The 65,666-nt window shown below is 39.3% G+C and overlaps 5 protein-coding genes and 1 long non-coding RNA gene across 9 annotated transcripts; 4 read left to right on the plus strand and 2 right to left on the minus strand.

Annotated features, from left to right (window-relative positions):
- Nucleotides 1-6,182: 6,182 nt before the first annotated feature.
- LOC104441693 (isoleucine--tRNA ligase, chloroplastic/mitochondrial-like) lies at nucleotides 6,183-8,789 on the minus strand. Of its 4 annotated transcripts, none has more exons than XR_005550316.1 (4): nucleotides 7,470-8,789; nucleotides 7,139-7,293; nucleotides 6,667-6,736; nucleotides 6,183-6,541 (listed from the first exon to the last, which is right to left on the minus strand). XR_005550316.1 is itself a non-coding variant. In XM_039311060.1 (4 exons), exons 1-4 carry the CDS (start codon nucleotides 8,165-8,167, stop codon nucleotides 6,728-6,730), a joined length of 393 nt encoding a protein of 130 aa, XP_039166994.1. In that variant the 5' UTR covers nucleotides 8,168-8,786; the 3' UTR covers nucleotides 6,183-6,727. The 4 variants fall into 4 exon arrangements, 2 of the variants coding, with proteins under 2 accessions (XP_039166994.1, XP_039166993.1); XR_005550315.1 differs by having other exon boundaries at nucleotides 6,183-6,549; XM_039311060.1 differs by having other exon boundaries at nucleotides 6,183-6,736; nucleotides 7,470-7,668; nucleotides 8,138-8,786.
- Nucleotides 8,790-22,942: 14,153 nt separating this feature from the next.
- On the plus strand, nucleotides 22,943-27,734 carry LOC104443110. Its single transcript, XR_005550470.1, has 3 exons — nucleotides 22,943-26,891; nucleotides 27,116-27,239; nucleotides 27,317-27,734. It is a non-coding gene; the product is annotated as an uncharacterized LOC104443110 (long non-coding RNA).
- A 2,960-nt stretch (nucleotides 27,735-30,694) lies between these two features.
- Nucleotides 30,695-33,118, plus strand: LOC104441694. The gene is made up of 7 exons (XM_010054882.3): nucleotides 30,695-31,128; nucleotides 31,254-31,423; nucleotides 31,564-31,666; nucleotides 31,911-32,027; nucleotides 32,110-32,280; nucleotides 32,509-32,632; nucleotides 32,712-33,118. Exons 1-7 carry the CDS (start codon nucleotides 30,859-30,861, stop codon nucleotides 32,846-32,848), a joined length of 1,092 nt encoding a protein of 363 aa, XP_010053184.1. The 5' UTR covers nucleotides 30,695-30,858; the 3' UTR covers nucleotides 32,849-33,118.
- Nucleotides 33,119-33,538: 420 nt separating this feature from the next.
- LOC104441695 (uncharacterized protein At5g41620) lies at nucleotides 33,539-36,865 on the minus strand. Its single transcript, XM_010054883.3, is given in 4 exon segments — nucleotides 33,539-34,601; nucleotides 34,604-35,362; nucleotides 35,923-36,048; nucleotides 36,798-36,865. Coding segments are annotated over 3 exon segments (1,548 nt in total). The 5' UTR covers nucleotides 36,004-36,048; nucleotides 36,798-36,865; the 3' UTR covers nucleotides 33,539-33,893.
- A 1,168-nt stretch (nucleotides 36,866-38,033) lies between these two features.
- Nucleotides 38,034-53,827, plus strand: LOC120292602 (dirigent protein 5-like). Its single transcript, XM_039310872.1, has 3 exons — nucleotides 38,034-38,058; nucleotides 47,638-47,682; nucleotides 53,433-53,827. Exons 1-3 carry the CDS (start codon nucleotides 38,034-38,036, stop codon nucleotides 53,825-53,827), a joined length of 465 nt encoding a protein of 154 aa, XP_039166806.1.
- A 3,295-nt stretch (nucleotides 53,828-57,122) lies between these two features.
- LOC104443111 (dirigent protein 5) lies at nucleotides 57,123-57,704 on the plus strand. Its single transcript, XM_010056464.2, has one exon. It carries the CDS (start codon nucleotides 57,123-57,125, stop codon nucleotides 57,702-57,704), a length of 582 nt encoding a protein of 193 aa, XP_010054766.2.
- Nucleotides 57,705-65,666: the final 7,962 nt, after the last annotated feature.

Consider the following 65,666-nt stretch of genomic DNA (forward strand, 5'->3'; position numbering starts at 1 on the left):
ATTTCCAGCTATGGGGACTTGATAGGCTTGATTGAATTTCATGCATTTGTGGGCTCCATTAAGTTTGAGACCATTTACTCGAGTCTATCCATCATCAGTCCAATGCAATAATAATAAATACTTCTAAAACTATATGTTATATAATTTAATTCTAGTTTTTTTTTGTTTTGTTTAGGGGTTGAAAATTAACCCTAAATTTTTTATGCAATTAACAACTAATTGGGTTGTCAAAATTTAGGTGTCAACGTCATGTGTCTTTTTAGTGCATGTATCTTTTCTGTTCATGAATTTTCAAACTCGATAAATAGATTTGAAATTCATCATTCCAAGAATAACCGGAAACACCTACATCTTTTCGTTTCAATTTTCTCTAATTGTGCTGGCTTAAAAAATTGTTGGGCATAGTGCTGTTTGCATGGTGCTAATTCATACAGGTTCGGAGTGTTGTATGTTAGGAGGCATAATTTGTGAAGCTACTTAATATCGTTGGCAAAAACTAATTGACTTAAGAGAATTCGGTTAGTTGCACCTCACTTCCAATTTATTTTTTGTTATCATTTTCTCGGAAGTATAATATTCTAATTGTAACAAACAGTGCTAGGTATTTTTCCTCCAATACGTAATTTCTCTTCTTCTATATATTTCCAACAAATAGAAACGCAACGCAAGGCGTTTTTTTTCCCATCATTTATTTACTGCTATCATGGAAAAGAAGAAGACGTCCAGTTGCTCAAGTTTGCACAAACACGTGACATTATAAACAAAAATCACATGACATTATAAACAAAAACAAACATGTAAAAATAAAAATAAAATGCTTATGCGTTAGATTAGATATGCTTGATCCATCACCAGCTTACGACCTAGGGCAGTCCAACATCGTCCGCAAAGATAAAAATAAAAATAAAAATAAAACCCAGAAAACGAAACTTGATGAAAAAAACAAAAAGGGGAGAAAGGGCTTCCTAGAAATCATCCGTCACAGCCGAGCTCGTCCTCCAGCTTTTCTGCCACGTCCTTCACCTTCTCCTCCTCCTCCTCCTCCTCCTCCTCCTCCAGCTTGTCTGCCACGTCCTCTCCCAGTCCGCCGCGTCTTCCTCTTCCTATCGATCTCCTCCACGTCCTTAACTTTGTCCTTTACCCTTGCTTCTGCTTTTTCTGCTTTTTCTGCTTATTCTTTTTTTGCGCTATAATCTTCTCCACGGCCCTGACCCCTCTATCAAGAGCAACCCCCGCCACAGCGCCCGCCACAGCGCCCCCAAAAATTTTGCCGGCTCCTTCATCTGCTGCCAGAGGCGCCTGGGCGCCGCCGTCCCCTCTGGGCTAGGCGCCGGCGAATTCTCTCCTGGGTTAGGCGGGTTAGTTGCTGCGGAATTCTCTCCGGAATTCTCTTTTGGGTTAGGCGCCGCAGTCGCCTTTGGGTCAGGCTCCGAATTTATTTCCGAATTCTCTTCTGAAATAGGCTCTGAATTCTCATTAGGGACCCCTTGAGTATCCTTAGGTTCAAGGTAGGGTGAACAATGGGGTTCCCTCGAGGATATGTTGACCAGGACTTGTTGATGCTGCTGGCCTAAGGGATGCTGCTGCTGGAGGTTGTGGTTGCGAGTTTCACCAACCCCGTCGCCGAGCTTCAACAAAACCATTGGGATCCTGGTCTGGGTGTCCTCTCCAGGCCAGGCGCGATCAGTGTTGATGTGGAAGGTAGTGCTGTCCTCCATGGAGCCGGGGAGCAAGAGGATGGCTAACTTGAGATTCGGGAGGTCCCCGTCGTTCCGAGACCCCATTTTTTTATTATTGGGAGCGTTGTGTTTCCCGTGGTTATTGGGGAGTGGAGGAGCTACGGAAGAGAATGGTAAGGGACGGGAGTCGCTGTTACAGTTAAAGACGGAATTTATTGGCAGCCTAACGCGGTGCCCAACGCGTGAGTAGTGAAATACTACGGAAGTACCTCGATGAGATTCTCGTGGAAAGATCAATTTTCTTGAAGGGCGACGACCCAGTTTAGAATTTGACAATAAGGGTGACGACCCAGTCTCGTGGAAAGATCTATAAGGGTGACGACCCAGTCTCGTGGAAAGATCAATTTTCAGTGGAAAGATCAATTCTCCAGGTCACTTTGGAACCGCGAGATTCAAACTAGGCCACGAACTAGGTCGCAAAGCTCATTGGTCAGGTAAGGGTGCGTTTGGTTCGACATTTGGAAAGCTCATCGGGAAAATGCAAAGCAATTTAACTTAAAGGGCTTTAGAGGAAATGCAAAGACTGTTTGGTAAATTCTGCTTTGAAAAGCAATTTTGAGAGAAATGTTGTGTGGCATCCTAGAATTTCTTGTCAATCCTTAGAGGTGCTTTAATTCATGTTTTGCATTGAGATTTTGGCCAAGCTTTTGATGGGTAATTATTTGATAGGAAAATTCTATTTTTGGCCATGTGATTTATGGGTTGGAATTTATTAAATTATGTCACAAAGTTTTGTGAATTATAAATTTCAATTAGGTGTTTATATAATTAAGGTTTAAGGTGGATTATTAGGATGAGGGTGGGCTGGACATTTAAAGACCAAACCAGCCCATAGCCCCACCCCTTTTTCGACCGGCCCATGAAGCCCAAGGAGGAGGAGCTGCCGTCGACCAAGGCTGGCCCAAGCCTAGCCGGATGAAGCCCATCATGTGCATGGGAGAATTGACAAGTGTTATTCCCCTAAGTCCAAGTGTCTTGCATGCAATCAAATGATTGCTCATCATTGAAGGGAAGGAAATTAGGGGGAAAAGGGTGACCGGTTTAAGCGAGAGAGAGGGAGAGAGAGAGGAGGGTTCGTCCGAGAGAGAGAGAGAGGAGAGAAAGAGAAGGAAGAAAGGAAGAAAGGAAGAAGGGAAGAAGGAAGGAGGAGGGGCCGTGCATCACCGTCCGTCGCCGCCGTGTCTCGCCGTTTGCTCGGTTTGGAGGCAAGTGGGATCCTTTGATCTACTCTTGCATGCTGTGCTTAGTGTGTGTGATTGAATGGTAACAATTTCGGATGTATAGAATGTGAAAAATTGAAGTTATAAGAGTGGTGTTCTAGTCTAGTGTACTGTTCTTGAGAAAAACAGCTCGACCTTGGATGTTCTAGTGACTTGCATGTGATTTTCTAGTTGAATTTTGACTTTGATCTCTAAATAAAAGTTGTAAAGGACTTCTTGGAGTATAACATACTCAAATTTGGGACAAAAAAAACAAGTATAAGTGGGTGAAATCGTTATTCTTTGGAAAGACTGGATCTGGAGATTTTGGTACCCACCCTTGATGAATGCATGGACTGTAAGGCAATATTTTTGTTGAAATTTCACTTCGATTTCTTTATAAAAGTTGTAAAGGACATTCTGAGGTTTAACATATCAAAAATTTAGAGAAAAAAAACAAGAATAGGTAGGTGAAATCGTGGTCCTTTGGAGATGGTTAGATCTGGAAATTTCGGTACTAGGAACAGAGATTTTAACCGACCATATTTAATTATCTAGGACGAATTTGACTTCTATGTCTTCATGAAGTATCTAACTTATGGTCTTGTCTCTCACATATTCGAATTTCATAAATTTTGAGGTTCATTTGGGTATTTAATCGGAAATGTTTCTAAAACTGTGCAATCTGATGTGTTCGGATTTTGTAAGTTGCAATGCGTGGACTATATCGTTTTGTATGAGGTTCTTTTGGAAACTTGTTCTGCATGAAATATCTGCCTTTATGTCTTGACTATCACATGTTCGAATTTCATAATTTTTGAAGGTCATTTGGGTATTTAATTAAAATGTTTTCTAAAACTGTGCAAGCTGGATTGTGCGAATTTCAAAAGCTGTAATGCATGGACTATTCTGTTTTGTATGAAATTCTGGTGGTGTTGTGTTCTTCATGAGATAAATGCCTCTAGAGCTTGTCTATGATGTATTAAATTATTAGAAATTATTAGGGCCAATCACTAAATTTTAAGAAGTGTAAATTAAAAGAACGCATTCCGTTTCTAAAATAATAGCAATAATCCATGAGTTTGCCCCATGAATTATATTGTTTTTAAGTGATTGAATCTTGCTGCACATGTGATGATATTGGCATTACATATAAAATCAAAAGCTGAAATTGACCTTGTTGCCATCACATCATGTGCCATGTTGATATTGAGACACAAATGTGAATATGAATTATGATAAATGAGGATACCGTTGAAGGTGTGAGCCGACGATGCCCCGGGAGTGTCGGGATGCCCGGAGGTGAGTGCCGGATGCCCGAAGGTGTGTGCCGGATGTCCTCGAGAGTTTTGAGATGCCTGATAGTATACGGTACGTAATGTCCAGGGGGAATGCCTGGTGGTATGGCGGTACGTAATTCCGGAAGCCCTGGAGGTGTGTGCCGGGGGGATTCCTCGTGATGCTAGTTGGGACGCAAGATGCCCGGAGGTGTGTGCCGGATGCCCGGAGGTGTGTGCCGGAGGTTCCTCGCGATGCCAGGTTGGGTGCGAGCGATAAAATGTGGGATGCAATTACTGGTCCCGGGAAAGAAAAATGTGGTGACCCAATGGAAAGATAAAAAGTTGAAATTGAATCATGCATGGTATGGTGACATGTATGCATAGCTGTATGATATAATATGTATAAGTGCATGGTGGTATGTGCACATAAGGCATGGATATGCATGAATGCTTGATGATGAGTGCATGGTGGTATGTGCACATAAGGCATGGATATGCATGAATGTTTGATGATGAGTGCATGGTTGTATATGCACATATGGCATGACGGTATATGCATGAATGTAAGGTAAGTTATGCTTGGATGCATGAATGATATGTGCTTTGTTTATGATGCCTTGATTGTTCTGTTTGATGCATTGAGTAGTTTAATGAATCTTTTACTTGCTGAATGGTTGTACTCACCCCTTTGGGGACTAACATTTCAGATTAGAAAGATGCCTCTCCCTCCGGTCACGCGGGGTACCTTTTACGGCCTTCCATCTAACGTGGAGGTCGAGTGTATGGAGCTTGATCGTGTCACCATCCTTGCTTTGACGTTCATACAGGTTCGTGTGCTGGTGATGTATGATGTGGGACTGGCTGGGGGCCCGGTCATCCAGGAGTTCTTGTCTGTCCACGTCCGCTGTGACGGAGTGATGCGGGGGATGTTGCCGCCACCACCACCCGATGCACCAGGGTGGGTGTGATGGCCCGCGTGTGGAGTGGGAGCTGACACTTTTTGGGGATAGCCGACACTTGTAGATGGAGGGTTATACATGATCGACATAGGGGGTCGAAATCTCTCTTTTGAGCTGTGGCCAAGTTTAGCTAAAAGTCTTGGCTTTTTAGTTGTACTGACCCGAGATATCCATCATGAAAATATAAATAAGAGTGAATCGGCATTATTTTTTCTTATGATGCATAGTTGGTGTGCATTGTATGATCGTTATGGGAGTAGAGGGATGGTGTGACTGGTCCTTATATTCGCTATACGCTGCGCCAGATTCTTTTTAAAAAAATAAAAATAAAAATAAAATAATATGCCCATGAACTACGGTTCTTCTTTAACCCCGAAACAAAGATATGTAACTGGTATTCATTAGGTGGAGCGATAGGTATCGTGGTGACTTTGCCAGATCGGGGGTGCCACATGTTGTTCGGTAGAAAACACATTTGCAAAGCCTCGTTAGTAATTAATCTAAATATTTTAATTTTTATTTGTTTAAAATTTTAAAAAATAATGTTTGCGACTTTTTCAATTTATATTTAACAACAATGTTAAAGATGTTGTGTAAACAATTTTATTAAAATTAAAATTCCTTTTTTTTGCTAAAAAAACATCAAATGAAAAAAATTTACGTGCCATCTTTCTCAATAACAAGAAGAATACTTCATTACAATAAAAACATGATAACATATGTTTTGAGGAAAGAAGCTCATTATCCTTAAAAATTACAAATATCCTTAATTACTTCCTAAATTTATTGCTATTTGATCACGTAAACGTACCATATCAGATGCTATATCATCATTTGAAGCATTACCCTCCCCATTTACATCATTAGAATCCGTTATATATAAATTGGGATACAAATCCACTCTAGCCAAATATGCATCATTCAGGGCATTTCTTCGTATATAATTGTGTAAAGTTATTGTTGCTATCACAATTTTCACTTGCTTTGTATATGGATAACTTGGCATACTCTTTAAAATCTTCCACTTCTTCTTCATACTCAGGATCAAGAGTAAGGTAAGGGTTATTCCAGGCAGCCCACACCCCATATTACTGCAAATATTACATAAGATATATTTCATGAAAAAGCTTCTCCCACAATTGTGCAATTTCCTTAGGAAAAAGTAGCTCATTTTCATCGAAACATCAACTAGCTCCATTAGATAATGGATGAACAATCACAGCAAGAATTAAGCAGGGACTGAGCTTAAGGCTTCAGATCTTGAATGATGCCATCTGAGTTTTAACAGTGGACTTGGCAAATTTTGCTGCCTTTTCTCTCAACTTAATTGGAGTGAGGTCTTTCCTGGCATCTTTGTCTAATGACTGTAGCACTACGATGAAGGTATAAATGAATGCGTGTCACTAGTCAGAAGTATTTCACATACACAAATACAAGGTTGTGCTCCACATATAACTGAAGTATACAGATATAACTTAAAAGTACATGCCTTTTAGTTCAATTGGTAGGCCATGGCAATCCCAACCAGGAACATAGTGTACTTTAAAATTCTAAAGAAGCTGCAAAAGAAAACAAACAAAACTAAAATCATCACAAGTCCTATTGGAACAGAAATACATGATCTTTGAACTTATGCAGAAACTAAAAGCAATGGGATGCAGAAGGTTGTTCTTCTTTATTTTCTTGAGATAAGACCAACATATCCTTCCACTCAAAATGATATGATCCATCATAACAAACCATCATTTACGATGAAGTACTCATTGCTCGTTTGATAAGACTAGTTAACCAGCCACCTAAAATGCTTTGTCAGAGAATCTTGTTTATTTTCACTGTAATCTTTACTCGATGGGATCATCATGAAGCACAAAACTTTCCTAATCAGCAAGGAAAGGCAACCTAATAAGTAGAAATTAGAAAAGGGAGGGAGAAAACCATTCATGAGGAAGTATAGAACCCACCCCATTATTTCTGCTGACAATCCTTTTGAACACCTGGTTTTCATCCCACGATTTCTGTATTTCTGGCTCTCTAACAGAAGCATTTGCTCTCATCCCAAAACTTGTCCTAGGTAGAGCAACTGTGTGCTTGTATCTGCCCTCATCTTGCTTACCCCCTAAAAGATTCCAATTGAGGAAGAATAATTATAACTTGGAGTTGTATCTCAAAACTCAACAATAGCACAACTTAACAATCATGTGAAACTCGTCCAAAGACTGCATATCACAGACCAAATGTTCAAAATGATTTACGAGACAAATCAATCCCACAAATTTAAAACGCTCCAAGTACCTTCAGCAGCTTTCTTGGCTGCCATAACTGGCCCTCGAGACCTCCGTTTCAACGAAGGCACATCAGTACTTGAAAAACTACAAAATCTAAGCTTGCCCAACAACGAAAAATCTTCGAGAGAAGAGCTTCCCCTCAAGTAAAACAATTTGTTGACCGAAGCCGTCTTCCCCAAACAACTGCAAGTCCTTTGAGTGAGAACCTGACCGCCGTACACAACAAGCTTTGTCAGTCGCAACAACAACAAACGCCACGCAGCAGCAGACCCAATCGCCACAACTTCAACAACAGAAGCGAACACCCTGTGGGCAAAACTCAGATACGACTGGCAATTCGCGACAGGGCAATAAACGATACACGCATTATTCTTTAAAAGCATTAAAAGAAGAAAATTCATCACCAAAATAGAAAATTTAATGAAAACCAACTGAACCCATCTCAGAAAGCAAGAAAAAGAACTCAATCCCTCCAACAATTTCACCTAAAGCAACCATCTTTCAACATCCCCAGCCACTACATACAAAACCAAAAGCTGCGAACTCTAGACGGACCAGGCAATTCGCACGAGCAACGAAGATTTCAATATCCCCAGCCACTACATACAAAACCCAAATGCCGTGAACTCTAGACGGACCAAGCAATTCGCACGAACAACGAAGAAAAGAACTGACCTTGTAAGGAGAAGCATGAATCACAACCATCTTGGGCTGCTCTCGGATTGGATAAAACGGAGTTGAAACGAGTGCTTCTAAAGCATTGAAACATCGAAGTGGGACAGCCTTTCGGCTCTAGGATTGAGTCGGGGAAGAAGTGGATAAAACGCTGAACTCAAACCTCAGACGACGCCACAGGACAGCCTTTCGGTCTAGGGTTCTTTGCTCTCAATTTCTCATAAGGGCTCCCACGAAACCCACCGTTCAAGAGCCAATATGACCCAACACCCAAAAAAGAAGAGCAAGGAAGAGAAAGAGTAAAGCCTACCTCACAAGGAGAAGGGCGAAAAAGAGCTCACCAAAGCCACAGAAGATTCCAATCCAAGAGCACAGTCGAGCAGCAAAAAGCATAGTCGAGCAGTGAAGAGCGCAGTCGAGCTCACAGAGCAGCAAAAAGCGTAGTCGAGCAGCGAAGAGCGCAGTCGAGCTCGCAGTCTTCACGAGGGAGAGAGCGATGGGGAAGGGTGCAATCGAGCTCGCAGTCGTCACAAGGGAGAGAGCGATGGGGAAGGGTGGGGAAGAGCACAGTCAAGCAGCGAAGAGCACAGTCGAGCTCACAATCGTCGAGGGAGAGAGCGACGGGAAGGGTGCAGAGCGAAGGGGAATGGTGCAGAGAAGGCGTTTTAGTTTTACGAATGGGTAAAATTGGTTTTTCGGTAAAGTTTTGAGGGTAAAATAGGTAACTTACTAATTTTAATTAAATGAGCTCTCAGCATTCCAAAAATGTTGAAAGCTCAAGCTTTCAACATTCTCAATGGTCCACTTTCACTTGAAAGCCCCTTGAAGAATGGTTGCCAAACACCCCAATTTGGGGTGAAGGGGTTTTGGGGCTTGAATGAGCTTTCTAAATGCCCATCCAAATGCACCTAAATTGCCTTAGAATTGGACTGAGGATCCTCCTTTCTTTCTCCGGTCCACTTTATGTCAAGAGTTTAACTTTGCTTGTAATCAACCTCCTGGTCAAAGAAAATCAATTTTTGACCCAAAAAAAAAAAAAAAAACATTGTGCCAATGCCAATTTGTTGGCACACAATGAATGACCGACATTCGACAACCACAATGATGCTTATCCGCACTTCTTAAGCGATAAGGATAGAAAATTGTTACTCAAAATAAAAACGAATGATAGGGTAAACTAGGATAACAACAAAATCCAGATTTAATAACTCAATGGTCATTCAAAAATGAGTCACAAGATATCCAATTTTATGTATTGGAAGCTTGTTAAATGCATATTCTTTACTGACAATAGGTGAATTCAACTATAGGCACTATATCGGATAACCCAAGGAGATGTAGTTTTTCATCATCCCATCAACAATACTATTACTTACTCGAGTATAACACGGGCAATCATAGAGTCTAACAACAAAATAATCAACACTTTTACATGATCACACATTTTCTAGAGTTTGGCATCTAATCACAATTGATGAGGATTTATTCATGAGAAGCTCACCATACTAAGGACATCCATAAGGAATATCGTTGTCATACCAACATTGTTTGGCCTCTGTTGGAGAATATGGCTTCGAATTGGGTATAACAATGAAGTCGGATCTTTAGAATACTCACGTCGGACTTTGAGACGTGATATCACTTTCTTTAAGTATTTATTTGCCCCACAACGTTGCTAATGGTCACCGGCAAAAATCCTCTATGATACAATAAAGTCTCAAATGAGAATACTAGATAACAATTCTAGTATTTCTCCAGGGTCTTTCTAGGAAACAATCGAAAAATTGGTTGCAGTTTTTTTTCTGAAAGAAGGTTCGGAAATGATCACTCTGTTTCTTTCAAAAAACGACAAGTATATATATAAAACAGTCTTAAAACACATGCAACTCTTCGTGAAAAATTTCCAAAAAAAAAAGAAGAACAAACACGTCCTTTTGAAAATTGCCCAGTTGAACAAATGCGTCTATTCATAATAAGTTGAAAGAATGACCAATTGCAACCCTTCGGGAAAAGTTACAAACCGAACGAGCATCTTTCCAAAGGTTGTCTTGAAAAGACACAAAAAGAAAATTCGGAATAATTTTTTATAAATAAAATTTCGAATTTTTTTATTTTAAATAATTTCCGAAAATTCTCAAAACAAAAGCAACCTTTGAATTGATTAATAAAAATAAAATAAATAAATAAATAACAAAGGAAATAGTGTTAATTAAACCGCGGGCGTGCTAAATGCGCCAAATAATCGTGCACCCGCACGCGGGTATGGTGGGGTCTAGCCCCACCCAATCATTCCTTTAAGTACACAAAGGTAATCCCACACTTATTAATTAGCCAATTTCCTCCCACTTTTTCTATGTGGGACAAGGAAAATGCACTTAGTTTGTTTTTACAAACAAATCTCCAACAGCCTCTCTAATGACATTCTACTTATTAAGTTACAACCTACTATAGTTCACTAGCAATGATGCGGTCTCTCACTTTGCTCTCCTCCTTGCTGAAGTAGTAACAACTTCGAGCAGAACTTCATGAAACTGATAAATTGGACGTGCTTAATCATTTTACTTGTCTCCCTTCCGATCAAAGCTCTAAATTGCTTCATCATAACAACAACATCAATCTTGTGCCTCCACGTAGACATCGAGATTTTTCTCAATTAATCATCCACAACTATTAGCATACATCTAGGACTCTTCTTCAAAGAATATTGCAACGACCTGTGAACATTGAATTGAATCCACTATACAATCTCTGTGATTTTTCCCACAGCCATATCGAACCATGTTTTCCACTATTTTCCCCGCTTATAGCACTTAAATAGATTATGTTCCTTTGGCACATAATCAAAGATTCCTTAAACTAAGAACATTCAGGCTTCTCTTACCAATGTGCTTCGTTGCATATGCCAGAATTCTGACTCTTTGCATTTGATGTCTCCACAACGAAATTTGTTACTGTCTCTCCTTGGAGTTTATAAAGGCCATTGTGTTTACTTCCTCTTATTATCACCTAAGCACCTTGAACAACATTTAAGGCTTCTTCTATGAATTAATCAAACACTCGACCGAACTTAAGGCATTGAAGGAAATCAAATTTTCTTCGCCTTTAGAATGTACCTAAATCCAATCCATGTCCTCGCTCTATTGTCATGAATTCTAATTTTGATGTCACTGACACGTATAACATCGCACTCAGCATTGTGTACCAATTGCACTTTATCCCCGTCCATCCATTAATAAGTAGCAAACTAGTTCTTGCTAGGTATAAGGTGAAACAAACAACCAAAATCTATAATCCTCCATCAAAAGACGAATTCTCAACCATAGACAAGACATTTTATGCATCCAACTTACTACAACTATGGCTAACATCATCTATGGGCTCAACTCCAATTTATTACCTTTGTCGTTTCTCAACCTAAGTCGATCCCTTCTATGATGCCCTCTTTTCCCATAATGCTGACAAATAGCACCGCTAGTCATAAATTTATTGTGCCTATTTAAGTTATTGTTATTTCTACTACCGAAATACTAGCCATTTCCTCTACCTTCATCTACTCAACCAGCAAGCACAGATTCACCAGATTGCTTCTATGGATTTCCTCGCTAAAATCAAATCATGAATTTTATCAAAAGTTAAATTTTCTTGACCCCAAAAAAATACTAAAAAAAGTAAGAGTGATATTTCTAATTGTTAGGTATTGAGGATAACACAACCAAAGTTATGTACCTCATCATCAAAATCAATCCAAATCAAACTCAAATTATTTTTGTTCATATTGTATTAATTGATATGCTAAAAAAAATTGAAGCATGTTCGCCCATCAAGTGAAATAGACATCACATCGCATCACATTGACCTTATTGATTGCTTAGGGCTTCTCATAGATGTTCGACAAGGTAGTCATCAAACTTGTCATCGTTTTGTCATTCATAATGTTAAATGTGATATTACAATACAAGTAACATTTGGTGCTTGTCTATTCTCCAAATTCCCATCATCTTGCTTCATCAACTTTGGTTTCTCCTCATATAAGGGCAAGTGCAAATTTATTTAACACAGATAATCCTTTGTCTACGAAAATCAAAATCCTACCCATTAAATTAATCAATTTTAACTTTTTCCTTCTGTCACTATCAATTCGATTCAACTTAACCTGGCCTCGCTTCAATGCCAATTGCTATGAAAGAAGTGATCCAACGCACTAAACTAGAAATCAGGAAAGTTATTGCTCACCGGATTTACATGGTTTGATTAGTTAAATTTACATCCATTGAGAAAGCAATATAAGATTCCAGCTTAAGTTGCAATAAAATAGATATGAAAGCTACACTTAAATCACTCAAACACTCAAGTATCCTTATTATTTTTATTAGCAAGACATAGCCAGATCAGGCTTCCCCCCTCCGATCACTGTTATTCCACGCCTTCAATTCATCTGTTGTGGACTTAGACTCCTTCGCTTTCTTTCCAGTTTCGTCTAAAGATCCTTCGCCGTCTTCTCAGAGATCACATTCACCAAGATGTTATCAGCAAGACACCAAGATGTTATCAGCAAGACATAGCCAAATCAGCATTTACACCCTCCGATCACTGTTATTCATCAGATGTGGACTCAGACTCCTTTGCCTTCTTTTTGGATTTTTCCTTAGGTTTATCTTCTTATATCACGTGCCACAAATCTCTATCCACAAGCAAAGCTTCTATCTTCAATTTCCATAACTCGAAATCATTACCTCCGAACTTCTCTACTTCAATCTGTGATTGACTAACCAACGACATCTTCCCAAGATCCGATTTTTCGGATCTCTCTTCACCAAGAAACCCTAACCTCAAATCAAGCTCTGATATGAGATGTTAGATTAGCCGCACAATCACAAAGAATATAAAGAGTAAAAGCGAGAAAGAGAATTTACGAAGCAAAGCTTTATCTTGATTCACCCTTAAACTAGGACTACATCCAACTGAGAATTCCACTATAATTAGCACATCGCACCTCTCTATTATATCTCTCAATTACAACAAGAGAAAGAGCGAACGCACACACATCTAGTACCTATCCATGGGATCAAGCCCAAACTATCAATAAAATATGGGCTCAAACTATAAAAGCTCCCTGACGTTGCGGGACCATCGTGTTGATAGGAAGTATGAATCACACCCCAACAGTCTCCAATGCTCCTCCTCTGCTGCTGTCGCCTTGTGCTTCTCTTCTAGATAGCAGAATAGAAAGGGCATTCATTGTCGTTCTCGCTTTCAGTCAAATTCCAGATCCATGTCGATTTCTAGTCCCTCATCTCTACTTGTGTCTATTGATTATCATGGTATGGATTGATTATCGTCGTTCTCGAGACTTAAATTGGTGCATCCTTACCCCATATCGCTCACGAAGTTTGCTGTATCACGTGATTTCGTGCAATCCAGAGAGCTCCTCTTCTTTCTTCAACCTCGCCTTGAAAAATCTGTGTCTGAGCACGAGTATTTGTGCTTATTCCTCACTGGGCAAGAGACTATAGTGTTCTAGGTTTCTTTCATGAGGTTTCAAGATCTAAGTTTGAATCGTTTATGTCCGTATGAAGTGAATTGTGGCAAAATCGAGGAAAGTTTTGAGACGTGATACATATTGTTTTGGCGTTGCGGCCAAGAAAACAGGCATTTAGATAAGTAGACTTCTCCAAATTCACAAATATTGAGAGACAAGGTAAAAGGGAGCTTGTTTCTCTGTCTAAAATGCTCTCACTTCTCTAGGTTTTATTCGTTTTCCTTTTTTAATGCTTCATTTCTTGTCTGTTTTGTGTGGTCGGTTTTCGCGGCTTGTGATGGAATTAGATAGTTGGGTTCTTTGTTGATGCCAGAATTTGACCGTCAGTCTTTGAGCTGATATAAGAAGCAAGTGTTGTGTCTCTGACTATGTTGATTTTCGAGTGAGTTTTGAGGTTGCTTGAGCCTTCTGGCAGTGACGAAATCTGTACGGTTGATTGGTTTTTCGCTGCCGGTGCTTGAAATTGTTTGCTGGATATATTAGTTGAAAGCAATTGTAGAAGTGTTTCATATCACTATGGATGTTGTTCAGACTTGTTTTTCATGTGCCGCTATAGAGAAGTTTGTGAAACAATTTTCTCAGTATCAAGTATAGTTATGACTTGGCAATCACGTTTATATTAATGTGTGTTAGAAATTAATAATAACATGGAACTTACCATTGTAGATGGATAATGATAAAATCCTAGCGGCTATAGTGGGTGCCACTACGGCAATCATGACTGTTATCAAAGTAGTTAGAACTAATCATAATCATTTTGAGAACTAAGTAAGAGAGCTTCATGTGAATTGAGATCACAAGAGAGAGTTATATATGCATTGGACCCTATACAATGGAGAAACTCATTTCATAAACCAAATTCGGATGATGCCAAATGCTTTTTTGGAACTCTGCAAAACACTTAGTGCAAGGAACTCGTTGCATTTTGCAGCAAATGTTTCTATCAAGGAGCAACTTTTAGCTTTTTGCGTATCATTGGGCATAATGTGAGGTTTAGAGTCATTCGAGGAAAATTCCATAGGTCAATAGACATTGTGCATGGATATTTCAAGGAGGTCTTGCAAGTGACCTCGAAATTATACAAACACATTGTGAAAGAACCAAGCAATTCCACTCCTCTAGAGATAAGTAACAGCCGAAGATTTTATCCTCCCTCGAAAAATTAAAATTTATTAAAATATCATAATATTATGAAGAACGTTATATGTGAATCTATGCATCAAGTTTTAGATGTTTCTAATTAGGAGAAGTCAAAGTGCGTTCTCACAAAATTTAGTTAAATAATGTTGTATTTATGCTAATATATTTGATGGTCCATTTTAATTATATTTTCACGTCACAATCCGCCCAATGCTCGATAAATGTATGGTGTTAATTAATTGGACAAATTGATGGATCTTTCGAAGTTGCATAGGTCGGCAAATTTTGAACCTAATAAAAGTTATTTTTCCATGGCATCAACTTGTTTTAACTTAAATTCCAATTATATAAAAAAATGTGATGAAAATATCGTGTGTCAACAGTGACATACGGATACGATGTCGTGGGATTTTACAAGAGATAGTGAAAGAATAACATTGCAAGACTTGTGTCATTTAGTCCATGGACATTGTTTAACCTAAGGTAAAAATGAGCTTCCGTGGGAAGTTTTATGAATTTGGGATCTGTTTATCCAAAGAGGACTTCTTCGTCAAATAAAAAAAAAAAATTGCACTTACATTTTTTATTAAGAGATCGATAAAGTTCGATGCTCGGCAAAGTTTCTTTGACATAATCGAAATTGTAACCTGAAAACGCCGAATTCTATCGTTCATGCCTAAAATTGTGGCTTTGTTTTCTGTGCTTGTGAATTCTTCCAAGTGTTAGTAAGTGTCATAAAAATGTGTGTTGGAAAAAGACCATTTACTTCTTATTTCAGGTAACTTGTTGGCAACTTTCCAACAATCTTATCAAATTGCAAACTTTTCGTTTTTATAGTTTTCACGTTAACAATCTTTGAACTAACTAACAAATTTCATTTGGATAATGAGTTACGGATAATTCAGATTTATCAAGTCTAATATGAAGCAACCAACCTAAATTAGAGTAGCTTATCAACTTTTGCCAAGCTAAGTTATTGACTAGTTTTGTGTTATTGTATTTCATTTGAGTTATTTACTGATGTTTAGTTTTTTTTTTTGGTCCGTTACTGATGTTTAGTTAATGAGCTCGATACGTGGGGATATTGTATTGGTGGGCTTGCACAATGATTTAACCCCATTGGGATGGTTCCGCCCAAGCCCAATTAGCTACTTATTTATTTATTTATTTGAGAATCAAGATGGAAGGCCTTTCACGCATCAGCCAAGCCCCAATCAATTTTTTAGACGAATTTCCACGTAATAGTATATAGTGAGAAAATTGTCCAAAAAATCCTTATTGCACTTTAGCCAATTCAATTCTAAACTTTTCAATATTATCAATTGAATCCTGAACCTTTTTATATTTTGCCAATTAAGTTCATCCGGCAAATTCTGATCTAAATGTACAAATGTGTTGTCCTATATGGCACGTGTGGTGCTTTGATGTGAATAATTTTTAATAATATTTTAATATTTTATATATTTTAATATTTTCTTTTCTTTTTCCTTTTTCTCTTTTCCTTCATCATCATCATTATTATTACTATGGCCGGCGAGGGTTGCCAGGCTCGTCGACCACCGAACAAAGGTTCGAGCCGCAACAACCTCGCCGGCCGTGGGCAAAGATCGCAATCCTTGCCCAATCTAGGCAAGGCTAGTTTCACCATGTCCTTGCCTATGGCTGCTCGAGCTCGACTCGCCTATGGACGCTAGAGGAATTGTTCATTTCTGTGTTTTAAAGAGAGGGAGGGAGGGAGGGAGTCCGGCTATGGCGCACAAGGGAATAGAGAAGGCTCAGGTGCGCCATGTTTTACAAATTGGAAGGGACAATTAATCACCCTCTTTGTCAATTGACTCGAACTCTGCTTGTTCATTGATGCATTCCAAGCAAGTTCATTTGCTTGATGACGATGTCTTCCTTTTCATCTTCCAAATTGTAGTGATTTCTCCTCCTCTTTCTTCTTCCCCTCTTTTTCTATATTAATGCAGTGTTGAAGAAATGATTTTAGTGTAGATGAATCTCACTTCTTAAATTGGTCAAGTGGACATGTTTGTTATTTGACTGGTCTCTGCTTGTTATTTTTTGTTCGGAAAATTATTTAAAAAGTTACTAACTTATTGTAATTATGTCAACTTAATCATAAATTTTGTTTTCCTTAATCAATTCAGTCATAAACCTTTTGTTTTTGTGCCATTCAATCCATCGATCAATTTTAGCCGATTAGCGTTGACGTGGCATTTTTTAAATAATATTTCGATTTTTTACAATCTTTTTATTTTTCTTTAATTTTTTCCCTTCCCTTAGGATGGCAAGGGCATCTCGACCCTCACCAGCACTGGACAAGGGCCATGGCACCCTTGCCTAGCTAGATTTGGGCAAGGGCCGCAACGGCCCCATCTAGTGTCAACGAGGGCATCACAGCCCTTGCTTGGTCTAGGCGAGTAAGACAGCGAGGCCAGCATGACCCTCGTGCAGACTAGGTGAGGGCTGTGATGCCCTCGCCAGATCTAGGTGAGCAAGGCAGTGAGGCCAATGAGGACCATGACATCCACCCCAGTCCTAAGGGAAGGGAAAAAAAAATTAAAGAAAACAAAACAAAAAGGGACCATACCACGTAGGATGGCCGGTGTCGCATTGGCAAACTCTGATCAATGTTGGCCAGATGGACTCAATAGATAAAAAATGCAAAATTGAAAGGTTTAAGACTAATTTGATAAAAGTGTAATAGGTTTATGACTTTTTGGACCTTTTTCTTAGTCTAGATGAGGGTAGTTGAGCTCGACATTTGGCGCACTCCAAGCCCAGTCCGGCCCAAGCCCGCTCATTGATTGGTTGTCCAATTACGCTTGTGCATTTATTGGACTTGGACCCGCTACTATCGCAAGTATACGGGTCCAAAAGCCTAGAACCAATCCAATTGGATTCCTTGACTCTAAGTTTTGTTTTCTACTATGGGTGATCAGTTCCTGGTCCAATTAGGTTCCACATAGGAACCAAACCGAGAGGACTAGTTCCCAAGAACCAGATTGACCAACCTAGTCCTGTCCCATGGAATCGATTACTTAACAAAAAAATTAAAGAATTAAGAAAAATACAAGAGTTGTTATTATTTTTAGGTTTTATTGCTATTTTTAAGAAATTAAAATATATATTTTTAATAAAAAAGAGTCGGCTCGATCCGTCGGTTCGGTTTGATCGGTTCCCCCCAAAACCAAAAACTGGACCGACAATCACTGGTTCCTTTTTTATGGAACCGGGAATCAAATCAATTGTGACATCCTAAAAATTCGACCCTAATCCGATAATATGAACTGGGTTTTTTATCGACGCGCCTATGGTCCTTTTCTCTAAGCTGATCACTCACGAGTTATCTAACCTATTCAGTGAAGCCGTTAAGGGATAAACACGGCAGACTTGAGAATTCGATCGGAAATCAATTGCTCGACTATGATAATCGGCAATGGTCAATACAACACAGTTAGAATCAATTAAGGATCAGATATAGGTCGATTCGATGGAATGGCGTAATTAAATTGTGGGTGATTCCACATGATTACGAAATTGCGTCGAACATCACTAACCCGATTTTCTATCAATTTTATACTCGATACCTATAATTGAAACATTGCGATTTTTACGACAACCGAAAGTCGTCTACGAGTCGGAGATGCACAAACACAATCGAGAATTATCGACCATGGGTCAAATGCGATAAAATCCCTAAAAGCTAGCCGGTAGGTTAGATTGTACTAAAATCGCGTTTGGTTGATTTTAACTACGAAATTGAACTTGGTTTCGAGAATCGAACGTTCGAGCGTGTCACGATTTATTTTTAGGATCTCGTCTCATCTTTTGGGAATTTTCCATCGAGCTCGGAAAATTGTGGAAAAAATCAAAATTGACAAAAAGAAATTGTGGAAATTCGGATGGGTAGCTTTGCTTGCTTATTTGGCCACCAAATTGAATTATTTGGTGAGGATAATGGAAGAAATTCGTAGGGGCTGTTACATGGAATTTTTGGGCTGCTAAAATGACTTAATTTGGTGAGGAATTGAAGGAAAATGGGAGGAAATTCGTATGACTGCTGAAGGGGTTTATTTTGGCCTTCAAATTGGCTTGGTTTGTGAGATAATTCAGAGAAAATTGGCCATTGGTTGGTGCTTTGACAAAAGAGGCTGAAGACTTTGGTGTCCATGCACTCAAGTGCAAGATATTTTGTCCTTGGACTCCATTGGCCGGCTGCTTGACTTCCTTTCCCCTTGTCCCCCCTTGGTTCCCTCTCTTCTCTCCTCTCTCCTCTCTCCTTCATTTGAGTGTTCGCACACCCCCCCTGGCCGACTCCTGCTTCTGCTTCCTTCTTCTTCTCTCTTCTTCCTCAAATCTTCATCTTCTTCCCTCAAGCTTTTCCCCTATGTGTTGCTGCTGTCACCCTCTCACCGCTCGGCCAACACCTCCGCCCACCAACCCGTCCCGAGCTCACCCGACCAGCCAGTCCAACGTCTGCCGCCTGTTTCCAGCTCCGGTTGCCAGCCCCTATCCACCAGCCTTCGGCCACAACAGCTCCGCCTGTTGCTGCCACTAGCTTGCCCCTGCCGTCCCCGTGCCGTGTCTAGCCCTCCTTAGCTTAGCGAGCAGGCCCCTCCAGAACCAAAACCTACAGCTTCAGGACTTAACTCCAGCAGCAAGCAGTGAGCTTGCAGGACTTTTTTAACCCCTTCCGGCCCTCTGTTGGGGTCGCCGTAGACACGAGATCTCACCGCTATCGCGCCACTGTCACCATGAACCCATTTTCTCGCTAATCCGGTGAGTTAACTCCCTAATCTTTGATTAGGTTGTTAATTGCACTTAATGGGTTAGATTAGTGCTAATTAACTTAGTTAAATTATTATTAAGTGAGATTAGATGGATTAGTATTAATGTAGTTTGGTTAGATTAGCTCTAATGAGGGTGGTTTAGTCTAATTTAGTGGATTTCTCCCGGATCAGTTTACTAGACGTTCGTTGTTTGCTATTTTTGTGGATCAAAATGTGCTATGATTTTGAGGTTGATTCCTGCTTGAGAAATGTTTTAGACATCTTCAGCTATGACATATATTTTACTCAAGATTTTATGTATTTAAAAGAATAAGACTTCAACTTCGTTAAAAACAAAATAGAACCTTTGTTTGTGCTGGAACCAGTGACCTTTTGGTGTTTAATGGATTTTTATTAACTCTTAGGGTTCGAATTTCAAATGAGTTCTTTCACAAAAGTTGTTCATCACATCTTTTAATTTAACATAGTCAAATTTTAGATCAAATGAACAAGTTTTGGATCTCGAACCAAGCTGGTTTTGAAAAACGTGATTTCTGGAAATGGACACAGTTTTGGTGTCGGTTTGAGCGATTTACTTCTCTTAATCTAAAAAGATATGGGTTAAGGTGTCTGCATGAAAAATATTCATTTATGTGTCCTTTACAACATATTCAAATTTGAGAATTTTCCAAACTTGTTTGATTAAGTTTATGGATTTAAATTTGGAAACGCGCGAGTGAACCGATTTCTGCCGGTTAGGACCAGCAGTGGCTTTGTGATTGTTCTTGATGTTGTGCTTGCTGGGCAATGCTTATTTGATGATATGGTTGACTTTTGGAATGCTTAGAGCTTACACTTGATAATATGTGAAATTGGTTGCTTAATTGTGCAATTGGATGCTTGGTTGTTGTTATGGACTATTATTGCAAAAATAAAAAATAAAATTGGATTTTGGTATTTAAATAGAAAAATACCGAGTGTCGATTTTTATACCAAAAATATTTTAGGTACTATATAAAATCGTGGGATTTTAAAATGAGAGAGTATCATGTTTTATGGTTCAATTTAAATGTGTGACCATGCACAATTATTTTACTGAGTATTTTTAATATGAAAAAAATTGGCCAAGACCACCGCCTGCGGTGGCCTAGCTGGATAAGAGCTCCCGTGACGTCTACCTAGGACGGAGGAGTTCGAATCCTACGAGTTGCACAGGATCTTAAGCGCAACGTCGGGGTAGTGGGTCCTCCGTTAGTATCGCTCCAGGGTTTACCCGCCAACTACCGGCTGTACGGGATTCCTTGGGTATCAAAAAAAAAAAAAAAAAAAAATTGGCCGAGTCCATTATTTGAAATGGAAATATTTGAATGCAAAACACAATGTTCTTGACCGAGTCCATTATTTGAAATGGAAATATTTGAATGCAAAACACGATATTCTTGGCTGAGTTTGGATATGCGTGTAATCGCTATCAATACATGTCACCCGATGAAAGTCGGGGAGGCGATACTCCTTCGGGAATGCCCTTGACAACGGATGCCAGTCGCAGTATAGGCTGGACCGATGCTCCTGTGTGGAATGCCCTTGACAACGGATGTCGGATCGCGGTAGAGGCCGGATCGATGTGTGACAGCCTGATTTTCGAGTCTATTTTCGATTGAATGAATTGGGTTTTTCATCGACACGCCTATAGTTCTTTTCTTTAAGTTGGCCACTCATGAGATAATTAGTCTATCAAGTAAAGCCATTAAGGAATATAAACGCGATTGACTTGAGAATTCGACCAAAAATCGACTGCTCAACCATACTAATCTGCAAGGATCAATACGGCACAATTAAAATCAATTAGAAACTGGAGATAGGTCGATTTGACAGAAATATGTACTTAAGAGTGGGTGATTCCACCTAATTGCAAAATTCGTGTCGAGCGGTACTAAACCGATTTTTTGTCGATTCTGTACTATGTGCCCATATTAGAGATCTTGAAATTTTTACGACAATTGAAAGTTGCCTATGAGTCGAAGATGCACGCTGTGGATCGAAAATAATTGACCACAGGTCAAAAGCGCTAAAATTCCTAAAAGCTACCCGGTAGGTTAAGTCACGCTAAAATTGTGTCCGGTTGAAATTAACTACGAAATTGAACTCGGTTTCATAAATCAAAAGTTTTGGTGTGTCACAATTTATTTTAGGAACATCGACTCATCCTCCGACGATTAGTTCAGATTTTCGGCGAAAAATCAAGAATTAGCAAAATTGGATCGGGAAATTCGGATAGGCCAAATTGGGTGCGTTTTTAGCCATCAAGTTGGATCAATTGGTGAGGAAGATCATAAATTTGATGTAGATACCTCAGCTGGAATTTTTGGGCACCAATTAGATGAATTTGGAGAGGAATTGAAGTGAAACTGAAGGGGAGATGCACAAAATTCGTAGGCCTTGGTGGGGTGGAACTTTTGGACCACTTGGGAAGCTTGCTTAGGAAGATTTGAGAGAGAGAAATGGGCTGTGGATAGGGCTAAACATGGTGGGGGCAGCACTCAAGTGTTTTGAGACTTTGAAGGAGCATTAAAGGCTCTTGTCCCCTTGACCAGCTGCTGCCCTTCCTTCTTCTTCTTCCTTGCTGTTCTCTCCTCCATTCTTGCTATTTTGAAAGCTCAAGAAACCAGAGAAACCAGAGGAAGTTGACCAGCCAACCTACATGCCCGCCCAAGCCCACTCGTCCGCCAGCCACTGCCGTTGTGCCGTCCTAGTCGTTCGTCGAGCCCAGCCACTATCCCGAGTTCACCTGGCTGCCGTCCAACTCGTCAAGCTCCCTCCAGCCACCTGGATGCCACTCGTTGCCATCCTCAAACAGCCAGCTGCCTCCTCCTACCCGCCTGGTCCCATCGCTGCCGTCTGCCACTTGCCTGGCCATTTCCAGCCAAGACGAGCCCTCTGACCAGCCCTCTCAGCCCTTGGACAGAACCGGAAGCCTAACCCTAGCCGTGAGCTATTGGGCCTTTTTCCAAACCCTTTTGAGTCTCGTTGGGTGTCGTCGTAGGCTCAAGTCTCACTCGCCTCTGCATTGCCGTCGCCATGAACTCACCGGCTCGCAAATCCAAAGTGAGTTTACTTGCTAAATCTTGCTTATGGGGTTAATTATGCTTAAGGGATAATTAGCTTAGCCTAAGATTGGTTTAGGTGGTTAGATTAGTGTAATTAGTCATTAGTTAGTTAATTAGGCTAATTAGGTAATTAAATTAGTTTAGTTAGAGGCTAATTAGATTTTGTGATTTATTTAGTTTAGTAGGTTATTTAAGACTTAAGAAATTAGATTAGCGTATATAGCTTAATTAGGCATTTATTTAATTATTTTGTATTTATTTAATTAATTTTGTAATTTATTTAATAATTTCCGAAAATCATACCGAGATAGTCAGTCGTTAGAATTTCGTGCCGATTACAGTGGTGTGGTTAGTTTGTACAGTTGATTGTTAAATTGTGCAATTGAGTGATGATTGTAAATTTTGAGTATTTATTTCAAAATTGTAAAATTTTGGTATTGAATTAGAAAATACTGGGTGTCGGGTTTTGACACCAAAAATGTTTTTAAGTACTATATTAAATAGTGGGATTTTAAAATGAATGATATCAATTTTTAAGGTTCGATTTGACCATGTACCACACACGATTATTTTTATTGGATATTTTTAATACGAAAAAAATAGGCCAAACACATTATCTTAATTGAGGCATTTGAGTGCAAAGCACAATATCCTTGGTCGAGATTGATTGATAGTGTGATGGTTAAGTGAACTCGTCCCCGATGTGTGTCGGAAGAACGTGGCCCCTATATGGGATGCCCTTGGACAACGGATGCCAGTCGTAGTAGATTTTGGATCGATGCTCCTTCGGGAATGCCGTCCCCGATGTGCATCAGTGGATGTTGCCATGCTCAAGGAATGAGACGAAGCCTGGCTATGCTAGAAGACCGATGTGCGTCGGTAGATCGTGCCTGTGTAGGTAGTAATCAATTGGAACGCATGATTGATTGAGATAAACACGCTAAATTATGGGACAAAATTGTGTGGCACGGTATATGACGTGTCATAACGATTTGGCCTTATAATCGAGACCCCTGTGATTGATTGAGATATGATTGATTGAGATGTGATTGAGATGTTCCAATTGATGTGTGCATTAAGTATATGAACTGTACTGATGTGCAGGGAGGAACTGAGGCGACTCGTTGATTGTATGGTTAGACCTCCCCTAGGCATTTTTCATTCCTAATCGGGGTTTAGGGAGTAGACTTACTGAGACGTTATCTCACCCCCGTCGTGAGCTTACCCTTTTTAGGTCCTTAAATGGTGGTCCCTCTGGTTCGTTTTGGACAGTCCCAGGGGATTTCTGAGTGGAGTATAGACGTCCTTGTCCCTAGGAGTCACTGAGTCTATGAGCTCGTAGTGATCACTATCTGAGTCGATTGGGCCTACCTTAGAGGGTACCTCATCAATTCAGGGCGTGGTTTCGCCATGGGCTCAATGCGTACAGGGTAGGTCCCCTTCAAGGTTTTGATATCCCCGCCGTGGTGGTCAACGCCACTCCAAGCGAGGGTGTAGTTGACCCTCTTGATGGCGTTGTGGAGGACCCAAAGCCCCCAAAGCTTGTAGACGGACTAGTTTGTTTATAAAAGTGTTTTGTGAAAATTTGTATCCTGCTTTTCTATCTCATATTTGTGTTGTCTGGGCATTTGTTTATTCACTTCCGCATGTGCATTCACCGATTGGGTCGGCGACACGTCCTAGGACGTCGCAATTTAGTCGACCACCGAGGGATGTGCGCACGCTCAAGGATTGGGGCGTGACACAATGCTCCTTTATGAAATGCCGTCTTGATGCGTTTACGCGAGACATTGCCGTGCTTGATAGGGCGAGACGACGCCCGGTTATGCCGGATGACTGCCAACTATTGAGTTGGGCATGGCCGATATATCGTAATAACTAGAATACATGTGAGTGTTTGAGATAGTCGCGCCTGATTATGGGACGAAATTGTGCGGCACAGAATGGGACGTGTCATAACGATTTGGCCTTATAATCATGACCCCTGTGAATATTTGATGAATGATATAAGGCGTTCCAATTATTGATTTACGCTTGCTGCGTTTATATATGTATATGAGATGTACTATTGTACAGGGAGGTGTTGAGGCGAGGTAAGACCTATATGGTGCATGTTTAGGCTACCTCTGAGTGAATCCTCGTCCTAATCAAGGTTTAGGGTGTTGACTCGCTGAGATTTTTATCTCACCCCGTCGTGAGTTACCATTTTCAGGGCCGTAGCGTGGAGGATCCAAAGCCTGAGGCTGAAGGGTCTAGAGTGTAGATGGCCTAGTGGTTTCTTTTTGAGTCAGACCTTCTGTATATGAACCTATAGGGTTAACTCGGTTTGTTTATAAAGTGTGTTTTGTGAGAAAGGTGTTGGCATGTGTTTTACTATCCCATGTATTTGATTGTTGTCCGGTGTTTATATAATTCGCTTCCGCATGTGCATAAAATAAAAAAGGGTCGGCGACGCGTCCTAGGAACGTTGCAAATTTTTAAGTCCACCGTCGAGGGATGTGCGCGTGCCCGGGGTTCGGGACGTGACACCAATCCCTCTGGAAACCGGACCAAACCGGCTGGTCCGGTCCGGTCTGGGCAATTTCCGGTTTGGACAGTCCAACATCCTCACCCCTATTTTCTACTCAGGAGATTGGACTCTGGTTTAGCACTTCTCTCTGCCCTAAAACTTCAAAACCAATAAGATGCCAGATGCTTTGTCTCCATGTTCATCTCCAATAACACAGCCAGCAATAGCAAACCTAACCCAACTGTGATCACAAGGATGGGGTGTCTCTATTATTGGAGTCTCTCTCTTGAGGAAGAACAAGCAAGCTCACGTACACACCCCACCGTACCGACGGAAGAGCACCCGCTGGAGTTGTTTGAAGTTGGGCCATGTGACTCCTTGTCAAATGGGCTTCTTGATTGGTCAGACGTTCTCAGGTTTGATACAGGGCAGGTTGTCTAGAGACCTCATCCTTCAGAAACAACTCCTGCTCCTGCCATGGGCAAGAGCTCCAAAATCACGGCCTCTCCTCGATGCTCTCTGTGAAAATAACCAGAACAAGTTCCCTCGCTACTGGTACAAGCTTGTTGGGACAGCCGAAGGGGATGGTGTGCCTATTGTCGGCGGAATGCTTGTGCTAGTTTGCCACTAAAGAAGTGTCCGATGTCATCCCGTTGGTTTTATATTGGCTGCCAATATATCGCATAGCTTGAACTGTTCGTGTGCAGATAGTGTTGATAAACTTCAGGAAGGAAATCCTACCCTTCATCCTGGAAAAGAAAACAAAATCAGACTTGCCCGAGAAAGTCACTGAGTGTTCCGATGTATTGGTTGTCAGCGAGTTGATGGCCGTTGCTGCACACAACGAGGACGCCAATGTTGCCCTAGTTGGCCACACATATGGTTTGAAATTTCCTGTGTCAAGATTCATGAAGTTCAACTTGAATGCATAAGCCGAGTTTATTTTGACACGTTTGCATAATGAAAGGGGATGGCGGATGAGTGACTGCTGCTTCTGTTGTGGTATATGCAGCTACTTAATAAAGGGTACTCTGTCGAATGGATTGTGCTTCATTTCGTACACATATGCAGGAGGGCTCCCGAGCTGCGCATACGGATTCAACAACAGAATTGTAAGAAAGCTCAAGCGCATGCTGAATCAGTACTTCGCACCCGATGCAGTAGATAAACAAACATTATAATTTGATGTTGGAGAAGTTAACAATAGCACAATGGAACCTCTTGAGGAAAAAACAATTCAGCCTACCAGTAGATAAATCTCGTATTATCTTGAGTTCTTGGGTATTGACCTTTGTGAAATTCCTGATGAATTAACTTATACCTGAAATGAGATGTTCAGGGATTTACACACTCAATGCAGTACCTCCCTCTAAAGAAGAGATTGTAGCAGGTGGGATTGGAATTCATCTCCAGAGATCTCCTAGAGGCAACGATAATACCCTATTTGCATCTTCAATCTCACATCTGCCATAATGGACAGTGTTATTTCCTGATCTTCTACTTCTCTATCAATAAATTCTGCTCTGCAGAAGCATCCGTAGGGCACAGCTACAATCTGATCAATCTGAATGCACGAAGAAACCGCAACATAGAGACCACATCAAGGACCCAGCTTTCAGTTAATGAAGTGGATGAGATGCCGTTCTCCCATGCAAACGTGTATCTGCATCTTCAAGTTAAGCAGGTACTTTACCCGCAATCCAACTAGCTAGGAGATAATATAATGCCTGAAGCCTCACATACTCCATTGCAGACATGAACAATTCGAGAGAATTACAGGCTAGAAATGATTAAATCAATGGATAACCAAAACAAAAGTCAATAGGCTGGAGCGTAGCAACAGAAATTCTAATTCACCTAGTAGTTTTTATTTCTATTTACACCGGAATTTGCTAAATTGTTATTTAGGTAGAAGATGAGAACTTGATAAGCAGGCAAAAGAGCTCGGCTGTGTTACCAAAGAATTCTAAACAGGACTTCCTATCACTCCTTGGAGATACAGATGATGAGAAATATTCCATTTACATCTCAGGTAAACCAGAAAGTAATGGAATAATTCTTTCTTGTTCTCTCCATTCTGTCCTCTGTTCTAACCGTACCTGTCTCAAGGTCCAACGTTGTATAGACAATGCACGGCTTTGGTTGATCGGGATGAGCAGACACTGAGCATCATCAAAGGGAATCCGAAGAAAGGAGAAGTTTCTCACATCTTCTCCCTGTCGTTGCCAGATCTCAAGAAGCTGTGCTGAAACCTCCATGCAGCTCATTTTGCTTTGACGAAGTGAGAAAGACTAATGCAGTTTCCAAGGCTCTCATCCAGGTTTCTGTACACCTATTGAGTGCCCCTCTCCTGTCATTTTTCACCAGAACTCGACTTAGGTAATTTTTTTCCACCGAGCGGCCACACACTACACTGAAGGTCCGACGTGAGATGAAAAGTCTAATGCATCATAGATGGTCGATCGCTAGACTCACGTCTCTTAACAATTAGGAACTTAAAAAATTACAATATGCAAGATTCTCTCAATGCCATCGGTACTTCATTCATCTACGCAAGTCTCGCATAACTCATTTTGCAGCAGAAGCTATCCAGTTTGGCACAGCAAAAGAGTGAACTACGGTTCAAGTAAATCTCTTTGCTACTTAATCTAGTGCTTTTGATTTCTCTGGCCAGATTCACAGGTCATGGAACTTGACCACGCCAACACCAAAGAGGTTTCTAATAGACCTCTTATTTCCATGACCAAAGCAGGAACCGCCTGTGGCAATGATAAGAGTACTAATAATTATAATGCTAAAACACTTCTGTTTACCACAAGAACTTACGTATGCCCTAACACAGAAGGGTAAGGCGGGCAAAGGCGACACATAAGCACAATTAAGAATATGCACCGAAACCATTCAAAAAATTATTTGATTTCTCTGTATTCTTCTGCGACATGGACGACTCCAACCAGAAGTGCACCATCCAAGGAACCTCAACGGGCCGTAATGTGGCTGATAAAGACTGAATTTCTCCAGATTCCATTTGTTAAATACTCAATTCTGTATTGCTTCATATTGGTATTACAAGGGCGATTCATTCTCTTAAACAAAAAATAGAACGCATCATCAGGGAAAAAAAAAACGGAGAACCATAATCACAGTCGAGAGTGTTGGGAATGTTATACACCGTCTTTAGCTAGCAAACACCAGGCACTGTTCAGCAGTTGACATGGGCCCCTTGTCGTTATTACATTTCATATGTTCTGCGGGGAATTTTCCACGTGCTTCGTCCCCGACCGTCTTCCATTGGTGGTGGCGATAGGTGTGCATTATTGCGCGATTCTGAGGGAAAAACAAAGGGCGAACCACGTCCCGCTGCAGAACCAAAAAGGGTTCCTTCAAAAGGGGTGATCAGATTCACCTTGTCCCGGACATGTCGTCCCTGAGAAAAAGGTGCATTTTCAACAATTAAAAGCACTTCAACTCTGTATGATCAATGGATGGGAATTAGAAAACGAAGAAAATGCGAGGCCGATGTCATATTCTTTGAGCAGATTTCGTGTTGCGAACGGAATGATGCGCCGTCCAATTCGCGTATGTATTTGAATATATTAGAATGAAGTATTCTCTGTGCGGTGCCTATAAATTTTCCACCTAATTGTTGTTATAGATTTGACAACTGCTGACACGTTAAAATAATGTTGCATTTATGCTAAAATATTTGGCGCTTCATTTTCATTATATTTTCGTGCAATGCACGGCAACCGCCTTGTATTTATTAATTAGATGAATGGATTGATCTCTTTCTTAGTTGGCCGGCAATTTTTAAACCTAATAGCAGTTATTTTTCATAGCATTGACTTACTTTAGCAAAGTAGTTTTGAAACTATCGTGTTTCAACAATACTATACGAATACGATGTATTTTATGGAAATTGATGAGAAAAAATGAAAAGAAAAAAATTACAGACTTGTTGATGAACACTGTTTAACCTAGAAAATATGAGCTCAATGGAAAATTTTACAAATTCGGGATTTCCTGAATTAAGCAAGACTTCTGCGTCTATCAAAAATTGCAAATATTCTCGAACGTAATCAAATTGTAACCTCAAAACACATATATCTATTGTCCCATGCCCAAAATGGTGGGTTTCTTTTCCATGCTAGTAAATTCTCATAAATTTTAATAAGTGTCATAAAATTGTCGATAAAAATGAAGATCAAACGACTTATTCTTTTACGTAACTTGTCGGTAAATTACTGATAATCTTACTAAATTGCAATTTTTTTGTTGTTGTTGTAGTTCTCAAATAAACAATTTCGTGCTAACTTATAGAGTCTTATTTTGTATAACTCACTAATGATTCGGATTTCTATTCTTTTTAAGGAAAATAATTACCAAAAAAATGTTTTCTGAATTTTTTGACTTTCGGTTTATGAAAACTAAACTAGTCGAGGAAAATATTTTCTATCAATGAAAAAAATATTTTCAAAAGTGGAAAAAATGTTTTCCGCTTTTCGAAAGCGAACTCCTTCTTTCACTTCAACATTAAGCACTTTCTTTTGCCAAACACCTTTTCCTTTTTTTTTTTCAATTTTTTTCTTTATTAAAAAATGAGTTTTTAATTATTTTTAATTTTTTTCTTCTTCCTCGGTCCATTGCCAACCACGGGTGAACTTGGGCCTCACCTAGCTCATGGGATATAGTGAGGCCCGAGCTCGCCTTAGGCTGTCAGGGAGCTTGAATCTCACTAGATCTAGTGAGTTGGGTGGTGCTTGAGCCTCTTCGACCTCTAGTAACCTCAGGCGAGCTTGAGCCTAACCAGCCTGTGGCAAGGCTCGAGCTTGTTTGTGGCTAATGATCGGTCAAGGAAGAAGAAAAAGAAAAAGAAAAGAAAATTATTTTAAGAATAAAAATAATTAATATTTAATTTTTTTGTAATTTTTCCCAAAAAATCAAATCAAATATCAAACGGCGAAGTATATTTTCCAATTCATTTTCCGGTGTTAGTTCATTTTCGATTTTAGTCGAACACAAGAAAATATTATCATTTTCCTATAAAACATTTTGTAAAACATCACATTTTTCATGAAATGAATGTAGCTCAAGTCTTATATAGAGTTACTAACCTAAATTGGAGCGACTTACCGACTTTTGTCAGACTAGGGTACCATCTAAGTTGGTGTTACCGAATCTCATTTGAATTACTTAGTAACATTCGATTGATGGGCTCGAGACACCGGGACATACTATCGGTGGGTTTGCGTGATGACATAACCCCATTGGAACGGGTCGGGCCAAGCTCGATTTCTTTTGTTTTTTTGAGAATCAAGATGGAAGGCCCTTCTTGGATCAGCCAAAGGCCCCAATCAATTTTTCAGACGAACTTGCACGTTTTGGGCTCGAACGTTAGGCGCTCTCCCCAAGATCCTAGAGCCAGTCCAACTTCGATTCCCCCTTGCCTCCAAGTTTTTGTTTTTCTACTCAAAAGACTCTCGCCTCCTGGTTCATAGCTCTCTGCCCTAAAACTTTCATAGCCAATAGGATGCAAGATGGGTTTTGTCTTCATCTATGGCAGACGACCTAACACCAAACTGTGATCACGAGGATAAGGCGTTTCTGTCATTGGAGCTGAGGAAGAACGAGCAACTTCACACGCACATCTGATGGAAGAGCACGCGTTGGAGATGTTCGAAGTTGGGCCATGCGAGACTCCTCATCAAATGGGCTTCTTGATCGGCCGGAGGTTCTCGCGCTTGATACAGAGCAGGTTGTCTAGGGACCTCATCCTTCGAAACCAGCTCCTGCCGTGGGCAAGAGCTCCGGAATCACGGCCTCTCCTCGAAGCTCTCTGCGAACATAACCAGACCAAGTTCCCTCGCTACTGGGACGAGCTCGTTGGGACGGCCGAAGGGGCTGACGTGCCGGTTCTTGACGTAATCCTCGTGCTCCTTTGCGGCTACCGAGAAACAGAGGACGAAAAAGAATTTTGTGTGATGTTATCTCGTTGGTTTTATGCTGGCTGCTGATATATCACGTAGCTTGAACCGTTCGTGTGCAGATTGTGTTGATAAACTTCAGGAAGGAAATCCTACCCTTCATCCCGGACAAGGAAACAAAATCAGACTTGCCCGAGAAAGCCATTGAGTGTTCCGACGTATTGGTCGTCGGCGAGTCGATGGCCGTCGCCGCACACAACGAGGATGCCAATGTCGCTCTAGTTGGCCACACGTATGGTTTGAATTTTACTGTGTGTCGAGATTCATGAAGTTCAACTTGAATGTTTTGGCCAGAGTTTATTTTCGCGTGTTTTCGTAAATGAAAGGGGATGGCGGATGAGCGACTGCTGCTTCTGTTGTGGTATTATGCAGCTACTTAATCAAGGGTACTCTGTCGAGCGGATTGTGCTTCATTTCGTACACGTATGCAGGAGAGCTCCCGAGCTGCGCATTCGGATTCAACAACAACGGAATGGTAAGAAAGCTCAAGCGCATGCTGAATCAGTAATACCAGCTGAGTAGTTTGCACCCGATGCAGTAGATTATCAAACATCATACTTCGATGTCGGAGAAGTTAGGGACAATAGCTCGATAGAACCCCTTGAGGAAAAAACGATTCAGCCTATCAATAGATAAATCTCCTATAATCTTGAGTTCTTGGGTATTGACCTTTGTGAAATTCCTGAAGAATTAACTTATACCCAAAATGAGATGTTCAGGGATTTACACTCAATGCGGTACCTCCCTCTAAAGAAGAGATTGTAGCAAGTGGGATTGGAAGGAACTTCATCTCCAGAGATCTACTAGAGGCAACGAGCATGACCGATGCGACCAGTGTAAGACCTTATTTGCATTTTGAATCTCTCATCTGCAATAATGGAGAGTATTAATTGCCGGTCTTCTACTTCTTCTATCAAGAAAATCCGCTCAGCAGAGGCATCAGTAGGACACAGTTACAATCTAATCGATCTGAAGGCACGAAGAATTTGCAACCTAGAGACCGCATCAAGGACCCGGGTTTCAGTTAATGAAGTGGATGATACGCCGTTCTTCCATGCCAACATGTATCTGCATCTTCAAGTTAAGCAGGTATTTTACCTGCAACTCAAACTAGCTAGAAGATGATATCATGCCTGAAGCCTCACCCACTCCATTGCAGACATGAACAATTCGAAAGAATTACTGGCCAGAAATGATTAAATCAATAAAATAAAACTAAAATGAAACTCAATAGGCTGGAGCGTAGCGACAGAAATTCTGAATCACCAAGTAGTTTTTATTTTCATGCACATTGGAATTTGCTAATTTGCCATTTAGGTAGAAGATGAGAACTCAAAAAGCAGGCAAAAGAGAGCGGCTGTGTTACCAAAGAAATCTAAACAGGACTTCCTCTCACTCCTTGGAGATACAGATGATGCCAAATATCCCATCTACATGTCAGGTAAAACAGATAAGTAATGAGATAATTCTTTCTTGTTCTTCTTCATTTTGTCCGCTGTTCTAACTGTAACTGTCTCAAGGTCCAACGCTGTACACGCTATGCACGGCTCTGGTCGATCTGGATGAGCAGACACTGAGCATCATTAAAGGGAATCCGAAGAAAGGAGAAGTTTCTCACACCTTCTCTCTGTCCTCACCAGATCTCAAGAAGCTGTGATGAAGCCTCCATGCAGCTCATTCTGCCTTGATGAAGTGAAAAAGACTAATGCAGTTTCCAAGGGTCTCATCCAGGTTTCTGTACACCCATTGGGTGGCCCTCTCCTGCCATTTTGTACTGGAACTTGACTTAGGTATGTTTGTCCGCTAAGCGGCCGCATTCTATACTGAAGGTCTGGTGTCAGATGAAGAAGTCTTAACTCCTCATAGTGGGTCGATCACTAAATTCACGTCTCGTAACAATGAAGAACTTAAAAATTACACTATGCAAGATTCTATCAATGCAATCGGTACTTCATCCATCGACGTGAGTATCGCGTTACTCATTTCGCAGCAGAAGCTTATTTAGTTTGGCACAGCAAAAGAGTGAACTACGGTTCAAGTGAATCTCATTAGGCTTTTGCTTTCTCAGGCAAGAGGAATCTTTGTTTCCATCAAGCACTTGGTTATGAATCAAAAGAAATTGCCAGATTCACAGGTCAGGGAACCTGACCACGCCAACAACATAGAGGTTTCGAATAGACCTTTTATTTCCATGATCAAACAGGAACTGCCTGAGGCAATGACAAGAGTACCGATAAAAATGCTAAAGCACTTCTGTTCACCACAAGAGCTTACGTATGCCTTAACACAAAGTGTAAGGCGGAAAAGGGCAACATAGAAGCGCAATTAAGAATATGCACCGAAACCATTCAGAAAGTACGTGATTCTCTCGTATTCTTCCGCATCATGGACGATTCCAACCAGCAGTGCACCATGAAAGGAACCTCAATGGACCATAATGTGACCAATACAGACTCTGAATTTCTCTAGATTCCATTTCTTAAATACTCATTTCTGTATTGCTCCATATTGGTATTACAAGGGCGATTCATTCTCTTAAACAAAAAATAGAACGCATCATCAGAAGAAAAAAAAAAAACACGGAGAACCATAATCACAGTCGAGAGTATTGAGAGTGATATTCACAGGCTAGGAATCTGGGACATTGACTGACAGCCACAGCCTCTATTCGCGGGTTCCTCCTCATACAAACTGCTTTACACCTATGAGAAACCTCTGGCAGCTCTTAACCGTGAGCGCTGCCCCTTTGACCTTGCTTCCATAAGCTTCGCTTTCAATGTATTCTCCTTTATGACAGGCGGCAGTTTCGATGATGACTCCGATACATCTGGATCGTTAGACGACTGTTTCACCATCCATGGTCGTACTGGACTCGCCTGAGTCCTCCATGCAGAGTTACTGCATGAAGCCTCCCCAAAGTCGACATCAGGATGGACAGAACCTCCACTCGACAACTTTAATTGATTCTTTATGAAGTCATCCAGCATGGAATTTGCCGTTAAACTGCGGACTTCAGATTTGTTCTTTCTTTCGTGGCTAAACTCATCCGTAGCTTCATGGTTGTCCAATTTGTGGGTAACGGTAACCTCGGCTGGGTTTCCATCAGCCCTTTTATCCCTTGTGGTACCAGCTTTTTCAGACTTAGCCTGAACACTGGATGAATTCTGAGCTTTCCTCCTCCCACGAGGTGCGCGTTTTTTCTTGGTTAGCTCTATTTCGACTTTGTCATCAGCAGGATCTTCTGACGCTTCATCCATATATGCCTTAAACTCACCATGGGTTTGTCGATTCAGCTCAAAACAATTAGAATCACTTCCATCAGAATCATCTTCATCACCCAGATCTTGAGGCGCACTTACAACCTCATTCAGAGGAACAGATTCAAGTGAATTTCGCCGTTCCTTGGTAATGTGCTGTCGATGCTCTTAAGGGCGTCCTTCCTCTTAGCTTGAAGGAATGTCTCGATTTCGAGGCTCAATTTGTCTACAATCGAGCTCTTTTCTGCTGAACCACTTTGGGCTTCTTCGAACTTCATCTGCATCCTCTCATCAAGCCATGATTCAGATATATGGAGAATCAAACGGTCCCGTTCAGATCCTCCAGCCCAATCCTTGTCATACCTTTGTTTCAATGAATGAACCTCATGTTCATAGTCTCTTATACCAACGGCAAATTCATCACAGAGATCTTCCAACAATTTCCTTGATTTTCTGTCCTTTTCCAGCTCTCTCAAGGCATGAGATAGAGAAGATTTTGCATCAGAAAGTTCTCGAGCTAGCTTACGGTGTAGGCTCTCTGAACGCTTTCTTAGCTTCCTCTCATCTTCTAGCTCATCTCTTGCTGACTGAACAGCAGCAAGAATTCGATCCTGTTCCTTATTCTTCCGAGCTAGTTTATCTTCCGAAATTTGCTTCATCAAAGCATCTATCTCGTGTCGATCAGCTTGTTGGTCCCGAAGCAACTCCTTAATCCGGACTCGGGAATGATCAAGCTCCATCTTCAATGCTTTTATCAGTGATATATTGGATGCATGCTGCTCTTCCAAGCTCCAAATACGGTTTAATACTTTCAGAAGTTCTGTTGATGTTTTGAGGCTGTAATGTGGCTCATTAACTCTTCTTTTGAAGTCTAAAGAACTCGAAGGAGTGATTGCTGGGTTATATGGAGTTACCTGCAACGGCATGGTACCTTGAGTCATTATGCCCACATGAACATCACGCATATGGTATCATTAATACTCGAAAAGCCTTATCGCGGCAACAGACCCATGGTAGCGACAAACTGAGATGCTCTACGCAAATAAGCTCATCGAAGGAATTGTAAATAAGGCTCCAGTAAATTTGTGCAATTTGAATCACAGAACCCAGAGTTTCAATTAAGAATGCTCTGAACAACAGTGCCTTAAAAAACCATGTTTAGTCTGTCCAAGAGAGGAAAAATATAAAATGTTCAGGCGGTGTAGTCAATGCTCCCGTCAGTGACAAAAGACATTTAGCACACTAATGAACACAAAGAGGATAACCAGTTTATTTATCAAAAAGGAACAAACATAAAAGGTCTGCAATAATATTGCCAACATTTTACAAACGATTTCTGGCCCTTTCTACCTCAACACGCTAAGATGAAAGGAAACAGGCAGAGGTTCTAGGCATAGTCGACACTCAGCCCTAATGCATCAAAATACAATTTCCATTACTTGAGAGCCAGAACTAAACTCAAAAATAGAATTACCTCCATCGAACTTCCATAACTTGCCGGGGAAACAGGCTGTATGGCACGATTATTTCTTTCAATGGATCGATGATGTTGCATGAGGGATGCTGCGACATGCCTCCTTAAACTGCTTGTACTCTCTGGCTGTTAGATGACATAACCCAACTTAGTCAGTAAATTTGCAAGAATACCTCGTCAGCTTAACGCTATGTCACATACTAAAGTAATGAGCGGTAAAATCAACAGAAAGCATCCATCACGAAAATTGCTGCACTGAGCACATGATCAAGATGAGCAAATGAAGGATCTAGCGATTCAAATATACGACAACAGCATAATTGTTTTCAGATGTCGTAGAAACTAGGGTAAAGAAGCAGAGACGTCAATACCCGACAAAAGCTTCTGAAGTGCATTTAGCTGGATTAGACCTAGGCTGCACTAATTCATATGTACAGACCAGAAGGGAGGGGAACCTTGACAACAGTTAACAAGGACATGTCCGAGAAGACACTGTTCTTTCCGTCAAATTTGCCTATTCGACACACAAGAGTGCCGTCTCCTGACCGGACCAGCCAAACACTGATAACGGAATTCTGAAGCTGCTTGAGGCCATAATGATGCCATCTTAGGATCATAAAGAGATGCAGACCGAAATACCCTGATGAGCGTTTCTCTAGAAACAGACTTCAAAAACATCCCAACCGCACAGAGCCTCAGCGGAGACACCATACAAGATTGGTCATGATCACACACGGAGCAAAACACAAACATCTGAAACGCGAAACACAACAGATAGCCCTCGAACAGATATACCAGCACGGACAAGAAACAAGTCCTCGACCGACCATCACAAAGCCAGATCACATAAGCCAATCAAGAAACAAAACATGCACCTGCTCAGGAGAACTCGGAGAAGGATCGGCCAGAAAGTGAGAGAGCTCAAACCCGCCACCCCCACCGCCACCCCCACCGCCACCGCCGCCGCCGCCATCCTTGTCCCTCCGGAGGCGGCGCAGCCCGTGGGGAATATTACCGAGATTGCCATTGTGGTGGTGCATTCTGGAAGAGGCCAGGTAGTGAGAGAATTCCCAGAGAGCAGCGGCGAGCTTCCTGGCAGAAACACGAGGAGAAGATGGAGGGGAGGAGGGAGAAGGGTTAGAGCCGGAGGAGGCAATGATAGCTCCACGCGCAAAGAACTCGAGCCTCACTGGAGTGCTGGGGCCACCACATCTTTTGCTTAGAATTACGCCCCTCCTTAACTTTTGTCCCAAATTTTCCTCCTTTTCTGCTGCCTCTCCCCCACTTTTCCCCACCCTTTTCATGTTTCTCGCTCCCCCTCCCCCTCTCTCTCTCTCTCTCTCTGTCTACTCAACCCATTTTTCTTTTCTTGGGTTTTAAAAAAGAAATCCTTCTTTTCCTTTGCCCCTCTTTTTCGGGGATCTGGGGCTCCTGGAGCGCGAGAGACTGATCACTGTTGCCGCAGAAGTTTACTCCAACGCCTCCCTCCCTCTCTCTCCCTCTCTCTCTCTCTCTCTCTCTCCTGTGTGTTTTTCCTCTGTTCTGCCACAGTGGTTCTTCCTCGCCGTGACAGCTCTGCTCGACAGGTTCCCAGACAACCAGCGTCCGCGTGTGCGAATGATACTGATCAGAGAAAGAGGAAAGTAAAAAGCCGGTCCGGTCGGATCAGATCGGCCCGTGAGAAGAAGCCAACCCCCTGCGTATTTCTACGGTACGGTACTACCCGCCAAATGCAGGTTTCGCCGGCTTATTATTGCCTCGGCCAGCGATAAAGAGAGGACCAGTGCTTTTCACAGTCCAATGGGCTCATCTAGCCCCCAATCAAAAATAGAAAATTACGATACTCGAATCATCTCGACTCGACTCACTTGGCATTCGAGTTATAATAAGAACTCAAACCCGAGTTTGGGCTCGAGCTGGTTAAGCTCAAATGTTCTATGCGTATGTTACGTGATTGTAAGGATTTTTTCTTTCTTTCTTTTGGTCTATGTTTCCCTAACTATTCTACTATTTTTGAAAGACATTATGGAAGCTTGACTGTGCCTCGCGAGCCGTTGAGCTAAATATTGGTGAGTCCATAAGTTTGGTTCCAATAGAGTCAAAATCGAACTATGGAGAGTGGTTTAGCGAGTGGAGGTACGTGGAAGCGATTTTAGTTAATCCGATTCACAACAATTAAAATGTAGGGTGAATTGAATTCCTTCTTGTTTACCTCGAGTCAAGGGTAAATTCATATTTTCCTGACAATTTTCCGTAGACCCTAGAGGGGGCAGGCACTGGCCACTGGCCGCAATCCCTTTTGCAGCATGCTTATTTCCGTGGCGTGTTGGAACTCCGCTCCGTACACACGTGGGAGTCGAACCTTGAAAATGCTGCTTTAAATGCAGTCTGCCCTTTTTTTTCAATCAAACTGTCGAGTTTTTTTTTTTGTTTTTCCTGACTGTCAGACGTGAAGATTCTCCTCGACGGAGAAGATGTTCTCCATTTTCACCGTAACATCAATTTTTGGATGACATACATTCTTATTTTGGCTTCAACCAAAATATGTCGTATTTGAATGTTTGAGAAATTTCTCCAATTTTGGGATCCAATGCATTTCAACTTAAAACTAGATAAATAAAAACAAATACATTTTTATTATGTCCATCAATCTATTACACTTAAATGATCGACTCGGATTTAACAATAACATGGACAAAGATTTCATTTCACAAAAACATCATCTTTTCTTATCATCTATTTTTACTGAGGTGTGGCATGAAAAAAAAATTATTTTCTATTCTTATCAAACCCTTTTTTCCAATCAAATTGTCGAGTGTTTTTTTTTTCCTGAACTCAGTTGTGAAGATTAACACTATCTATATTTGAGTAAAATGCTATATTGGCTTCAATCAAACTTGACGGAGAAGATGTTCTCCATTTTCACCGAACATCAATTTTTGGATGACGTACATTTTTATTTTGGCTTCAATCAAAATATGTTGCATTTGAATGTTTGAGAAATTTCTCCAGTTTTGGGATCCATTGCGTTTCAACTTAAAACTAAATAAATAAAATATATACATTTTTTTAATTTAGATTAACACTATCTATATTTGAGTAAAATGCTATGTCCATCAATCTATTACATTTAAAAGATCAACTCAGATTTAACAATAACATGGATGGAAGATCTTATTTCACAAAAGCATCTATTTTTACCAAGGTGTGGTATGGAAAGAAATTATTTTCTATTCTTATCAATCTACCCTTTTTTCCAATAAAATTGTCGAGTGTTTTTTTTTTTCCTTGAATGTCAATCGTGAAGATTCTCCTTGACGGAGAAAATGTTCTCCATTTTCACCGTAACATCAATTTTGGATGACATACATTTTTATTTTGGCTTCAATCAAAATATGTCGTATTTGAATGTTAGAAATTTGAGAAATTTCTTCAATTTTGGGATCCAATGCGTTTCAACTTAAAACTAGATAAATAAAACATATACATTTTTTTTTTCGAAAAATTTAGAATAACACTATCTATATTTGAGTAAAACGCTATGTCCATCAATCTATTACACTTAAAAGATCGACTCAAATTTAACAAATGACATGGACAGAAGATTTCATTTCACAAAAGCATCCTCTTTTCTTAGCATCTATTTTTACCGAGGTGTGGCATGAAAAGAAATTATTTTCTATCCTTATCAATCTACCCTTTTTTCCAATCAAACTGTCGAGTGTTTTTCTTTTCCCTGAATGTCGGTTGTGAAGGTGAAGATTCTCCTTGATGGAGAAAATATTCTCCATTTTCACCGTAACATCAATTTTTGGATGACATACATTTTTATTTTGGCTTCAACCAAAATATGTCATATTTGAATGTTTGAGAAATTTCTCCATTTTTGGGATCCAATGCGTTTCAACTTAAAAGTAGATAAATAAAACATATACATTTTTTTTCTCGAAAAATTTAGAATACCACTATCTATATTTGAGTAAAATGCTATATCCATCAATCTATTACACTTAAAAGATTGACTCAGATTTAACAATGACATGGAGTGAAGATTTCATTCTACAAAAGCATCCTCTTTTCTTAGCATCTATTTTTACCGAGGTGTGGCATGAAAATAAATTATTTTCTATAATTATCAATCTACCCATTTTCCAACCAAATTGTCAGAGTGTTTTTTTTTTCCCTGAATGTTAGTCGTGAAGATTCTCCTTGACGGAGAAAATGTTCTCCATTTTCACTATAACATCAATTTTTGGATGAGATGCATTTTTATTTTGGCTTCAATTAAAATATGTCGTATTTGAATGTTTGAGAAATTTCTCCAATTTTGGGATCGCGTTTCAACTTAAAACTAGATAAATAAAACATGTACATTTTTTTTTTCAAAAGATTTAGAATAACACTATCTATATTTGAGTAAAATGCTATGTCCATCAATCTATTACACTTAAAAGATTAACTCAGATTTAACAATGACATGGACGGAAGATTTCATTCCGCAAAAGCATCCTCTTTTATTAGCATCTGTTTTTGGTGAGGCGTGGCATGGGAAGAAATTATTTTCTATCCTTATATTTCAGCAAATTAGCTTCACCTTTTCGTACGGAGATGAAGTATGGGAAGGGAAAGCCGTTCTCACTCTTTCTACTCTTGGAAAGGGATATATGATCCGACCCAATCCAATCAAAAATAAAAAATAAAAAATATTTATTTACCTATTTCCCCAAAATTAGCCGGCTCGACAGGCCTATAAGAGGAGTCAAAGGAATAAAAGGCGAGACCATCAAGATAACGCGGCTACGCGATCCAACGTTTTGTGCTCAATTTCCAACCACTCCGAGGGAATGTCAATGCTTCCGTCGTTAAAGTTGACAAAAGCATTGTCAAAGTCCTAATTTCTTGGTAATTGCCGGACCAGAAAATATGAAGAAAGGAAGACGAAACTGTCGGGCCTGCTAGAAAGCCCAAAATAACAAGCTGTAGGATCATTTCGTCTCTCAAAGATTTATTTATTTATTTTATTTATTTCTTTATCAAGTTGTACCGTGGGTCACCAGCAAAATTTTATTTCAAGGGCATAGATAGTTGAAAGTAGGTGCACAATTGTAAATTAATGTTATATTAATTTTTACATACTTGCGTGTGACCATGAGACGTGGGTGAAAAATTGTTACAATTCACTTTTATGCTTCCCTCGTACAAAGAAAGAGAAACCCCGTGATGGTGAAAGAAGGTGAGGGATTATGATCTTTTGTGTCCGACCAAGTTGAAGTGATTGTTTCATGCTCAACAACGATAGGCGCTCGATTTTGGTTGTTCCAGTTTCTGATGCATGTTAATTTGACTTCACTTCTATTTTTGTTTTTGTGTTTTGAGAAGCAGGGTGCCACGGTTGAAGTCCCTTGGACAAACCTTGTGTTGTCATTTTGTTACTTTCTAGGAACAGTAGCCTCAATGTCACTACTTGGGTGGCGTGGTATCAGTGCATTGATTGAAGTTAATGCAGTTCGTGCATGTGGATAAATATATTCGAATTGATTCCTGACGCGATGCTTAACAAACCAGCAGTTCAATGAATTCATGCAATTATACCATTTGGATGCATGCATTTCCAGCTTGAAAAAGAGCACCGATATGCATGTGCATTTTTTTGGGACTAGGTAATAATAGACCGGCTTCTTTTTATTTATTTTTCCAAGAATGTATTGTTTCATACCGTAGAATCTAGTAAAGTATGTGTCCCTTTTACTGCTTCTAGTGAAGACCGTTAATGAATTTTCGACCCTATTTTTTTTTTTTCTCAAATAATTTTTATAAGTCCGGACACATTTTGAGCATATTTTATTACTATTCTATGGCTTTTTTGGGAGTCCCTTCAAATTTTCTATATTTTTTAGGCCTTTAGTAGATGAATGAATTGCGTAGAACGAGAGAAGATCGTGATCGCTTGCTAGTTTCCTTGGGCGAGGAAAAAAAAAAAGGAGCAAAAAAGAAAAAAAAAGAGAAAAAAATATAATAAAAGTATTAATAAATTAAAAGAAATTCTAAGTCATAAAAAAATTTAAGGGCCGTACGAAACGTATTTCTACTCCGGGAATAGAAATTTTGGGTAATCACCAAACGTCTTCAAATGCTCAAAAACTCGCCTATGGAACAAAATAAAAAGTAATCATTTTTAATAAAAATTATTCCCGAGGGCAGAATATTTACTAAATGCACCCTTATTCTTATGCTGCTTTTGCTACTACACCAATTTTCATTTTATTTAAGCACTTGTCTTTAGGACAAATATTGCAAGGTGCATTAAGCCTTGTTGATCTCACTACAATCTAAGTAGCATCGACACGTAACACGATATGACACAACACACCGACACATCATTTCTCAAAAATAGAGAATTTTAATATGTTGGGATACGTTATATATTAAATGAAGATTTTTATTTTTAATTAATTTGTTTCATATTCAAAAATAAATAAGTAATAAAAAAGAGCTTACAATGAATTTACATTAATAATATTAATAAATCTATTCATGGAAAATTTAAAAGACATATTCATAGTTAATACGTACCCATATTTGGGAACATATTTCTAACTTTAAAAAATTATAGATGAAACTAATGACTAACAAAAGATTATAATAAACTTATTTAAATAAATTTGTGATATTCTATAATGATAAAAATTTATTATTATTGAACAATCAATTTTTTCAAACTATTTTTAGCCTATTTATTTATTTTTCTAACAAAAATAACTTTACCATTCAAAAGTTATTTCCCTCCCTCCTTTTCTTTCCTAAATTCTCATCTCCCAAAAATTATTTCCCTTCCTCATTTCTCTCTCCTCCACCCCACCTCAAACCCCGTCTCAGTTTTTTTCCTTCTTTCTTCCCCCAATCACCTGTCATTTCCCCCGATTCTCTCTCCCACCCCCTGATTTCTTTCCCTCATTTGTCCCCCTCCATCACCTCTCATTTCCATCATTTCTCTCTTCCCCCTTCATCTCACCCACCCCAAGGCCTTGGGCCCTCATCACCGGTTGTTTCTCTCCTCGCCCCCACCACCCTTACACCACCCCAACCCCTTGGCCCCCTTCTCCACCTCCGGTTCTTCCCCTTTCTTCCTCCTTCTCTCCTATCACTTGTTAACTGTGACCTCCTCCTCCTCGCACGATCCTTTCTGCTCTCTTTCAGTCTCCTCATCGCAATCGCTCACTGCCTTGCCTTCAGCCCTTTCTTCTTCATAGTCATAGCCTCGCCGCCGGCCCTCCATCACAACATTGCAATCGCGACCCTCTTGCCTCGGTCTCTACTCTTCCTCTAGCCCTCCCTCGCCATCACGGCCTCACCTCTGCTCCCTCACCCTCGCCTCCACCCTCAATTGTGTTCTTCAACAATCCTCTCTCGGACATGCCTGTTGGAATGTGTCAAGAAAAGTTGACCATGTCTTGGACACATCGACACGTGTCTAACACGACATGGAAACTCTGACAGCGTGTCCGTGCTTCATAGGCTACAATGGGTGGAGTTTGATTCCTGTGATTGTTAAGTATTATGTCAAATTGGAAGATAGGAGTATGACAAAAAAAAAAAGTTTGGAAGTTGGAGAAAAGTTGTTAGTCGATGTCCTACATTGTTCTATTTTCATGGATATGTCATTCAACATTTAAATGAGCTTAAAACGGTGATTCTTTGCTGTAACTTGTTCACTTGGTATTTTTATGTTGATCAACTCTCATCATCCCCAATATTCAGGGGTCTCCAATCAGAAAAGAAAAAGATCAACACAACGTCGTTCAATTAGTTCAATTAAAATGTTTTAAGATTGAATTGACACAATAGATTTACAACTTTTCTTTTGTACTTTCTTCAAGAAAAAGAGATCATTTTTTACTTTGCATTAATTGTATGTTCTAATATTTGATGCTAAGGGATTTAGCACTAGGGGTGTGCAACCAGACCGGGTTTACCCGGTTCCCAAACCGGCCCACCTGAAAACAGGGTCAGGAACCGGTTCCCGTTGAAACCGGTCCGAGAATCGATTCTTGAAATTTAGAACCGGTTTGAACCAGTCCAGGGAACCAGTTCGAGAGGATTACCCACTCGGGAAACGGATTGACCAGACCGGTTCGGGAATCGATTTGAGAACCGGTTTGTAAGCCCAACCAAAAAGTCCAAAACCAAAACCCTAATTTGTTCCCCTGTTTCTTTTTTTACCTCTCTCGCAGAGTCGCACTCGCAGACTTCGTTTTCCTTCATCGTTCATCTGGTTCGAGTAAAAGACCTCTTCTTCGAGCTCGCCTTGGATTGGGGAGGACTAGGCAGGGTTTGAAATCGGCATTTTCCTTCATCGTTCGTGTGTCTTCCTTGCTCGCTTCCATCCATCTTTGACTGGCTCACAGTCGCACCATCGCCAGCTCCCTGTCGCTCTATTTCATCCATCGCCGGCTTCCTCATCTGTAAGCTCAAGTCCAAGTCCACCATTGGCGTCGAGTTCGCCACCCGCACTCTCACTGTCAATGTCAAGGTCGTCAAGGCTCAAATTTGGGACACCGCTAGTCAAGAAAGGTCTCCCCTTTTCTCCAACTTTCGATTCTTCTTTTTCTTTTTTGAATTCCTGTTGTTTTGTCTCGGATTTGGTTCTGCCACAGAACCAAAAGGTCAACTGCATTGCAGTTTTGGATGGTTTTGGCCGATTTATCGAACCCTAGGAGCGTGAATTTTGTCAGGAATTTTGTGATTGTTGGTTCCTCTCTAATCATACATGATGAAAGGAAAGATGATTTTCAATGCCTATGTATGTTGCTTATTGGAATTTTGAAGTGCCACTATGGGTTCTGCTACTTAAAACTGTAGTTGGTGCTGACTTTGTCCAGTATAATGAGTATAATGCTATTTTTAATATTGCACAATCAGAAAACTTATTTTGTTTGAATCTGCTTGTGTAAAAGCATCTTAGATCTATCTTTTTGATTCAGTGCCTTTCTTTTGGATCCTGTAGGTTAGCTTGACATTGAATATCTCGGCTAACTTGCAGTCGGCATTTACGTGGAACACAAAACAGGTTAAGCAATTGAAGCTTTCACTTGTTTTAATGTTTGTGCAGATGGCATTGTGTTTTTGCGAAAAAGAGGAAATATTTGACATCCTTTTAGAGTAGACTACTGTGAGATCTTTTGACAACTATTGGGATTTGACCTTTTGTGTTTTGAAACGCATTGTCTCCAAAGTTATGTTGAGAGATATGATTTATTATGAAAACTAATATGTTTTTATAGAATCCTAGTGTTATATAATTTGTTTTCAGTTTTCAGTCAAGGGATTAAGACAAAAAAGATTGAGCACATCAAGGACAAGGTTGAGGTCCCTAGGAACTTCTGATTTACCGATTAGCAATGGAATATGGAAGTTGTTTGTGTAAATCGTCGGTGGATTTTCGATTGGGATTCACTTTGTATTTCAGTTTTGAGATTAGAAAAGTTCTATTTTCTTTGAGATCGATTCTTCTGCTGGTTTGAAAGCGTGCATGGTGATATCTAGGAACTTTTGGATAAGAATGAGAGTTATTAGCATTTCAATTAATAGTGTTTTTAATCGCTAGTTCTCGCGTTTTTTTTTTATGCAAAACAGGTTGTGAGGTTGATGTACAGCAATTTTTATGCAAAACAGGTTCCAATATAAACAGAGTTTACCTTGGAACCGAACCGGAAAAAACGGGGGTGGGTCGAGTACGGGTCTAATGCAAACGGGGTCAGGTATAGGGTCCAAAAAAGGAACCGGTTATAATAGGGTCGGGTACGGGGTCCAGTCTAAACCCTACCCACCTTGGACCCGATCACCCTTATTTAGCACACATTTGATATAGCTTTCCATAGAGGCTTTTGGCCCCTAAAGCCCTTTAGGGAAATATTGGGGAGTTCAGTAAGTTTTCTGAAAGGGTTTTGGGCTAAATATTAGTAGCCTTGGAAAAATTGAAGGCCCAATAACCATTGGTTGAGGTCACTCGAACTTGGGTAACCTCTGGGGAGGGTCCTGGGTTGTGCAACCTAGGCGCCGCGCAACCCAAGCAAGCGTCGCCTAAGGTCGTGAGACTCGGGGCCGAGGGTTACTCGACCTCAGGCGACCTCAACCTATGGCCAACGGCACTAGACTTGGCTTGCAATGGCCATAGCTCTTTTGTGGACTGATGAAGAGTTTTGGTCTTTTTAAATAAAAAAATATTTGAAAATATACCCAAAGGCTTTTTAACTAAATACAACTTGAACTTAAAGTTTATTTGCAAAGACTTTTTACCAAATACAATTTATATTTCTTCAAATAGCATTGGCATTCAGCATTTGTATTATACTCAACATACGTACAAATGACAATTATAGATTGGAGGATTCTTTTAACTTATCCTTGGATGATAAGATTCCCTATAGGCAACTACTAAACTGCAAGAGTCTGAAAGGGCATCTTTCCATAACTCAAATCTTAAGTGGCCCGGCAGATCCTCTTCCAAATACTCACTCAAGGCAGTCATTATCATGTTTATATAAATGAAGTATTCGTATTTTTGTTTTTTCGATCCTCTTTATTTACTTCATCAATTGTATATTCCTACGCTTCAATTTCAGAATAAATCTCAGCCTCTTCATAGCGAGAGTCTTGCAATATGTAAATATTAGGCTCTGTCTGAATTGATTCTCTTTTTTTGCTTAGTTGAAATCTTGCGGCTCACGTGAATTGATTCTTTTTTTTTCTTAGTTGAAATCTTGCGGCTCACGCACTTTTAACTTTTTTTTTAGGTCTGTAACTCCTCAAACTTTCACAAAACTTGAACATTAGTATGTTTTTCTTTTATTTAAATCCAAACAAACACGCTATTAAATTTATATCATAGTTCAAACTTTTATAGAGGTAGCGTTAATGTCACAAATATTTTATATTGAAAAGCCATCTCACATTGATTTTATATGAAGATATCGTTTCACATGATAATTTAAGACTTGGGAATGAAACTTCTAAACCTTGCGACCTTTTTCCCTTATAAAAAAGCACAGAATACTAAATTTCCAAGCTGGTCGCTCTAGTCAATCCATGCACTTATTCTTGATGATATCGTTTAGTTAGGAAACTAAAAACATGATGCAGTCGTACTCGTAAATTCTAGTGGAAAACGACCCTAATTGTAATATTTTAAAATCCTTTGATTTGAAGCTAACTCAAGTACACAATACTAATTGCAAACATCTTCTAATCTTATTAGAGGCGTATTGATCTCTATAATCTCACATTGCTTTGCTACTCTTATGAAAGAACTATAAACATAAATACACCTCAATTAACCAAATTAAATGGGAAGGAAAAAGTCAGCAAAAAGCGGGGAATTAAATTGCCACCCTGTCTTAATCCCCAACCTACCACCTGAAATAAGCACTGGAAGTTACTAACTTGGCATCAAGCACTACGCGCATTCGTGGATTATACACGAGCTGGCGTACGGTTTTGTTCTTACTGGGAATATCTATGAACTAGAGACAATGAACAAGTTGGCTCATTGACTCCTATATAAGTTGATCTGAGGTGCTAATGCTTACCATCACAAAGACATTAAGCAAAAGCAATATGAGGATATCCGTAGTGAAATACTCCATCTTCTTCCTTGTCCTCGTTAAATTTTCACCTGTTTTTGCGACAAGAACATTCAAAGAGAATGAACCCTGCAAGAGAGTGTACTCTACTACCATGACATCCTCTTTGGAGGCAATGATACGGCCAACGCTGAAGGATTTTGATGAACAGAACAATGAATGGAAGCAAGAAGGAAAGATGATTCAGAGAGTAAAATTCGTCTATTATTGAACCGAGTGCTCTGTTTCAATGAATAAGAAGGTACATCCTCTTGCCTTTCTCTTATCAGCTTTTATCTCTTTGAAGTGCTCTAAAGGCGAATGAAAACTAACTAGCTTAACGGTACTAACAAACTAACTGAATTAAAGAACGAGTTTGACTTTACAAATTGAAAATTGAAAACCGATTTCTCAAAGGTAAATCAATTTCACGAATTCTGTAATCTCGTTGTTAACTTCTCTGTTTTCATCAGCTTTCTTATTGCTGCTACTTGAACTCACTTTCACCTTCTTCATTTCCTCTGTTCTTGAAGTCTTCTTTCTTCTTTCCTCTGTTTCTATCAGCACCCATATCTTGTGTTATACTCTTAACATCCCCCCTCAAATTGGTAGGAGGTAGTATACCGATACCCAATTTGATCCGTAGAGTAGAATGTGTGAGCCGTGTTAAGGCTTTAGTGAAAATGTCAGCAAGTTGACATTTGCTCGGAACATATTGAACTCGAAGAGAACCAGAAGAAACTTTCTCACGGACAAAGTGGAAGTCGACTTCAATATGTTTGGTGCGAGCATGGAGAACAGGATTTCTTTGTGAGTGAGATAGCGGGACGATTGTCACAAAGAGAAGAGTTGGAGAATGCAAAGGTTGGCCAATATCACGGAGAACAAAACTAATCCAAGTTAGATCGTGTAGCCGAGGCAAGTGCTCTATATTCGGCTTCGGTGGAGGAGCGAGAGACGATGATTGTTTCTTAGTTGCCCATGAAATGAGATTTGATCCAAGAAAGGTACAAGTAACCGGTTGTTGATCGTCGGGTCTCTACACGGCCAGCCCGATGCATCGAGAAGCCATATAAATGCATAGAGTGTGGGAACGAATGAAGAGGCCAAGATGAATTGTGCCTTTAACATACCGAAGGACCCTTTTTAATCGATGAAGATCGCCTACGATAGGTGTTGCATTTTTCGGCATAATATATTTGTGGCAAAAGCAAGATCGGGGACGTGTTATAGTCAAATATTGTAATCCACCAACTAAACTTCGATATTCAACTTGGATTGGAGAGAAGGGTGTGATCGTTTTGAGGATAACGGATTTGCGGGACAAGGGAGTGGAGATTGGTTTACAGTCGACCATGTGTGCTCGTTTGAGTAGGTCAAGAGCATATTTAGTTTGACACAAAAACAGTTTTGTAGTGGTACGTTTTGCTTCAATTCCTAAGAAGTAGTGAAGATGGCCAAGATCTTTCATATGAAAGTGAAGACCGAGAGACCGAATCGAGACTATGTAGTAATGTGTCGATTTGCCAGTCAAGATAATGTCGTCCACATATAATAGCAGCGGGACTATCTCTTGGCCATTTCTCAATATAAAGAGAGATGGATCCGTGGTACTACGAAGAAACCAACTTCAAGGAGGAAGTTGCTGAACTTATCGAACCGGGCACGTGGTGCTTGGCGAAGCCCATAAAGGGACTTCTTAAGAAGACAGACATGCTGAGATTTGTGTGGATGAACAAAGCCAGAGGCTTGCATATAGACTGTTTCATTCAAGTTGCCATGAAGAAATGCATTTTTCACATCAAGTTGATGGATCGCCAGTCGTACTATTGCAACCGAGAGCACAATGCGGATAGTGGCATGCTTGACAACGGGGCTAAATGTTTTGTAAAATCCACTCCTTCTTCGATGAAAGCCCTTGGCTACTAACCGAGCCTTTAGACGATCAAGGCGCCATCGGTGCAAGTTTTGTCTTGTATACCCACTTGCAACCAATAACATTCATCCGGCTAGTGCGAGGAACTAGTATCCAAGTCTGATTTTCATCTAATGCATCCATTTCATCTTTCATGGCTCTATACAGCCTTGATCGCTAGTGCAGATTTAAGTGAGCGTGGCTCGGGAGGCACTTGATATTCAGCTAAGCAGGCATATCGAGGATTGATCTTTACAATGCCGATTTGGATCTAGTTTGCATAGGATGAGTAGATGATATGTGTGATGAGATAATTGGGGAAGAAGAAGTTCGAGCAATGATAGGATCACCTGGTGATTCAGTGGTGGAGATAGAAGCTCCTAATTCTGCAGAGTTAGTTCGAGACAAATGATCCAAAGAAGAGGTTGAGGAGGATGCTGAATTTAAAGAATCAGCAGATGTTATGGGCAATGGAGATGAAGACAAGGCTGAATGTGATTCTGAACTAGGAGAGTCCTGTAAGTGAGCTGCAGTGATGATGTTGTTGTTCTGTAAATGGTTTGTACGTTCATATAATGTGGATTGTTTGCCTTCTTCATTTGGAGAGTTGAAGAATTGAGCTTCCTTTGTCCACAGTTGATATAGTTTTGTATGATGAGGATAGTCTGCTGTCAGTTTCTGAGTAAATGGAAAGAAACTTTCATCAAATACAACATGGCGACTAATGTATATATGACCAGTGGTGGGAATAAGACACCGATATCCCTTATGGCGATCATGTAACCTAAGAATACACAAGTAAGAGATCTTGGATCAAACTTGTTTTGTGCATAGGGTCGAGACATGGATAGCATGCACACCCAAAGATCCTGAGATGATCATAACTTGGTTGTTGCTGATATAGCATAGTGTAGGGCGACTTCATTTGTAACTTTGGAGTGGGAAGTAGATTAACCAAGTAGTTTGCTGTTATAAATGCATCAACCCAAAACTTTAAAGGAAGTCTTGCATGATAAAGCATAGCCAGACCAATCTCAATAATGTGTCGATGTTTTCTTTCGGATATGCCATTCTGTTCAGGTGTGTAAGGACAGGACAGACGTTGTTGAATTCCACAATTCTGTAGATGAGACTTGAATTTGTGGCTGATGAATTCTCCTCCACCATCACATTGGAAGACCTTGATTCTACAATCAAACGATTTTCTACTAACTTCTGAAACATGAGAAAGACATTATAGAAATCGACTTTAGTTTCAGCGGATAAAGCCAGCCTAAATCGAGAGAAGTTGTCCACAAAAATCACATAATACTTGAAGTGCTGAAATGAATTAACTGGAGAAGGTCCCCGGATGTCACAATGAATCTGTTCTAAGGGTCTAGAAGCTACTGAGTCGATAATGGGAAGGGTAAAGGTGCTCTTAGCTATTTTACAACTCCCGCATATAGATCTGCAGCTTTGTATTGGGTGAATTAACTCGATTCTTCATGTACTCCAAGACCTTCAAGTTCGTGTGGGCTAAACGTTGGTGCCACACATCTTCTCCAACGTCCGTGTTTTTGAGTAAAGAGGACTTACGTAACACGAGGGTCTACTCGGTAGAGTCCATTAACTTTCCTTCCGAGCATCTTGATTTCGCTGGATGAGTGATCCTTTATATATACACCGATTTTGTCAAAGACAAACGAGCAAGGATAATCATCGGTTAATTTTGAGCGACGAGAAGATTTTTCTTAATTTCGGAACAATTAACACATCATTCAAAGGTAAAGTATCCACTTTGTAGTAGGTAGTAAGGCATCACCAATATGAGTAATAGGTAAGCATAAGCCATTACCAATCATAACGGTATCATTACCAATGTGTTTAGAGGAATTGTGAAGAATACCAGCATTAGCAAAGTGATGTGAGCTGTTGCGCCGGTGAAACTGGATACCATTCACGCCACCTGGTTCTTCAAGATGCATTCTTTGCTAGTGCTGTTGGTATTTCCTCGGCTTGATAAGAGTTGTCGAATCTATACCAACAGTGAAGAGCATCATGTCCAGGACGTTTGCAGATCTGACACTCTAATCGAGTGTTTTCTGTCACTCTATTTTCCTGCAGATTTTTATGAAGGGTTAGATTTGATGAGTTAGAGGGATATGTCTTGATATCTGGATTTCTTTGTGTGGAACCAGCATACGGTCTAAAACCTTGACCAGAACCAATGCCAGGGATAGTGTTGAATTGCTTGAACTGTTGTTCCCCTTGATCATAACTTGGATTATTTCGTCCGTAGCTTATACTTCTACCGAGAATATCCATAGCTGCGATATCGATTATTAAATGGACGTCCTCTTCCATAACTCCCGCCTCCACGAATATATCCTCTTGGTCCTCCAAAACCGACATTTTGTGTCTTTGGTTCTCTGTCAAAAACTTCTCTTTGTAGAAGTTCGTTTTCCTTTGGCCATAATAGGCTAGATTAGGACCGATCCGATTTGACGAGTAGTTCGTAATCTTGCTTCAAATCTCTCCAAATGTGATATCACCTCATCATATTCAGGTTGTGGTTTTAAGCAATATATTGTGGTCTTAAAACTTTCATACTCGGACCCTAAACCTTCCAAAACTCCAAACAATTTTGTTATTTCATCAACGAGGTTTCCCTATGGCCTTGAGTTGATCACGAGATAGACTTGTATTCCCTAAGATATATAGCCAAAGCTCGATCACGTTTCTGACATCCTTGCAACTTCCCTCTTAACTCAAATTCTCTGGCCACAGACTTTTGTGTGAATCGGTTAAGTAGTGTCTGCCAAACTTCAAACGCAGTATCTAAACCAATTATTAGGCTAAGTATGTTCTCTAAGACAGCACCACTAATCCATGACGACACAAGTTGATCTGTCTTAATCCAATCATTGTAATCAGGGTTTATAATTTCAGTACCCTGTTCTTCTCCTTCAATTTGCAATGATTTGGCAGGTGGTGGACTTTCTCCACTAACAAAACCGAACAGATCTTGACTTCTTAAAAACCTATGGCGAGCTTGCCAAAGAAGAAAATTTTCTTCGGCTAATTTGATGGTAACAAAGTTTGAGATGTTAACATGAATAGGGAATGGATACTTCGCATCCTTGCTGCCATTTTCACACTCGATTCTTGAGGATTCTTTATTACCGAAACTAATCCCCTACCGATTTTGCGGAACGAGAGAACGAGTTGTGATTCTATTACCGATGATGATAAGAACTTGATTTAGAAGAAGAAACAACTCTTTGTTCTTCTTTAGTATTGAAAACCGATTTCGCGGATCCTCAAATGACGAGTACATACCACCATCAACATCAGAAGACAGCAATCGATGAAGCTTCAATCTGCTGTAGATTCATCATCTTTTCATTGAGAAGAAGATGGATTCATACTCTCAGGAAGACTGCTCACCATCAACACCAGAAGACAGCAATCGATGAAGCTTCAATCTGCTGTAGATTCATCATCTTTTCATTGAGAAGAAGGTGGATTCATACCCTCAGGAAGACTGCTCTGATACCATGAAGGATTTTGATGAACAGAACAATGAATGGAAGCAAGAAGGAAAGATGATTCTGAGAGTAAAATTCGTCTATTATTGAACCGAGTGCTCTGTTTCAATGAATAAGAAGGTACATCCTCTTGCCTTTCTCTTATCGGCTTTTATATCCATTTGAAGTGCTCTAAATCGAATGAAAACTAACTAGCTTAACGGTACTAACAAACTAACTGAATTAAAGAACGAGTTTGACTTTACAAATTGAAAATTGAAAACCGATTTCTCAAAGGTAAATCAATTTCACGAAGTCGTAATCTACGTTGTTAACTTCTCTGTTTTCATCAGCTTTCTTATTGCTGCTACCGAACTCACTTTCACCTTCTTCATTTCCTCTCGTTCTTGAAGTCTTCTTTCTTCTTTCCTCTGTTTCTATCAGCACCCATATCTTGTGTTATACTCTTAACAAACGCGACATCTGCGCGGGCGACCAACGGGACCGGGTTAGGCAAATTCGTGCTTGGCATGTTGGTCGTGTTCGACGACCCAATCACAAAAGACCAGCACCTACACTCAACCCCGGTGGCGCGGGCCCAGGGTTTCTACTTCTACGATATGAAGACCACTTACAATGCCTGGTTCGCATACACGTTGGTGTTCAACTCGACCGAGTACAAGGGCACGATGAACATTATGGGGGCAGACATGATGATGGAGAAGACTAGGGATCTCTCCGTCGTCGGAGGCACGGGCGATTTCTTCATGGCTAGAGGAATCGCGACATTTCAGACTGATGAAGTCGAAGGGTTCAAATATTTTCGCTTGAAGATGGATATCAAGTTGTATGAATGTTACTAGAAGGAAAAATAGTCAGTCCCTTATGCGTCTAGTTGTGTGAATCTTATTTCTACTTAGTAAGTGCTTTTCTTGTGCCTTAGGCGTTTTCATAAAGACACCGCAACTTTTCCTTGTGTTAAGATCGTCAGAACATCTAAATTAGCACTTCTATCATGCTCGAACTCCCCCTCTTTTTATCACAGCATCCCCCTCTTTCATGTCTAAATGGACCTTCTATGTCTTCTGAAGTAGGCAATTTCACATAGCTACCAAAATTTTCTAACTTGATCAATTATATTGAATGGACATAAGCTGTCCAATCCATGTGTGTGTGACATTTCATCGCTTCTTTCTTCCGTTACTTGTGCATAATTGGCTTGGCAAATGCCATTGACACTATTTGTTGACGGGACATTTCTATGGCACACCTGATGTGTATTTGATAATCTTGGAATAGGTCATGGTAATTGAATGCAAAAATGTCATAACACATCGAAAATCATTTTACAACGTTAAAGCATGTTAACCTAATCAAAGTGTAAACAATTAATCGGGATAAGTACACTAATGGTGCCATAAGTTGTGTACGGCGCTCATTTTGGTGCCAAAAGTTTCCGTCGGATCACTTAAGTGCCAAATCGGAGGAAAAGCGCTCACTTTGGTGCCACCGGCGAAAGATTCCGGCCAAAATAATTACGTGGTTTTTTTTTTTTTAAATCGACAAGGCCTTAAACGACGTCGTTTTGCCATCCTACACGGATGGCCTCACAAAAACGACACCGTTTAACTCATTGGGGATTGAAATTAGGGTTTCGACTTGGCCGCCGAGTGGCCGTCGTCGGGGTTGGGGTTGGGGTCGAGGTCGGCTGCGGCCGCCGAGTGGCCATCATCGAGGTCGAGGTCGGGGTCGAAGCTGCGGCCGCCGAGTGGCCATCATCGAGGTCGGGGTCGGGGTCGAAGCTGCGGTCGTCGAGTGGCCATCGTCGGGTGGTCGGGGTCGGGGTGCGAGTCGTGGCCGTCAAGTGGCCATCGTCGGGGGTCGGGGTCGGGGTCGAGCCACGGTCGTCGAGTGGCCATCGTCGCGGTCAGGGTCGGGGTCGGGGTCGGAGCTACGGCCGCCGAGTGGCCATCGTCGGGGTCGGGGTCGGGGTCGGGGTCGGGGTCGAGGTTGGAGCCGCTGCGGTTGAGTGGCCATCGTCGGGGTTGGGGTCGAGGTGGGGTCGAAGCCGTGGCTGCCGAGCGCAAGGACCGTCGAGGACGGCGACGGCCGGAGATTAGGGTTTTGAATTGGGGGAGACACCAAACGGCGTCGTTTTGGTGTTAGGATGCTGACTGTGTTCTCCGGTGAGCCACATCAGCTTAAAAAATTAATAAAAAAGTGCCACGTTGGATTTCCGGCCAACCAGATCGGAGTTGGCACCAAAGTGAGCGTTTTTCAAATTTTTTGGCACTTAAGTGATCCAACGGAAACTTTTGGCACCAAAGTGAGCGCCGTACACAACTTATGACACCATTAGTATATTTATCCCCAATTAATCGTACACTAGATGTAATTTAGAAAATTTTCTGGGGTCACGAGTCCCAATGAATGACCAGAATATTTAATGAACATGTAAAAGCGACATTATTACATGTCCACAGAGCATAGTTAATAGGCCATTTTCTTATATGACATCAGTTTCGCCATGAGTTAGCAGTAGCATTTTTTTCCCTCTTAAAAGAATTTAATGGATTACACAAGGAGACTTGCGCTGCAAAACTTGCTATCTCGTGAGTCAATGTCAGATGTGTCATCAGAATAAAAGAAAACACCAACGTCTTTCGACGTGCCGTTCTCTTGTGTTTGTTTTTTTGCTTTCAACAAAGGGAGTGCCGGTTTTAACTCTGCATTTTACCGCATTTGGGACCATCCACCAACTCATTAATCATATTGTTATTGCGAGATTTTGTGAGATAAATATTAATTATTTAAAAAAATATTGCAATTTTAGAATTTTAAATTATTAGATGAAGACATGATTTGATAATTTAAATATTCTATTACTTAATTTAAATACTCTACTATTTTCTCTCATGCTGAGTAGTATAGTCTTTTGACTAGTAGTGTGCACCACCCACTGGGCAAGTTGTAGTTATTAGAGGAGATTATGGTGTGTTCATCATTTATGTGATGCAAGATTCGGTAATTGACCCATGTTCATTTTATTTCAATGTTGTGACGGAACTGTTCTTGTGGGAAGAGAGCATGATTATCACAAAAATTTGTGCTTTATTATTCTACTTTGTTGTTTGGGATTAGCTTTATTTGGAATTATCATGTATGATTTTGAGTTCTTGAAATATGAATGAGATATTTGCTTTCGATAAAAAATAAAATAAAATGGAAGGCGTTTTTTTTTCTTCCAGCATGAAATCTTAGGATGTAAAGTGTAATTTGTTAAAGGATTGTTGTTAGGTGCATCGCCAGTGGAAGAAATCACTTACATATTCATTGTAGGATGAATGACATGCGTTTTTATTGTTAATTTTGTAATCGGATTTTTCCACTTGTGAACCATTTAATCGTGACTGTGTAAATTATTTCTTACAACGGTAGTAAACTTGAAGAAGGTTGCATGTGAAATAGAGGATGAAGCATGAGCTTAAAAATGATTTTTATTGTGTTTGCCAAAAGTTCGGAAAATGTGCAAGCATCTACTATAAAATCCGAAATAGGCCACGAGGGTGGGCTCTTGGGGGGCATTTAAAATTGTCGCTTAACTTTATGATGGTAGATAAATACACGTGGGATTCCATTCAGATGGGGCATGTCAATTATGTATTGAAGCAAAGCAATAAAAATTAAACTCGAGGTGTCACGCGTGATATTTTTCTAATCTAACATGCTATCATAATGTTGCTAAATATGTGTCATCATTCAGAGATGCACCACGAAGATATCTTACATAATAGAAATATACAATCTGACACAACATGCGTGATGTATTTTTATATGGTAAGTTCCATATAAGCTAATTCACTAAATAGTATTACTTTGCTACTCTATTCAAATGAATGATCAAAAACTTAAAATCTTAATTGAGCAAATTGAAACAGGAGAAATTTTTTATCTAAAACTATGAAATAAACTTGCCACACTGCCGTAATCTCCACCTACCACGCAAGAAAACGCTAAAAGTAGCAGCAAGCACTTTGTGCATTCTTGGATTATATATACAAGTCATTATCTATGTTATTTCTCATTTGGGAATATGTATGAGCTAGTGACAAGGACAAATTCGCTCATGACTGCTATATAAGTTGAATTGAGGTGCTAATGCCTGTCATCACCAAGACATCAAGCACAAACAGTATGAGGATGTTCGTAGTAAAATACCTCTTCTTCTTCCTTGTCCTAATTACATTTTCACCTATTTTTGCTACGAGAACACCATTCAAAAAGAGTGAACCACGCAAAAGGATAGTCCTGTACTACCACGACCTCCTCTTCAGAGGCAACTATACAGCCAATGCGACATCCGCAGAGGTGACCAAGCCGACCGGGCTTGGCCAATTCATGCAAGGCCTGATGGTCGTGTTCGACGACCCGGTCACGGAAGACCAGCACCTACACTCGACTCCGGTGGCACGAGCTGAGGGTCTCTACTTCTACAACACGAAGACCGCTTATAGTGTCTGGTTCTCATACACGTTGGTGTTCAACTCGACCGAGTACAACGGCACGATAAACATTATGGGGGCAGACATGCTGATGGAGAAGACTAGGGATCTCTCCATTGTCGGTGGCACGGGTGATTTTTTCATAGCTAGAGGAATCATGACATTCCAGACGGAGGCAATTGAAGGGTTCAAATATTTTCGCCTAAAGATGGATATCAAGTTGTATGAATGTCACTAGAAAGAAATATCAGTCCCTTATGCGTCTAGTTGTGTGAATCTTATTTTTACTTAGTACTTGCTTTTCTTGTCGCATATCTATATCTAGTTAAGAGAAAATGAAGTACCCATCTGAACTTTCCATCGTGGTTATGGTCTTAATTCATCGTCATCGTTATGGGAACACTGCAATCTTTTGCCTTATGTTAAGATTATCAGAACATCTAAAGCAGTACTTTTTCTTTATCACAGTACGATCCTCGAGCCCCCCTCTTGTATCACAATCTGGACCTCGAATTCGTGAAAAGGAAACAGTGGTGGGGCCACAGCACACTTCTTCATCAAATTTCTCTAGTATGGACATTCGAAGTCTCCTCCATGACTCATGGGGTCAACCGGATGGAGCTTCTATGTCTTCTAAAGTAGGCAATTTAACATGTGTACCAAAAAAATTTTACTTCATGAATTGTCACAGGTGCACACTTTCGACACCTAAATTTTGATCATCATAATTAATCATTTATAATACAAAAAATTGAGAGTCGGCTCCAATTCTTAAACAAAAATATCATTAACGTTGCTTGCATTTGCAGTATAGGCATTAGGAATGTTTTTCATTTAGTAATAATATGTCCATATAAATTGCATTTAAGTCTGTCCAGTTATAAATTATTTGGATTTAGCTCAGAATGCTGAATGGGTTTAAAGGGAGGATTCTTAGGGAGAACGCTGAAAAAGGAGTTTAAGGTGTATTTTCATGATAATGCGGGATTCGATGATCGGCTATCATTTATTTTTGTTTGATGTTGAAACAGATCTATTCTTGTGGTGTAAGCGTGTGCTTAAATTGTGCTTTGTAGTTCTACTTTGTTGTTTGATAAATACTTTATTTTGAATATCTTATGTATCATCTTGAGATTTGAATGAGGTATTTGGTTTCAACAAAAAGTTAAAAGCTAATGAAAGGTGTCGTTTGTCTTCCGGCATGAAATCTTATGATGCAAAGTGTAATTTTGTTAAAGGATTATGGGTAGGTGAAGTGCTAGTGTAAGAAATCATTTACATATTCACCGTTGGATGAATGTCATATGTGTTTAGAATTAGTTTTATAATCGAATTTTTTCATGTGTAAATCATTAAATCGTGACTGCGTAAATTATTTCTTACATTGGTAGGAAACTTGAAGCAAGTTGTATGTAAGAAAGAGAGGATGAAATATGAGCTTAAAAATGATTTTTAGTGTATTTTCCAAAAAGCTATAAAGTTCAGAATATATGAAAACGTCTACTAAAAAAATCCGAAACAGGCCAAGAGGGTGGCCGTTGTTGGGGATATTTTAAATTCATATAGGCAAACGTAATATAATAATGTCTTAAAAAATGTGCCACTTTTTTTTTATGAGAAGCCCAACGAGGATATCTTTAAGCATAGGCATGCACAATCTGACATGACACGTGACCTATTTTTGCATGGTAAGTTCTATAAAAGCTGATTCACAATAGTTGGAAGGGAATTTTCCCACAACTCAAATCTTACGCGGGCCGGCAGATCCTCTTCCAAATAATCACTCAAGGGAGTCATTATTACGTCAAGATCCTTTATTTACTTCATCAGTCGGGTATTCATACGCTTTGATCTCAGGATGAATCTGGGCCTCTGCATAGTGGGATGTTGTAACATTTAAATATCATATTGGATTGACTTTTATTTTTGCTTAATTGAAATCTTAAAACTCAGGCACTTTAATTTTTTTGGTTTGAAACACTTCGAACTTTGGCAACACTCGAATATTAGTATGTTTTTGCTTTTATTTAAATCCAAACAAACCCTCCCGGGGGTTAAGTGTCCCAATGAATAAGTAATTGTACACCCCTTTAAACTACGTTTTTGTATAATGGGTTAAACTTTAAAATAGATTGGGGAAAACGACACCATAAGTAGCATAATTTTCATACAAGGCTCACTTGAGTACTATAACTTTTTGAAAATATTCATCACAAGTGCAATTATGTTTGATTTTCAGCACTTAGGTGAATATTTTAAAAAAATTATGGCACTCATGTCATCTATTAAAAATTATGACACTCAAATGACTATTTTTTAGAGGTTATGACACTCGAATGGATAAAAAAAACAAATATAATGCTTCGGTGAGCATTATATGAATGTTATGACACTTGTGCCAGACTTTTCCTCATAGATAGGGCTAATATCACAAATATTTCATATTGAAAAGCCATGTCACGTTGGTTTTGTTGGAAAATATGGTTTCGAATTGGAAAGAGTAATCAAGTCGGACTTTAATGCATGATTTCACTGTTTTTAAGGATTTATTTGCTTCATAATGTTGCTAATGGTCATTGGCAAATATCCTTCAGAATATAATAAAGTGTCTAATGCGAATACTAGATAACAATTCTAATATTTCTCTAGAGTTTCTTTAAAAAATAATTAAAATGATTGTTGTAGTTTAGGAAATAAGACTTGAAATGACTTTTTATTCTTATTCATGCCAAAAAAATTGATATATATATATATATATATATATATATATATATATATATATATCTTAAAAAACATATAAAACTCTTTGGGAAATGCTGCAAAGTAAACAAAGGCAATCATTTGAAAAAGATTACAAAGTAAACAAATGCAACCTTTTGGGAAAGGTTGTAAACTAAATAAGTACAATTTCAAAGGTTATCTTGAAAAGACACATATAAAATTCAGAATAAAATATATTAAAAATATTGAATAAACAAATACAACATTTCAACTAACAAAACTTAATAATCATGCGCTTGCATACAGGTATTGTAGGGTTTAGCCCACACTTCAATTATTTATTTGAATACATTAGAAAAGGCTTACACTTATAAAGTAACCTATTTCCTCAGAATTTTCCTATATGGGACAAGGAAAATCACATATTATTTGGTTTACAAACAAACAAGCCACAGGTTTTGTACGAACATACCCTCTAAGTTGATATTTTAAGAATTTGGAATGAAACTTCTAAACCTTGCAACGTTTTTTTATCTTCGAAGGAGCGTAGAATACTAAATTTCGGCGGGTCGGCCCGATCAATCCATTAAGTAATTCTTTGTGATTTCTTTTAGTAATGAAATTATAAGAACAAGCTGCAGTCTTACTCATAAATTCTAATGAAAAAGTACCCTAATTTTTAATTTCTAAAATCCTTTGATTTAAAGCTAACTTGAGTATACACCGGTAACTAGATACTGTAAAAGCGTACTCGTCATTTTAAAGGCGTATGATCTCCATAATTTCGTATTTCTTTGCTACTCTCCTCGAATGAATTATCAAAAAGTTAAAACCTTATTTAAGAAACTAAAATGGTAAATAACAAAATTAGCAAAAAGCTGGGAATTAAGGGTTTGTATGGTAACATTTTCTTAGTTTTTTTGTTCTTTTGTTCCTTGGAATAGAAAAAGAACATAAATCCACTTAGTAATGTCAGTTAATTTTTCTACGCCCAGAATAAAAAAGTGGTTAGGGAGTAGACTTAGAATAGAAATAAGAAGTAAAAGAAAGTAATTTCTTATTCCTAGAAATAATTTTTTGAAATAAGTCATTTTTTTTTTCTTTTTTTTCTTTTTTTTTTCTTCTTCTTCCTCTTCTAATAAGACTTGCTGCCCACCTGCCACCTTTGCCCTCGCCGCTCGCCACTGCCGTTGGTCGCCATCGGTTTGTGGCTGCCACTGACTAGAGGAGGAGAAAGAAGAGTGGAACAAAATAAAAGAAAAATATAAAAAGTTTTAAAATATTAAAAGAAAATCTATAGTACAAAAACATTTGTGATTCGTACTAAATGCATTCTTGTTCTTTTTTTTTTTTTTTAATGGAGTAGAAATTTTGTATCTTTATTAAACGAGTCGTTTTACTTAGAAATTGTTTCAGAAAATAGAAATAGTTTCTATTTCTGAAAAGAAATTATTTCTTAGAATAGAAATGTTACAAACGCATCCTAAATTGCCACCCTATCTGAATCACTTACCTACCACCTGAAATAAACACTAAAAGTTACTAATTTGGCATCTAAGTACTTCGTGCATTCTTGGATTATATATACAAGCTAGCGTACGGTTTTGTTCTTGTTGGGAATATTTTTGAACTAGAGAGAATAAACAAGTTAACTCATTAACTCCTATATAAATTGATTTGAGGTGCTAATGCTTGCCATCACCAAGACTTTAAGCTAAAGCAATATGAGGATATCCGTAGTGAAATACCCCATCTTCTTCCTTGTCCTAGTTATATTTTCACCTGTTTTGCTGCGAGAACACCATTCAAAAAGAGTGAACGCTGCAAGAGACTGTCCTCTACTACCATGACATCTACGTGGGCGACCAACGGGACCAGGCTAGGCCAATTCGTGCTAGGCATGTTGGTCGTGTTCGATGACCCAATCACCAAAGACCAGCACCTACTCGCGACCCAAGTGGCGTGGGCTCAGGGTTTCTATTTCTACAACATGAAGATTGATTATAATGTCTGGTTCGCATACAAATTGATTTTCAATTCGACCGAGTATAAGGGCACGATAAATATTATTATGGGGGCAGACCTGATGATGGAGAAGACTTGAGATCTCTCCGACATCAGAGGGATTGGCGATTTTTTCATGGCTAGAGAAATCATGACATTTCATACCGATACAGTTGAAGGGTTCAAGTATTTTAATTTGAAGATGGATGTCAAGTCACATGAACGTTACTAGAAGGGAAAACAGTCCATCCTCATTCGTCTAGTTGTGTGAATCTTATTTCTACTTAGTACTTGCTTTTCTTGTCCCTTAGGCGTCTTTACCGGTGACACCGCAACTTTTGTCTTGGGTTAAGATCGTCAGAACTTCTGAAGTAGCACTTCTATGATACTTGAACGCCCCCTCTTTTATCGTAACAACTCTTTTATCACAATATGGTCCTCGAATTCGTAAAAAGGAATCGATCGGTCGGGCCACAACACCCTTTTTCATCACAACATCTCCCTTTTATACCGGCAGTAGAATTAAATTAATCCTTTGTATCTAGCAAAAAAAAAAAAAAAAATCCTTCGTAAAAGAGAGGATGCAAAGTGGCATGAGCTTTAAAAGTGACATGCTTTCCAGAGTACTTTCCTGGAAAGCTTATATAGTTCAGAATATATACTAGTGTCCGCTAAAAAATCTGAAACAGGTCGCGAGGATGAGTTGTTAAGGGTATTTAACATTGTTGCTTAAGCTTATCAGGTGCTAAATGTAAGTGGGATTTAATTCAGAGGGTGCATCCCATTCCTCCCTGGAAATAGGGGTACTCCATGGATCCTTGGCTATTTTAGGGTTCCTCACCACTTGTCCAATAGATATATCATTGACGGACTGACAAGATTGCGTTCCTTATTTTAACATATCGGTATGTGCACGCCTCAGCCCCCTATCTACCTTTTGTATCTTTGTCTTCCCTAGGGGCACGACTTTTTTTTTTTTTGCTTAAATGAAATCTTAAAACTCAGGCACTTTAATTTTTTTGGTTTGAAACACTTCAAACTTTGGCAACACTCAAATATTAGTATGTTTTTGCTTTTATTTAAATCCAAACAAACCTTCCAAGGGGTTAAGTGTCCCAATGAATAAGTAATTGTACACCCCTTTAAACTATGTTTTTGTATAATTGTTTAAACTTTAAAATAGATTGGGAAAATGACACCATAAGTAGCATAATTTTCATAGAAGGCTCACTTGAGTGCTTTTTTTTTTTTCTATCACTTAAGTACCATATAATTTTTAACAATCACTTGAGTGCTATAACTTTTTGAAAATATTCATCACATGTGCAATTATGTTTGATTTCTGGCACTTAGGTGAACATTTTTAAAAAATTTATGGCACTCATGTCATCTATTAAAAATTATGACACTCAAATGAACGTTTTTTTTAAAGGTTACAACACTTAAATGCTTAAGTGAGCATTATACGAATGTTATGACACTTGTGCCATACTTTTCCTCATAGATAGGGCTATTATCACAAATATTTCATATTGAAAAGCCATGTCACATTGGTTTTGTTGGAAAATATGGTTTCGAATTAGATAGAGTAATCAAGTCGACTTTAATGCATGATTTCACTATTTTTAAGGATTTATTTACCTCACAATGTTGCTAATGGTCATTGGCAAATATCCTCCAAGATATAATAATTTTTTTAATGAAAATACTAGATAACAATTCTAATATTTCTCTATAGTCTCTAAGAAATAATTAAAATGATTATTGTAGTTTAGGAAATAAGACTCAAAATGACTTTTTATTCTCATTCATGCCAAAAAACTGACATATATTTAAAAATCGATCTTAAAGAAAACTCTTCGGGGAAGGCTGCAAAGTAAACAAAGGCAATCATTCGGAAAATATTACAAAGTAAACAAATGCAACCCTTCGGGAAAGGCTGTAAACTAAACAAGAATAATTTCATAGGTTATCTTGAAAAGACACACATAAAATTAAGAATAATAAAAAATATATATTCAAAAATATTGAATAAACAAATACAACATTTCAACTAATAAAACTTAATAATCATGTGCTCGCACACACGTATTGTGGGGTTTAGCCCACTCTTCAATTATTTCTTTGAATACACTAGAAAAGGCTTACACTTATCAAGTAACCCATTTCCTCCGAATTTTCCTATATGGGACAAGGAAAATCACATATTATTTGTTTTACAAACAAACAAGTGACAATTTTATACGAACATATCCTCTAAGTTGATATTTTAAGAATTTGGAATGAAACTTCTAAACCTTGCAACGTTTTTTTTTTTCTTCGAAGGAGCATAGAATACTAAATTTCCGAATTGGTCGGCCCCGATCAATCCATCAAGTAATTCTTCGTGATTTCTTTTAGTAATTAAATTATAAGAACAAGCTGCAGTCTTACTCATAAATTCTAATGAAAAAAGTACCCTAATTTTTAGTTTCTAAAATCCTTTGATTTAAAGCTAACTTGAGTATAGAACGGTAACTACATACTGTAAAAGCGTACTCATCATTTTAAAGGCGTATGAATCTCTATAATGTCGTATTTCTTTGCTACTCTCCTCGAATGAATTATCAAAAAGTTAAAACCTTATTTAAGAAACTAAAATGGTAAATAAAAAAGTTAGCAAAAAGTGGAAATTAAGGGTTTGTATGGTAACATTTCTGTTCTTTGGTTTTTTTTGTTCTTTTGTTCCTTGAAATAGAAAAAAAATAAATATAAATCCACTTAGTAATGTCAGTTAATTTTTCTACTGCCCAGAATAAAAAAGTGGTTCAGGAATAGACTTAGAACATAAACAAGAAGTAAAAAAAAGTATCTTCTTATTTCTTTAAACAATTTCTTGAAATAAGTCATTTTTTCCTTTCTTTTCTTCTTCTTCCTCTTCTAGTAAGACTTGCCACCCACCGCCACCAGTCACCTACCCTTGCCGGCCACCTGTTGTTGGTCCCGTTGGTTTGTGGCTGCCGCTGACTAGAGAAGGAGAAAGAAGAGAAGGAAAAAAGAAAAGAAGGAAAAATATATAGAAAAATATTAAATATTAAAAGAAAATCTATAGTACAAAATCATTTGTGATTCGTACTAAACACGTTTTTTGTTCTTTTTATTTATTTATTTATTATGGGAGTATAAATTTTGTATCTTTACCAAATGTGTCGTTTTACTTAGAAATTATTTCAGAAAATAAAAATAATTTCTATTTCTGAAAAGAAATTATTTCTCAGAATAGAAATGTTACAAACGCATCCTAAATTACCACCCTATTTGAATCCCTTACCTACCACCTGAAATAATCACTAAAAGTTACTAATTTGGCATCAAGCACTTCGTGCATTCTTGGATTATATATACAAGCTAGCGTACGGTTTTGTTCTTATTGGGAATATTTTTGAAATAGAGAGAATAAACAAGTTAACTCATTAACTCCTATATAAATTGATTT

Source organism: Eucalyptus grandis, chromosome 4, assembly GCF_016545825.1.
Source record: "Eucalyptus grandis isolate ANBG69807.140 chromosome 4, ASM1654582v1, whole genome shotgun sequence".
Classification (NCBI taxonomy): Eukaryota; Viridiplantae; Streptophyta; class Magnoliopsida; order Myrtales; family Myrtaceae; genus Eucalyptus; species Eucalyptus grandis.

Excerpts from the sequence above, each read along its gene's own strand:
- LOC104441693 (XM_039311059.1), bottom strand. The coding sequence starts at position 7,863 with ATGAATTTTCTTCTTTTAATGCTTTTAAAGAATAATGCGTGTATCGTT. Across the intron at positions 7,294-7,469 it reads AGCCAAGAAAGCTGCTGAAG|GGGGTAAGCAAGATGAGGGC; the intron begins GTACTTGGAGCG and ends GGAATCTTTTAG.
- LOC104441694 (XM_010054882.3), top strand. The coding sequence starts at position 30,859 with ATGGAAGAGCACGCGTTGGAGATGTTCGAAGTTGGGCCATGCGAGACT. Across the intron at positions 31,667-31,910 it reads GATTCAACAACAACGGAATG|GGATTTACACTCAATGCGGT; the intron begins GTAAGAAAGCTC and ends TGAGATGTTCAG. Across the intron at positions 32,281-32,508 it reads TGCATCTTCAAGTTAAGCAG|GTAGAAGATGAGAACTCAAA; the intron begins GTATTTTACCTG and ends TTTGCCATTTAG.
- LOC120292602 (XM_039310872.1), top strand. The coding sequence starts at position 38,034 with ATGGAGAGTGGTTTAGCGAGTGGAG. Across the intron at positions 38,059-47,637 it reads GAGTGGTTTAGCGAGTGGAG|AGAGTGTACTCTACTACCAT; the intron begins GTACGTGGAAGC and ends GAACCCTGCAAG. Across the intron at positions 47,683-53,432 it reads CCTCTTTGGAGGCAATGATA|TAACAAACGCGACATCTGCG; the intron begins CGGCCAACGCTG and ends GTGTTATACTCT.
- LOC104443111 (XM_010056464.2), top strand. The coding sequence starts at position 57,123 with ATGCCTGTCATCACCAAGACATCAAGCACAAACAGTATGAGGATGTTC.